Here is a 59,999-nt window from a genome sequence, read left to right as displayed (position 1 = left end):
AGAAAAATTGCCCTAATATTACTTAGTTCAAACACCTTACACAAGCACCTTTACTTAACATGTAGACCAAATTTGGTACAGAAAGAAGGAGCGGTACTTACAAAATAAATTTTTTTGACGAACAACACCCAGACAAAATGCTGGGAAGGCAGCCACATGACCAAAAAATTTTTTCTCTTTCTACCAGTTTTCAATGCAGTAAATCGGCAGGATTTTATTCGAATAGATTTGAAATGGTCGCCAAATGGCTGGGACGTTTGGCGTGGAATGACCCATTACCGAGTTAAAAAGAGCTTGATGCCACTGAACAATACATATGCTTGTTGGGACCCCCAGAACACGTCCAAAATTTCCGATATTGCAAATCAATGGGAGTCAAACTAACAAGCTTTTATTGTACTTCCAACCTTTGAGTATATACCAGCTGAATAGCCTTTGTCTTTAAATAAAAACTTTAGGTTCCCTTAGTCTTTGCAAGGCATATAAAGAAACATGCCATGGATAGTACATGCCTCCAGAAAGTTAAAATTGTTCGCCAATCAATGTTCACTTATTATTACTCATAATTGCATGCATCAGAGTATTTGCCATTGCGCTGCAATTATGCCTATCATTTTTCAGCATTTCCAGAATAATTCTTCACTGCTTGCCTCACTCACCCCTGCCGTATCTTCGCGTTCTTGAGCCAGATCGTTATGAAGCCCTTTATTTCATCGTCAGAAGCACCACGAGTGCGGTGGTTCAGCTTTACCGCTTCTGTAACAAAGAATTATAAAAACAGGGTGAAGAGCAAAAATTACATGCTTTGCAATTCATTAGGAAGGGCTCATTCACATTATCATCATCATCAGCCAGACTACGTTTACTGCAGGACAAAGGCCCCATATTCCGCCTGTCAACTCGGTCCTGTGCTTGCGGCTGCCACTTTATACCCGCAAACTTCCTAATCTCATCTGCCCACCCAACTTTCTCTCTCGCCCTAACCCGCTTGCCTTCTCTGGGAATCCATTCACATATAGGCTCGCTCAAATGCATCCGGCACTGCAGCATCTTGTAGTAAACAAACCTCTTAGCTAGAAAATGAACTGCCTCGGGGTTGAGAGCAAGCACGCTGTACTGAAGACTGCAGGGGCGAGTGACGTGATGTTTACTACGTCACAGCGACAGCAGCGCTGGCCTCTCCAGTGGTCGCCCTTGAGGCCAATAGTTTACTCCTTTCACAAGCTACCATGTTTAATAAAATATTGGAATATTGGTCGATGTTTTTTTTTCAAAATGTCGCTCGTAATCAGCTATTAGAGTATCCTTCAAATAGCTAATCCTACACTCGTTCACAGGCCACATTTGCTCAGGCGTCAAGGACGCCCTACAGAAGGCCAACATGAACTGGTTGTTATACCTGGCAGTATGATGACCCAGCTGCTGCCACTAGATGTAGTTGTTGCAAATCTTTAAGGACAGTGTCACAAAGTTCTAGAAAGAGTGGTTGGTGAAGGATTATGCCACCATGACACTGAAGAGACGCTGTATGACAGCTGATGAGGGTCAAGAATGCGTGGGAGGACTTGCCAGCAGAAATAATTGTAACAAGCTGTAAAAAGTATTGCATTTTGAATGTGCTCAATGGCAGTGAGGACAAGGTGATTTGGGATGCCGAGGATCTCGCAAAGCGTACAAGGACAGCTTTGCCAACACTTGTGATGAAGATGATGCTCCCATGGCAGTGACAAGTTATCGTAAATAAAGGTGCACTAAGTTGCAATTTGTCAGCTTCAAAAAAGAAAATATCAGTCAACCAGTATTCAAATCTTTTTTTTTCACATGGAGTACTACAATTAGGGGTCAACCTATATCTCTGCTTTTCACATAAGAACTGTATGTGCTAGGTGTGCATGGTATGTTGTGTATAACCATGACTAATACCCCTGTCACACTGGACGTTTTAATGTCATTCGAATGGAATGACATTCGCATCTAATGACATTATGCGGCTGCTACACAGCGATATTTAATGTCATTAGGATCGAGTGACTTAAAAAATCGAATGAGTTCGAGAAACACATTTGCCGTCGCACTCGGACCGAATGTGTACTCTCCACCCCAGAGACTACTTAGAATGTGTCAATCCGCAGTCTCAAGTTCGGAAGCATTCATTCTAACACGCTATTAATTTTGCGTTTTGTAAGGCATCTATTATTTTAAAGAGTACATGTGTACGGAACGCTTTTGCGAAATGTTTTTACTCTCCACCTCAGTGGCGTCTGGCTCGCGTCCCGGCGCTGTCGGCCATGCTGCCATGTAAACAAACAGACGCCTGTGCGCACGTGTGCATGCAGCAATGGAATCATCAGCTCCACGAGCGCACTGGACACAGTCAGCTTTGGGAAGACAATTTAAGTGACTTGCGCAAAGCCAAGAGGAATAGTAAAGTGTATGCCCGGATCGTGGAAGAGCTGCGTAAGCTCGGCGGATGCAGTGGCGACCACTGCCGCGATCGAGAACGCATTCGCTTGAATGCGTTGGAGAATGTCATCGCTGCGTTTGCACTCTTCATCTATTTCTCGCCCCACTCTTTTCTTTTGGCTCACACGCTTTTCGCGCAACGCCAAATACAGAGCAACTAAACGCTTTACATGCTGCAGCTTGGCGTCGTCGTGCAGCGGCACTGCCATGTCGGCCATGTTTGTTGTGTTCTCTTGGCTGTGGCTACTGGCTAAGCGTCGTCCTGGCTTGTTTGGCCGGATATTATACAAAATACCATTTCTCTCTGTGTTTATTTAGTGACGCGACTCCCGACATACATTCTAAAATAAATAACTTCTCTCTTCCACCACACTGCATTTACCTTCCTCAACTTTTCCGGCCTTCTTTTTTTCGATTATCGACATTGATATCATGAACGAATGACATTAGTTTTTCCAGTGTAGCACCACCACAGATCGAATGACATTCGGTGCACCGAATGATTGATCTTCGAACCTAATGACATTTGCACCTCCAGTGTGACAGGGGTACTTAACCTTGAGTTCTACCTCAGCATATTTTGTATGCTGGCTACCATTGTGCTATAGAAGCTTCTTAAAATTTTCATGCACTCACACCAAGTATGCCACTAATGCAGATATGCACATCAAGTTTTGCCAGTTTTCCAGGCCCACTAAGCTAATTGGGCCTGCGCAACATACCATTGCACCATCAATTGCAAGCTAACTGAATATACTTATCAGACTTGTATTTTACATATTACAAATGAAAATTAGTAATAAAATAGTTTTTGAATGATAGGATGGTGTTTCTCTTTGACCGATGATAAAATAAAAAAAACAGACATGAGACAACAATTTAGCATTTATATAAGCATTACCTTGACATTCTCATTGAATAGCTCAAAGTATAAAAGTGCATTTTGCACTTCTCACTGGTCATTTCCCATTTCACCTTGCTACAAAATGCAATAGGTTTGAAAACTAAACAAATTTTCAATTTATAATAGCTTTGTTTTGAATGATGATGCATTTAATTTGCCCACAGCAATCACAGCCACTGAGGAATTCGTAAGCGAGAAATGATATGAACTCACAGTTATTTAAAAAAAAATACACTTAGACACATTCGAAGCTTTTCTAAAATGTGGAGCCTGAACAAAAATTTTCACCAAATTGCTCACCTTTAATAATATCGCAGAGATGTAGGTGGGAGAAATTCTCTTTTGCTTTCCATCCAGTGTAACTATACAGAGAGGCCAGGGAGTCTTCAAAAATGAATCTCAGTTGAGCTCGCACCGCCTGACCAGTCGTTCCACCACCAATGGCTGCCAAACGCTTAACCTAAAGAGAGTAAAAAAGTGACAATTTCGGTGCTATATTAAGTAAGGGTGTGTGAATATTGAAACTTCCTAACATTTGCACTAGAATTATATCATTACAAGCATTCATATTACCAGAATACAAATATACCATTTACGATTAAAAACAAATATAACATAAATTGGTACGCAGTGTGCTTGGTCTTGTGTTTTAGGACGCCGACATTCAAAACTGCTCAATTAGAAGAATTATTCGATTCACACTGAAACATTATTGTTTGCATTCACTGTGTACTGAAAATTTTCCTATTCACACAGCTATAGTACTAAGTAATATGCTCACCAGTTCTCGTCTGAGCTCCATGCTACTTGCAAGTTGATCTTCAAGAGATGAAACATCTTCCCGACTACTTAACGGGAACGTAAAGTTGCCCAGTTGGTCTGTGTGCCTTGGAACTATAGCAGTCAACATTTGAATGATGGTTTCATTTTGCAGTCGAATTCGTTCCAATTCTTTCAGAATTTTTTCTTGACCTAAGACAGAGGAGTGTCAAACTAGAACACTTGCCAAAAATCCATTCAGAACATAATTAAAACACTTGATTCATCTACAGTATGCATTCAATAAATACATGCTAGGAGGCCAAAAACTTGGGATTAATGTTTGACCTAAGATTTATAGCTGCACTTGTTGAAAATGATAAATTTTAAATTAAAGCTGCTGTAATCTCAGTATGCATTATTGAAAGCCCTAATAACTTTAAGAGGATAAATAACCTAGATTGGATTCATTTAAAACAGATCCTGCAAAGTGGTTTGTGCCTGTGCATCTCTTGAATTGAAACTTACTTTGCGGAGCACACAAGGCAGGAGGCCTCTCTTGCAGTGGTGGGAACGTCGTGCTTTGGCTACAAGCGAAGAGATATTGAATATGGAGCTATATGAGTGTCTTATCATTAAAACGAACATGACAGACAAACATCCAGAAAAGTCTTACTTTGAAGGAGTCAAGGTGCAGTACGTTCTGTCACGATTCTGGACATCTGGGAACCTACAAACAATTCATGAGAACTATAAGTGGCAGAATTGGTTGATCCCTTTGAAACATTTTCTGATGAACCTAGTGCGAGGCCTTGCTCATAATTACGCCATTCTGTTCTATAAAGCTGCAGGCACAATAATTTTATTGCAGTTATAACAAAAATCAGCAAACTACAAAAAGAAAAACCGTAACTCACATTACTGGTGCGTCAATTTGCAGACTCGATCCACGACGTGCGTGTGATTCCCTGTTGAAATGTGCTTAATTAGAACAATAATGGCATACTAGACGATGCAAAAAAATGGTAACTAGCACTTACACGAATGCCGGCTGGCAGTTTCCGTGCTCATATCTGAAAAAGGATTTTAGACCTTCTAAATCTTGCAAGCAGGTCTGTGATCAATACACAGTGCAGGCACAATGATATTACTTAAATTGGTTTTGAGGAATTGAACAACTTAGAACACCTACCTAGCTTCAACAAGAGGTGTTCGCATGCTTTCTTGGCTCTGATGCCTGCAAATTATCACTGTGTTATAAACCTGCTCCTAGGGGGTAGAAAAGAAAAAAAAAAGAAAGAAAACCGTAACTCACATTACTGGTGTGTCAATTTGCAGACTTGATCCAAGGCGTGCATGTTGCGCCCTGTTGAAATGTGCTTAATTAGAACAATAATGGTATGCTAGACGATGCAAAAAAACGGCAACTAGCACTTACATGAATGCCGGCTGGCGATCTCCGTGCTCATATCTGAAAAAAGGTTTTAGAACTTCTAAGTCTTGCAAGCAGGTCTGCGATCAATACACAGTGCAGGCACAATGATATTACTTAAATTGGTTTTGAGGAATTGAACAACTTAGAACACCTACCTAGCTTCAACAAGAGGTACTCGCATGCTTTCTTGGCTCTGTTGCCTGCAAAGTATCACTGTGTTAGAAACCTGCTCTTAGGTTTGAAAAAGAAAAAAAAACATAACTCACATTTGTGGCGCGTCAATTTGCAGACTCGATCCATGACGTGCATGTGGTTCCCTGTTGAAATGTGCTTAATTAGAACAATAATGGTATGCTAGACGATGCAAAAAAACGGCAACTAGCACTTACATGAATGCCGGCTGGCGATCTCCGTGCTCATATCTGAAAAAAGGTTTTAGAACTTCTAAGTCTTGCAAGCAGGTCTGCGATCAATACACAGTGCAGGCACAATGATATTACTTAAATTGGTTTTGAGGAATTGAACAACTTAGAACACCTACCTAGCTTGAACAAGAGGTACTCGCATGCTTTCTTGGCTCTGATGCCTGCAAAGTATCACTGTGTTAGAAACCTGCTCTTAGGTTCGAAAAAGAAAAAAAAAAAATAACTCACATTTGTGGCGCGTCAATTTGCAGACTCGATCCATGACGTGCATGTGGTTCCCTGTTGAAATGTGCTTAATTAGAACAATAATGGTATACTAGACGATGCAAAAAAAAAAAAAACTGCAACTAGCACTTACATGAATGCCGGCTGGCGATCTCCGTGCTCATATCTGAAAAAAGGTTTTAGAACTTCTAAGTCTTGCAAGCAGGTCTGCGATCAATACACAGTGCATGCACAATAAGCAACTTAATACACTTACTCTGCTTGAACGGAGGTACAGGTGAGCTCTGTTGGCTCTGGTGCCTGCAAAGTGTCTGTTTTAGAAGCCTTGTCTTTGGTAAAAAAAAGAAACACTTATATTAATGGTGGACCAATTTGTGCATTCGCTTCCCAGGATTGCAAGTGCCTGTGAAGTATGCTTAATTAGAACAAAAATGAAACACCAGACACTGCTAAGAAAATGGTGATGAGCACATACATTAATACAGACTGGCAGCCTCCCTGTTCACATCCGAAAAAGTTTTTAGAGCTTCTAGATTTCGCAAACATGTCATCAATCAGTAACAATGCAGGCACAATGACTACTTTAGATATGAAGAACTCAGCAACTAAAAACACTTACTCTGCTTCAGAAGAGGTACAGGTGTGATCTTGTGGGCTCTGGGGCTGAAAAGATTACTATTTTAGAAGCCTTGTTCATGGTGAAAAAAAAACATAACACACATCCGTGGATCAATTAACCGCATTTGATCTCCAGCATAGTGGCTGCCTATTGAATGTGCTCAACTAGAATAAAAATGACATACCAGACACTGCCAAGAAAAATGGTAATGCGCACATATGTGATGCAGGCTGGCGGCCACCATGATCATATCTGAATAAAGGTTTCAGAGCTTCTAAATCTTGCAAATGTATTTGGATAAATATACAGTCAATCACCATTACAACAAACTCGGGATTTGTCCAATTATTGACTACTGTGATGCAGTGAGAATGTCTTTGAGGAAGCATTATGCCAAAAACAGTGTGAAAAGTTGTACTATTCCTAGTTATGGAAAACAGTGCATGAGCTACAATGCTCAGCTTCCAAGAATGAATTTCCAACCGCAACGGTGTGTTCAGAATTCCCTAGAGAAACATGCATAAGCCTCAATTATATATCCACACGGCATGCAGGAAGTACTTACAGCTTGTAAAAGTGAAAAATTATCAGTACAGCGTTTAAGGATTTGTTTAAGGGCTAGATATAGTCCAGCGTAGCGCGTACATGCGACATGGTTAAGCTACGCGGGCGAAAAGTAAAGAACATATAGTGTGGCGTCACAGTGTAGCCGCTCCCGGCAGAGTTTGGCGTGCTTGTCGCTGCCGCCGCAGAGATAAAGCGTGTTCCTATTTCACGCGCTGACATTAGACCACAATGCACCGAGTGCGGCAGTGGCAAAATGGCAGTGCATGGGGCGCGTTTGAAAAGTGCGGCTGTGGTTTACTCAACGCTGATTAACGACCACAATTATTCTGTGTCAACTCGAAGGAATTACAGATGACATGTGCGTGTAGACCAGCAACAGTGCGAACTGCTGCGACTAGGAGAGAAAAGAAAACGCCTGGGAAGCCTTCGGAATGCACTCTCGTATGTACATAGATGTTTCGCTTTTGTTTCCAATGCAATCTCTGTTGCTATTTTCTGGGTCCTAGAGCATTTAAAGCAATGCTTGTAAGGAAAGATGCTTCCGATGTTAAGCCAAACAGTGCACAGAGCGAGAAAATGCACGCTTATCAACCAAGGCATTGGTTGAGCAGCAAAGAAAGAGAAATGGTGTATGTTCAACCGAAAAACGCGGAGCCGCAGACATGTTAAATGAAGACAGTGCGCATGCGCCACTCCGAAGCTGCTCGCTGCGGCATGGTGAGCGCGCTGGTCTCTAAAGTGAGGAATTGGCCGCCGTCGCTAGCTACATATACCAAGCGTATCCAACCTCTGCTCACACGACCTGATGCGTTGAACATGTCCAACTATAATTAGGCCTTTAATGGGCATTAGGCTGCAAATATAGAACTCATTAGGCCAGAATGGGGTATTCATGCGCCTTTAAATTACCACAATAACGATTTCTAAACAACTACCCTACCTATCATCGCTGACGAAACGTGGTGGTGTCCCAAGTGCACTTGCATGAAGGCCTGGTTCCAACTCCGTGCTGCTGGATGGAGATGGGGAGCTCCTATATGGGCAAATGCAGCACATACACATGGGACTTTTACGAGGCTGCTTTGTGTAATAATAGGTTTTTATTACCCCATTTATAAAATCTAATTTAATGAGGACTACACTAGTTTCCCACGTAATCTCTCCAAAAAAGTGGCAAGTTATTCCCAAAAGTACAAGCTAGGTAACCTAATTCTCCTTGATCAAGCACATATATCCGACCTAATTATTTGTATGTTACGTTACATGTGTTTCTCAAACAGGTCTGCACAAACCTAAACATCATACACCTTGCAAGAGACATGAATTCGGTTTCCACAGTGAAAGTCTTATTTCAATGAAGGTGAAATGCAAGAGGTTCATTAGCTAGAAACCGCAGCACCATTAACATGTAACTGCACACAACTAAATTTTTATATATTGGACAAGCAGATTTATTTCATGCCTGCTAGCCACAAAAACTCAACGATAGCTGGACAAAATCTTCCTGTTAAGGAAAATTGAACTTAACATGGACAAAATTATGAACAAAATCACCAGCTTGAGAAACTTGTCGAATTGGAAAGACAAGCTCACTCATACACTGTCTTTCACAGCGTAGGGAATACTTATAACAAAATGCAACACCTAGGAGAGAGTTTGCCATAGAGATTTGCTACATTTTAACATGTCCCTACCTTTAAGAGCCCTCTCGCAACTAGCATAGTTTTTTACATATCCAGGATATTCCCTGTAAATCTTTATGCAAAGAGGCTTTGATTTCGCATCTTGCAATTCATTATATTTAATACCTGCATACTCATATGCACATCACTGAAATGATAGCAACCTTAGATCTGGTTCGTCTGGCATTTCATGGCCATTTCGGCGGCGACGTTTGCCTCTGCCCATTTCAGTATCTGTAGCAGGCACGTTGTCCGTATCTTCTGCCTCCCGTGCCTTTGCTCTTGCATGCAGGTATGTACCTGCACATGAAGTTGCAAGGCATGTTTTGCTGCGACACTGTTGAGCTAGTCCGACATGCACACCTACTGTTGTATACACTAAAGTAGCATAAAATAGTGTCAATTTAAGCACAGAGTATAGTAGTTAATGACTTCTTGTGACAGATTTCCATAAAACTGATGTGAGCAGCAGCCGCTCATCTTATGCCTCACTTGCTTATGCTGGTCTTTACATGCTGCATAAAAGTTTAGTGCATGCCTGAAGATGCAATGTTTCCCAATGCCACAAATGGGCTTGCCAAAACTGTTCAAGACTGTTGCTGGGTAGTGAGTGAACATGCTTCTGTAAACTTGCTGCCCTTGTAAACAAAGATACAGCACAGAAGCCACAGCTTTAGTCGCACAATGTAATGTTCAAAAACATGCAGATGGGTCAACAATTGATAGGCAATATACTGAGTGCATGGCTGCTGGCGTTTCTACGTGCGACTGCAAAGCGCTGCATGATGCGTGGATGTGACATGCTGAACTATGTACTGCAATGATGACTGATGCCCATATCACTCACGAGTGCCACAAAAAGACAGTGGACACCATGGAGGTTGAGTACGACCATCATTAAATGAGCACTCAGCAGTACTCACGGACTGCAACGCAATGATACCATACCAGTGCATGGCCACTAGTACAAGCCATGCCTCCCTTGGGCTCCTATAGAAGCATGCCATTGCATTGTGCAAAGGTGAACATGCCTTTGGAGCAGAATTACTTTTTCTGGTACCCAGTGACCTTGTCCATAGTTTAAAAGGTGCCGTGGCAACACTTTTTCAAGTAGTCATGAAATGGATTCAATCGAGAAACTTATTACCTCATGAATTCACCGCTGCAATAATTTTCAGAATCCGTCCCATACGAGCCGAGTTGCAAAACTTTGTCACACATTGCAATTGCATTCTCTTTTCTCTCCTCCTGACGAAAGTGCTGGAAGCTCACCAGGGAGGGATGAAAAGAAAATCTGTACACGCATGCCTCGTGACCTTGAGCACTTTCCCTCTTTTTCTTTTTTTCCTGAGAATACGCGGCTTTTCAATGCAATAGATAGCATGCGCAGACATGTCACGACCTCCCGCAGCAGCCAAAGTAATGAATGACCAAGCATGCCAATATATGCGTGCATCTATAGAATGAACATCACAATTGTGCAAAGGGACACTAAAGGAAAAGTCTGAATAGGCTTAGACTGATGAAATACGTTTTCAGAAATATACTGCCGTAAATTTTACCAACATACTACACTGGGAAATAAAAGTTACTTCAACTTTAGAGTTTCGTACTGAAGCTTGCACCTCTGAGATGTCATGGATGGCAAGACTAACATAAAACTTCAAGCTCGCATAAAATACTACAAAATTCATTTTTTGTCGACAAAGAGATGTGCAGACCCACACAGGGACTATGGTATAAAAATCTGTCACATAATGGCGATTGGTGTGCGAAGAGTGGTGAAATCCCTTTTGAACTTTCTGTTTATATGTTTTCTGAGTTACAAAACTTCTTGTTGTGACAAAAGTGGTGCATTTGATATTGCAAAAAAGTAATCTACGAATATGAGAAAAATCTTCTTGCTTTTTAGTGCCACTTTAAAGAAGTACAAGATGATGAATGAAGTTTGCAGATCTTTATCAAACCTGTTTCAGTTGGGATACAAAAGTGCTCGAAAGCTTCGCCTGCTGGCACCACATTTATTCAAGCCCTGAAAATGCTCTTTCTTGCTACGTACCACAATGCAATCATTTGCGTGTCAACATGCACCCACCAGTGGCATGACATGTACTAGTGGCCAGACATTTGGAGTCTTATTTTGTGAGCGCTGCACATTAATGATTTACAGAAGTGCTGATGACCTCAGAAAAAAGCTTACTTGCTGTAGCTATGACGACCACCCGGTGCTTCGAAAATGAGGCACTAGGGAGTTCACAATGCGATATAGCCTTTGTGAGGCGGGCAGGGGTGTAGGCCACTGGCCACAAGCACGTATGGCCGCACACCCATGACGAAGGGACTGCTTCCACATCATTAGTTTCGGCGAAGCGGACTATTGTGAAACCTAAAAACAAAATAAGAAAGGCAGTCACCACCATAGATGCCTAAATGATAACTAATTCAATTACCATGCTGACTGGGCGAGCTGTGCATTTACAACTGCTTTTAAATTCTAGTAGTTCATCTTGACTAAACAGATTAACAAGCTTCGTCTACATTTCATTTCATAGATAGCGCGCAATAATGCCAGAACTTGGGAGCATAATACGGTGCTATACATGCGACAAATGCGCACAATGCTGCTCAAATGCAATAGAATATACTGTGAACACCAATAGATAGGTATTTCGTTGCTTTTTTTTAACAGGCAAGACTTAAGCATGCTTAAAACTTCAGCATCACAAGCACCATAGTACTTCCAAGATTCCTCTTTGTTTACAGCAGATTTTGCATGATCCGAACATCCAACTAAAAGAAGATAGTGTCTCCCACTTCAGCTGGAACTTGCATCACCTCGTCGCATGTATTTGACGATACAGTAAAAGCTCGTTAATTCGGATTTCTAGGGACCGGAAAAAATGTCCGAATTAACCGAATGTCCGAATTATCGAATGGTCGAAATAAACACAATAAATGCAAGAGCTTTTTCAACATACCTTTACTTTACAGGTAATCGCGGATGCGCCTCTGTTTTCGAGCAGAAATTCGCGCGGACACAATTTTTCTGAGCCCTTCAAGGTGCTCAGCAGCTAGCATGCTGTCTGCAGTGCCAAAGCAAAATTCTTTAAGGACGACGAGGGCCTCCACGGCTTCCTTCACAGTACGAGGGGGCCTGTGTGGCTCATAGTGTGGCTGCTCCTCTTCAGGCTCTTCGTTCTCGGATTCGTCGCCATGCATCACTTCCTTGACGATTTGCTCATCAGTCAGAGAGCCGGCAGTGGCAACGCCATCAATGCCGATATAATCGTCGAGTGTCACTGCATCAGGCATAACACTTCCGAAATCCTGCCAGTCATCGGCACCGTCGTTCGGCGACACTTCGGCCACTGCGGCATCGCTGGAGTCGGGTACAACAAAGCCACTGTTCCTGAAACAGTTGGCAATGGCGTGCGCAGGCGTGCTCTGCCACACATACGCAAAGAATGCTAACTGCGCTCAGGAGACTCACGTCGTATCGTTTGCCGACGTCATGGCACAGGAGCTTCTTCTTGCCGGGAGAGCCCATTTTTTAGGGCACGCCAAATTTCTACTTTGGTGGTGAAGTCCTTGGCCTCGTACTTGGGCCGCTTCGCCGGCGTTGCCATCGGCGGAGAGTGTGTTCACACGAGAAGTCAGCACAAAAGCACCAGCAACGATCAAGCTAAAGGAGCCGTACTGAATTGTTCCTCGATAAACGGCGTTCAACGATGCAGCACACCAACGGGAGCAAAGCCGGCAAAGCAACAAAAATGACACCGCGCCAAACCCACACGCTATCACGCGCGAAGAAAAGGCGTTCAATCAGTCTCAAGTCAAGCCAAGCCGATAATTGATGTCCATGGCGATGCTGCGTTTGAGCTTCACTTTTGTTCCGAATAGTTCTTTTTTCGTTTTCGAGCCTCGCCAGCGGCCCGAAAGTCGCCGAATTATCCGATTTGCGGTCAAATCTGTCCGAAATAACGAGCGCCCAGTCTCAGAGTGATGCATATATTTACAGGGACCAGATGACGTGTCCGAATTAACCGATTTTCCGAATTAACGAGAGTCGAATTAACGAGCTTTTACTGTATCTACTGTAAAGTTTGTAAAGTTTTTCAAGGCAGTGCAAGCCACTCATTGTTGACATCTACGAGGCGACTGGGGCACGCTCCCTGAAGATGACAGTCCACATAGTTCTCGATATTGTGGCTGCTGAACTGGAGTGTCTATTCGCACTGCCACAAAGTACAAGTAACGAAGTGTGAAAATACCTCACAAAATGACTCTAGCAATCTTGCATTTTGTAAAGCACGATAGCTTCACACTACATGATGTTCATCTTAAGATACACCACATATATGCTGAAAAAAATTCTGACTCTTCAGAGTGCTAACAAATTTTTTCCTAACGTACTAATTCATCATTTACATTTAGAGTGATATTGGTAAGCTGACTGTAATGCAAGCAACCACAAGAAATAGCACTCATTAATTTTATGAACACTAAGAGAGAGTCTGCCATTCAAACCAGGGCCCATGTAGTTGGCAAGTTGGGCTTGTTGGTACATAATCCTGACACACTACACAGTGCACAAATATATAACTGATGGGAGGAAAGTGTAAATTTAAGGGTTCGCTTTCTTTGTTCGGCATAATAATAATGAGAGCTAACAAACGACAACAGACAACTAACGGAAGGAACACAAGCGACGATGACGAGTGCTGAACTTTCAACAACCTATACTGGAAAATTGCTGGTATATTTATACTGTCTGACACAGACGACATCCACTGCACATGCATAGATATGCCATCTCATTATCAGCAAGTCAAAGGAAATCCACGCTTACACAACCCTCCCCCATATAGGTAGTGCATTCTGCTTCAATAATTTCACGGCTGATCCATGTTTTGCTTTGCTTAAACATTAAGTCGGGATTGCAATCTTGGCAAGTTATACAATGACTAGTTAAGAAACGTTCGAAATCCTTTCCATCACGCACATTAGTTTAATTGTTTGAATGTTCCCTTAGCTCACCCTTAATGCATCTCCCAGTACTCCCAGTATGGCCAACATACACTTTCTCGCACTTTATAGGAACTTCCTAAATCATCCCTTCTGTGCTGTCAGCAAAGGAATGCCTGTGCTTTGTGCTAACCGACCTGCAGCATCTTTGCCTCCGGGTCAGTCATTTTGCAGAACTTAAACAGCCTGTTTGGCACTGAGAATACAACTTTTTCAAATTGTGCGAAAGCTTGTGCACATAAGGTTTCTCAGCTACCTTCTGCCTGGGTGGTGCACTGGCTTCACAACACTGCAAACAATGGCTCATGCTTTTGAGCAGGCTCTGTGCGACAGAAATGAGGGGCTGGGGATCCCCAGCACTGGTCAGCTTTTAAGCTTCACGCTTTGGCAAGATTCAGAGCGATCTTGAGGCATGACATAGCTGTCATGGCCCGCATTCCCTGAATGCATGCCTTGTACCGCTCAGCGATGACATGTGTGGACTATCTAACTTGTTTGTTTTTTCCCGCACACTACTTAATTTCATAGGTCCTAGCCTGTAACACCATGCTATATCAAATGGGGTATAGCTTATATATTACAAGCGCGACTTTTATGCATTTTACCTTTAATGCAGTTTACCAGCCATTGCAGAGATTGCACCCTATGACTGAGCTGTGCACTACAACACAAGGTGAACATCAGCCAAATGTCCAACAATTTAGTAATCATTATAGCAATTTTTCTGCAGTACATTATTACTTGCCATGTTTAGCAGAGGTGTTTCTTGCTGCTGCTTTAGAAGTGGTGGCTCTCAACGCAAATTCACTCATACTGGTTGAGCAAGAGATGCAGTTATATCACTGCAATAACAAAAAACAAAAAAACAAGCTTTCAGCATGGCAAAGGCATGTGAGACTGCTTATTTATTTTGAAAAGCCACTACAAGCATAGGTGGGTGCACAGGGGGAGGGGCAGGCAGGGGGGAGAGGGGGCCAGCCCCATACATTGACACATACGGAAGGAGGAGGGGGGCGACAGGGTGATGCAAAGTCAGCCCTATACATTGACGTGATTGGGAGGGGGGCACTGCAACAAACCCCCCCAAGAGGGAACCCTGCGCACGCTTATAATTACAGGGGATGCCTGAACCCGTACCAATCGGCATTCTAATTCAACCATTGCAACGCAACACATTCACCATACAAAATGTGCTAAGAAGGTTGGCATGCCTACTAGGCTGCACATGCTCATGGGCACACCATGTCAGAGCCTGCAACTGCTGCAGATGTCGCCCCACAGAGCAAGGCGGCTGCTCAGGCATTCACCACAGACGTTGATGCAGCTGAACAATGAAACGCAAATAGTGGAAGTGCCTAGATGCCAGTACACGCTGTGACATCCATGTCTGTTCATTGAAGGTGTTGCACTGTGGTATAGCAAGAAGGTCTTAGCACATTTGGTAAAGAATTAGTCCTGTCCAACGTGGAAAACAGTTCTACAGAGCACTTAAATATGTTTAAAGCAATGTGTGGTGAGGAAATATAATAGGTGTGCTGCTAACATCATGAATATGACAGGTACTGGCTCATTGATGATGGCAATTAAACAGTAATTCTACCACAAAATACTCGTACCTTTACTGTACAGCACAAAACTGCACCTTTCTTCCACCAGCATCAATGCATCATGTTACACCACTCAAGCTATCGCATTTCAATCTGTGAATACTCTGCAACCTGTTGTTTCATGACGGTTGATAATGTGGTTCCTATAAAATTTTTATGATGCATGCAAACATACTACTATTCAAAAATGCCAACAAATGTCAAACCTTCGTTGACTAGAAGAGTAGACGTAGCACAGATATTTTTCAAGTTACGCTGAGTACAGATTGTTCATGATGTATACTACGGGTTCTCTCAAGCACGTTGGTCTCAGGGAGCCCTGCCAAGCACCAAGGAACTCCCCCTTCCCCCATTCACATTTTCATGCAATCATTTTTCTGTCTGTTCATGCCACATTCACGTGCAAGAAATTCAAAAACAGATATATATAAACTTGTTCTTTGAAATGAGGCTGAACTCGTTTTTCTTGTGCCAACAAAGCTATGAGAGGCTCAGTCACACTCATGGTAAGCCGCATGTCAGCTGCAGTGATTCAGTCGATTCCTCCACGTACTTCTCAGATTGGCTAAAGTTGAGAATGCCTTCTTACAAGAATATGTTGTTGCCAACGGCAGCAGCATGTCCACGGCCTATTTTTTATTTATTATTATTCTCAATACTCAGAAATCTTATATGAAATGAGATGTGACCACAAAATGGCAGCAGCATGTTCACAGCCTATTTTTTTATTTATCATTATTCTAAATACTCGAAAATCTTATATGATATGAGATGCGACCACAATTTTGTGTGAACCCAGAAAATGTATTTTAGATGTATGGAAGGCTTGATCGCAAAAACACGTATACACACAAGCACAAATACAAAACTTGTTGTAATAGACACAAGCATACTTTACGAGGTTACTGCCACTCATAGAGGTGTGCTCCTTTCAAAAGATTGGCAATTCTCAGCTTTGAAAATGCCATTTCGAAAATAGGAGTTTATTGAATAAATCTGAATAGGCCAAAACTTTACCGGCGGGGGTTTGACGGCGGATTTTTTTTATTATTATTAAGAAAACGCGGAGCTCTATTCATAAGCGTGCGCAGGGTTCCCCTTCAGAGGGGGGGGGGGGGGGGGGGGGGGGGGGGGGGGGCGAAGGTTCGGCACGGCGCCCCCTCACTATTCGCAACTTTCACGGCCTATAGGTGGCGCGACTGTACATCCAACATGGCGGTCGTTGAGATTATCGGCCCGCTGCGGACGATTTAGGAACGTACATGTTTGGCGAAGAGTTCAGTTCGTTGCGCTTCGGCTGCACTCCGATTTATGTTTTAGTGAAAGCATGGTTGCGGTGACATATTATAATAAGTAAACAAATGTCTGGTACGTGATTGGAACCTCATTAGGAAGATAATATGCACATAATTGTAAATAAAGCAAACACACTAGTCGCGTTGCTTGCAGCGCTTAATCGCGCGTTGCAACCCCCGCTGTGTTGTTAGCACGATATGGTAGTAGGAGACTCAGTAAAGATGTCTCAGTAATATCAGAGACATTCTCGGAGACATGCTTATCTCATTTTTGCTTGCATTGCATTCTGCCGCGTAGCTAGCTCAGCTCCCTTCAAAGCACGAAGTAATGTAAGTAAACGAAAAAAAAAAAATGTGTTGCCCTTCGAGACCGAAGCACAAGAACCACTTGAGGCATGTGCGATTATCGGAAATACGATTTTATTGCGCTTTCTTGGTAAAAAAGAGAAAAAAAAAACCAGCGGAATGCCACAATGGGTCGACAAGCAGCGAATGAAACCGGCGCGAGACGCAATTTTCACGTTTAAGTAAGGGACGTTTCTGTTATCATCCTACGCTTTCGGTGTTTATGAGAAGTGCAATAAGTAACATCGTACGGGACAGGGACGAAAAAACAGCGCCATCAGCAAGCAATACAGAACAAAAAGAGCTGGAGATGTGAAGGTCACGGAGGCACTTCACAGCCACTTCAGACGTGGAATGGTGCAATGGACGCTTTGAAAGCGGACTTTTCATTATATTCTAGAGGCGGAACGCATTCCTTATCAGTTCTGGTACTGTCTGCACAGCGACTGTGTCGAGCGGAGGAACGAAGCGCGAGAAAGTTGATATAGGTAGTAGTAGTAGGTATATACTCGGACACAAAATGGGACACAAAATGGGCCTTAGTTATTTGCTTGCGAAGCTTCACCCGCTTAACCACTCACGGCTTTTCGAGGTGCTAATCTGAAGGGGAAGATTTTGCTTTGCCTCCCGCTGTACGCTGTGAGCACCGAGGCCCGCAGTAAAATCAGTTGCCTTTTTCTTTTATTTTCCGTTCACAGTGAGGAACCGAAAGTGTCACGTATCGAGACCGTGCACACCGTCGCAAAACGACCCCAAACGAGACAAAACAAGTGGCAACATTCGCCGACTCAAGCGGGTCCAACATTTCAATTACAATTTCAATAATCTCAACAGAGCTTCCGGCGGCCACCGCTCGGCGGCGCCACGGTACCTGGAAGTTGCGAATCATGTCAATGTACGGGGCTAGTTTTGCGCCCCCTCCCCCCCCCCCCCCCCCCCACCGTGCTCACGCCTATGGCTATATTACAATCGCCGCTGACACGGCTCAAGGCACCAACAAGCTCAGCATGTTAGCTAGCGCTAGCACTTACTCAATTAGTCTACACAAGCAAATCACTCGTCTCAGCAAGTTGACATGTCAAATAACGCCCACACCAACAAGCTGCTGCAACTTCAGCACAATGTACTAGAATAACAGTAAAAGCTGCCGCGTGGTGAGAGAAACACGGAGCTGCGACAGGAACATTTCCAGAAAATGTATACTCTATTCGAAAGGAACGTTACAACATGGCAATTTCAGTACAAGTGATAGTTGGGCAAGTTGGTGTGGGTTCATGGTTAAAAACGGCGCAAGAACACGAGACACAAACTAACAATGCGGGCGTTTTTAGCCGTGGCAATTTCAAGAGATCTTTACATAAAAACATTAAAAGTTACAGTGAGAAAAAGCAAACACGCAAATAAAACGAAATCCCGGTGCATCGCTTCAAAATCGCGGAGTATCCCGCCAAAAACTAAGCGGCGTGACGAGGACGCAGGAAAGTTTAGCGGCGACTACCCACGCGAGTGAGAAGACGAAGAAAGCCTGCCGATTCACGGAAACATCCTCCACAAATACAACAGCCGACTTGGACAAGTGAACATTGCAGCGGAGAAATACAATTTCAAATACTCACCGCGATGCAACTACGCCGTCATTCGACACAAAAAAACAACAAAGAGTTCTCAATACAAGCGGCAGCGGTGACAGCAGCAAGACTGAGCAAGACAATAGCAGGGTTACCAGATGGTGCGAGCTTCAAACCGCCAAATCGGACTTCGAGGTAGCCCAAACATAGCCCAACGCGAAAATTTCAAGTATCCCAAAAATAGCCAAAATCAGCAAATGTATGCGTGAATCCGTTGTATTGCGTAATATTTTTTTTTTGCTATTCAATGCACAATAATTGAGCGATGGCTGCAAAATCTAGAAAAAAGTTTATTGCCGCTTACAACATACAAATGGGGGTCGCATTCCAGGGTGTCGAAAATTGTTGGGGTACTTGAAGAACGTCTTTCCACTCTTGTCATAACACGTGAAATGTCAGACGGACACCCTCCGATTCAGTAAAAACTGTAAATGCACGCGTATTCAACAAAGCATTTCATAAGAAACACAAGTGTGCATTCTACTTAGAGGCACTTCCGCAGCTATCTTGGATTTTGGTCTGGGACTGAGCAAGAGGGCCCCCTCCACATCTCTTTTTATTATCTTTCAATGTGTGGCGGGGGCAAGGGAGGGGGGGGGGTGTTTGCTCAGCATTTTACGATAGTAGAAGTCACGAAAGTCTAGAGAAAACGTGAGCCATCAACACGGTTTCAAACTGACGACACGTGAAGCCCTTTCTTGGGCTACGTCTCCAGGTGCAGGGATCGTTCAACACACTGGAATGTTTTGATGGCGGGACCTATTAGCGGCATGCGCATTAGCGGCATGCGGCATGCGCCTTGGCGTTCTTTGTAGAGAGCTTTTTAACAGAGAGAACGATCACCACCTTTCTTGGCTTCTGCATGGGAGTACAAAAGCTGACGAGTGGTACTGCATTTCTGGGGGGTCACGCATGTTAACAACAGCCCAAAGGGGCTTATGGTGGCGGCCAAGGGGCCTTCGTTGACTTCGGGAACCCCCAGACGCTCGCGTACGCACGTGGGTGCAGCTGCTGGGGGTCCCCGGCACTTGTAAAGCTGGAGGTAGAAACGAACGCAAAAGCGCACGTGCGTAAGCCGTTAGGGGTCCCCCATAGAGTTAATATTAACTCTATGGGGTCCCCGATACTAAATTATCTACATTTTGTAGCTTTTTGGAATTCTTGCCTAGTCGATAGCAATGTAGCCCAAATATAGCCACATAGCCAAAGACAAAAATTTGACGCCAACTCGAACAAAAAGTAGCCCAATTTGGCTATTAATAGCCCAATCTGGTAACCCTGGACAATAGTCAGCTCGCGCATGCGCGCGCTGCACTCCGGAGTTTTGTCAGCCGACCGCTGCAGAAATTACAGCGCTGCAAGCTACTCAGGCATAGAGTCACTGTATATGCTACAGTAACTCTACTCAGGCACGGCCGCTGGATCCAGCAACCGTGGCTCTCGTATGTCACCTTTGTTGGTGGTAAACGTTTCATACTGAAGTGCACTAGAGAGTTCCTGTGTGCCTGAGTGGTGGTACGGAGACTCGTACGTTTAGGCATCATGTGGTCGCATTTTCCCAGTGACCCAAGACTGGTGATCGAATATGACTCCGCATGGTGAACGGGCTTTAGGCCGTGCTAGCCATCGTTGGGATAAAAGAGAATTGAAATGTTTTTTTTTTATTTAACATAGCGGTTTTATCTCAGAAGAAACGCTGCTGCACCTTTTTCTTTTCTTTTTCTCCCGTGTACGCAAAAGCTTCCGTCTGAGTAAGTTGGTTCATAATGAAATAAATGGTACAGACTTGCACGCACCACGCGGAAAGAGATGCACAGTTTTGTTTCACACACTTTCCCTATTTATATATGAGGAGGCTTTTTTTTTTTAAAGGCCAACTCCGGTGATTTTTCGAGGTCGATGGATCTCAATGAAATTCGCTGGGCACGTTCCTTTGCACGTTTCCGTCATTTATGCCAAATTACAGGCTTGAGACATGCGCAGATTGTTTGCAAATGAATTTTAAAGATTGTCTGCAAACGCCCTCCTGGATTCCCGCAATTACTGGCAACATTGTGTCTGTGACGTCAGTATTGGTAAGGCGGCGGAAGTGACGCAGCCGAGGGCACCGCTAACTTCGGCGCTTCGGGCGCTACAGCGAGCATCTGCTGTGCACAAGGCGACAGACAGCGTTGGTTTGGCCGGCGCTTCGCTGGTCGTCCCGGCTGTCACAGTTTTCATACTCCGCGCCGGCGTCACCGGCATGCCTTGCACGACTTCCGGTTCGTTCGTAACAACGTCTACGTCATACGTAGACAGTACACTCGGTTGGGTTTCGGTTTCGGTGTTGCGCTTTTTTGCTTATTTAAAATTATTCTCCAACTTGCCGAGTATTTCTGCTATCGGGCCCGTAACAGGAGCGTCTTAGGAACATAAAAGCACCATTACTTTGACATGGCCAAAAAATCGCCGGAGTTGGCCTTTAAGTGTGCCAGATCTAAAACTGAAACTAGCTCAAGGCTCTATTGACCCATACATACTTTAAACTTTCCTTTAAAAGCATTCCTAATAAATTAATAATAATAAGTAGTAATTTGTTATAACTGTTTTAGAGCAAAGTTGAAAGTATCTATGTGCCAACACAGCCTCATTTAGCTAGTTTCGGTTTTGCATTTGGCCCATTTTGGAAAAAAAGCTCCTCACACACACACACACACACATTATATATATATATATATATATATATATATATATATATATATATATATATATATATATATATATATATATATATATATATATATATATATATCTGGCCCCGTGTACTGAAGAAAAAAATTTTGCTTACCTTGGGCACGCTGGCGCAACCATGATCCTTTGCAAACAAATAAACATCGAGCATGAGAAGATCTTGAAGACGTACGTAGAAAACAAAAATGATGATTGCCACAGGTCGATCGCTGCTGATTCACCACAAACAGTAACTGTTGACACAACCTTATTGTTGATTGTCCCACAAAGTTCGACTAAATGAAAGTGTGCATAAACGTGATTAGACAAGTCACGGGAATTCAAAAATCTTGAAGTGACCTAAAACCTTTGTAAACGCATAACTTTTGTCTTGCATTTCACATCGATCATCATCGCAGATTGCTAGGCAACTTGTTCACTTTAGTTACTTAATTGCGGACTGATTGTTGTCGAGGTGTGCCCCATCGTTATTGTTAGCACTGCCGCATTACATCACTGCGGCATGAATAAGGGGAAAGACCGCAAATTCATCATGACCAGTAGGGACTCGAAAACATTTCGTTTTTATGTCGTCCAACTTCCATGAGCGAAGGTTCTGCGACAGCACTGAAACTTTCTGAACATCTAGAAATAATGAGCAGATTGGATAGTTATATAGTGGTTTTCTTCGTGCATAGCTGCGGCCGACCACTACTGGCATGTTCTCACTGTCAAATGCAAAGCTTTCTGCTACGATGACATTGCCATCTTTGAGCAGACAGCAACTGTTGGCAATATCTGCTTTCAGAAACGTACCATTCACACGTGCCACGCAGTACTGCGGTCCACAACAGTTTTCGGGCAGGCAAACTCCCCTATGCTCTGAGCGCAAGCGCTGATTTTCCTGTGGGGTGTCAGGACACGAGGCATTGTCGTCTGCAGCTTGTCTTGCTTCGTACAGGCGCCTGTGCAGCTGCTGCAACTGCAGCCTACCCGGGCGAACAAGAGCCTTCAACTTTCCCATAAAGCTCTCTGCTGCAAATGCACTGAAAGCGTCTAGAGGGCCAAACAAACGGACGTCATCAGCCAGGTGCACAAGGCCGTGTACGTTGTACGTGACATTCTCAATGCCGTAGATGTCGATGGAAGTATGAACAAAAAATGTCAGCAGCCTTCGTGCATAGTCATTTAGTTCGGAGCACAGCTGTGGATGCGCGAGAATGGTGATGGCAACATGAAGCACCAAAAAGTGTTCGTACCTTTTTCTGTCTAGGTAGCCTTGCAGAAGTGCCGGACCACTATAGAGAAGAAACTGGCGGTACTCGGTCGCCTTCCAAGCGCCAAGATCTTGGAGTGACTGTGGTCTGCGTGCGAACTCGCGGCACACGTACGAGCCAACTGATGTTAGCTTTGTTGAAAGTTCCGATATTTGGTCATGGCGAAGCCTGAAGGTCGACCGCCTTTCGCCTTTCCATAGCTGAATTAGTTTCTTTTGTACTCCTAAGCAGACCAAGTGCATGTATTCGTACGGAAATCCTGATACGAGGCCAAAAGGCAGGGCTGATAATGGCGTGTTGCTGACGTGGTGCTCTGGACATGACTTCTCAGCGAAGTCCAAGTCCGAACGGAGGGGAGCATTTGTTTCTGGAAACACTACTTTGCCTCTGCAATAATGGCCTTTCTGTTTGCATTTGGTGCAGCCGTAGTAACCGCCATGATACTTTGTACCCAAGAGAAATGCCCTCGCAGGAGCATCACAAATGAAAGCTTTGCAGGAGACATCATAATGGCTACCTTGCACAGTGATGCCCCTTTGTAAAAGCAAGCTGAGCTCCTCTACGAACTCGGATAAGAAATCGTCCACCGAATGCGGCTTTCCTTTGCCTTGATAACAACCAATTACGAACATTAATTGAGGACTGAGCTCCTCACATCTTCCAATAATCGGCCAAAATTGGTCAGCGGTGCTGTTTCCCAATCTTACACCGTCTATGTAGAAAAATAAATGCAGTGTTGTCGACTGAACTGCTTCATTTGAGTTTAGGATCACACGCTCCAAATGTTTCTCCAAAGAAAAATGCGCATATTCCCCAGGAGGAACGGATCGCGTCGAAGTGAATCTGGGAGTGCCCAACAACGTCCTGGCATCGATTGGCAGATCCGTGTCGAATGTGCTGTTAAGTTTTCGTAGAAGCTGAGAAACTGCGACGTGAGGAATGCGGTGAGTTGTGACCCATGCTTCAAGCCATGCTTGAAACTCCACGCAGTTACGCCCAATATGAGCTCCTGCTTGGCTTTCTGCGTAGGACGTGTCATCGGACAAAGAACTGGAATTTTCTATCTCAGCTCTCAGCGGAGAGTTGTTTCGGTCCGTATTTTCTCTTGAGCAAATATTGCTTATCCTATGCGCGTTTGTATGTTCACTGGTCAAGACAAACAAGTTTACATTATCCAGTTGATTCTGCTCATTTGGTAATTCGGCGATAGCAGTACGTCTTCCGCTTTCGTCATCAGTGCAGGCGAAGTCACTTTCGCAGCAACTGTCCTCCGACTGCTCATATGTGCACAATCTCTTAACTTCAACATACCTTGAGACATCCTGGGTGGTATCGTCGGCATCGATACCTGCAGAAGTTGACAACATTTCATTGACTCTCCGGCGCTTCTGGCGGTCTGAAAGGTCAGCATAACACTTTTTCTTTCTAGCTGTCTTCATGATACATCAACGCAAGAGCGTCACTGACAGAAGTGCTCTTCTGTGCGCGCCAACTACTGGGGGCTGCCTTTTCGCGCGCTTTTTTCGCCAGAAGTAAAAAAAAAAAAAAAAAGGAGGTATCTCCCGCCAAAATTTCCCGCCACAATTTGACAACGATCGCGCAAGAACAACGGTCTTACAAAATCCAACTTCAAGCGGGATTTTAGATTCACCTTATGTTCTTACTTAAGGTGGCTTCTTCTATCCGTATTGCAGACGGCTAAGGAAATACATTTGTGAACAACACAAATGATAAAGAAGAAGACGCTTGTAAAGGTTTTCAAAAGTCTGTCTTACAGCAGGATATTCCGTCTGGATAGAATTCGTCCTCAAGTTGACTTCTATTTAGCCTGGAGTCAGTTTAGACGATATATCCCCTAATAAGACGGATTTTATCTCTTTTGTGCTACCTGGGGAGTGAATGCGTGGGGCGGCGGCGGAGTCGGCGCTCCTCTCTTATCTTACTCCATGGTCGCAACAATGTCACTTTAAATGCGGCAGTGTATTTCCGCCTCGAAGTGCAGCTCGAGTTTGAAAACGACAGGTGCCTTACTGTGATAGAATTTTTATTTAAAAAATCTGCGTTCACCCTGTATATATATTCGTACCTTGGAAATGTTGCTTTAATAAATGTTTTTCTGAATCATCAATGTCTGCTGTTCTCTTCCAGTGATAACGCAACTACACCGCTCTACAAAACTCTCACTACACGGAGAAAAAGCTCGAAGTGAAGTTCAAGAAAACACAGGTAATGAAAACTCTCTAGAAAGCTCTCTAGAACCCTCTGAGAACCCCCCCCCCCCCACCTGCGCCCCGCACCCGCTGTTGATAGGCTAGAGAGGCTGCCGAATGCGAGCAGCCATGTTGCATTATTTGTCGTTCGCTTCGGTGCGACTGGCAAACAGACGCTAGTCGCTGGAGCCAGCAAAACCATTTGGGCAATGAACTTTTACTTGCTCAACTGCCTCAAATTGCCACTATTATACCGCGCAGTTTTAGACGAAATGTAAAATTCCATTACTTCTACTGCAATCATCGCAACTGCTGAATATTAAATATAGATTTTCTTTGTAAGTCCGATTGCCTGCGGATTGCAGACGGCGCTACGATCGCTTCCAAATTTTCTCAACCACTGGCTCGGGCAACGTTGGGCTCGGGTGCGTCGAGTGGGCTGCTCGCCAGTTGGCGTTCGCTGTTCGCCGTGCGCAGACGCGACTGGCGCGTTTCTGGTATGTTCTTGGCCGTTTGATTGTGTGCGGTCCGATATGGCAGGAACTTGCCGCTCAGACGATCCAAACGCGTATCCGGGAGACTGGTGGATTATTGTACAGTACGTGGCATTGTCGCCTGCTCGTATTCGAAGAATTCAGAAGACGCGCGCTTGCTTTTCTGCGCGACGTGAAGGGTGAGGCAGTTCGTTGTCGGTCTTCGCACAGCTATGACACGCTGAGCGCGTTTCTCATACACTCGGGCGCGGCTGAACGTGGTGTTATCGCCGTGTGCTGCTTGTTAGAAGAGTTCGGACGGGTCAAGCGTTTTTCTCATGAATACGCGGGTGGTTGAATGTGGTGTAATTGCGATATACCCCTACTTCGAAGAGCTAAGGAGCGCAGAGCGCGTTCCTCATATATTCGAGGAACGTCCTGTGGTCGCCAGTAGACATTTGTTCTTGGATGAGTTCGTACACGGTAAGAGTGTTTTCCCCCCGCCCATTTTCGCACCTTTGGACGTGAAGCGGTCGCAATTTGCTCGCTCTTCGAAAATTGGAGATGCTCTAAGTGCGTTTCCCGTACTCTTCCGAACTCTTAGTCTTGGTGTGGTCACCATTTAGCTGACTGTTGAAGCAGTTGAGACGCGTGAATCGTGCTTCCGGCAGATCAGAAGGCTAAAATTTAGGTCCCGAAACTTCATGAACGCTACTGACCGATTATTGGTGTTCGCCTGTAGTTTCGTGTTGGAAATACACAGACACGCCACTAGGATGCTTGCTCAGTGTTTTATCAACATAAAGCCGCGTAAGCATCATATAGTCGTGCGGCGGAAGAGTGTTTGTCCTGAATCTCGTCCGTGAAACGCGATGCAGGGAGATTTCGCTTGAAAGCGTTCGTGCGTGTGAGCCTTGTTTCTTGGCGCTGATGGGGTGTGCGCCTAGTGTGTGATGCGCTAAGTGCAAAGAAAGCGTTCGCAGGCACAGCTCTTGGGTGTTTCTCCTTTGCTCAAAAAACTGGCAAGAAAGAATACTTGAGTACAGTACCTTTCTTTGCGCCATTCAGACCTGCCTCTGAGGAGCCACTTTTCGCTTTTCGTTGCAGCCTCGTTTACTATACAGGAGAAAAGAAAAAAAAAACTTCAGGTGACCCTAATCCTTGACATAGGTGTCTGGCAGTGGCACTCGCACGTGGGCGTTTGTGTGCAGTGGTGTATTTTTTGGATAACTTCGTGTTAACTTTGTGTTTGCCGATGTGTATCTCAGAGGCCACATAAAGGGAACCACGTAGTTCAGACCTGCTCCGCCAGCTGCCGCAATGATCTGAACTGCTAAAAAAAGATACTTTACCAGTTCGTTGTCTGCCTGCACGTTCAATGAACTCATTGCAATAGTATTAATTGAATTTACTGACAGTTATTTTGCCCTTAAGTTTACGTGACACTTAGTGCTCCTGCAACTGATAAACAATGCGGGATTGCGGCGGTCGGCCTCCGTCATTTGTGTAAAGCGTTCAACCTGAAATCTATCTCTTCACCATGCTGGCGAATGGAAACTAATAACATGAAAGGAATTACTTTTATGTCGCTCATACCACACAGCAGGCACAGGCGCTTCCACGCGCAGACAAGCATAATGTCCGTGTATAGACGTAGGTGACGACGAAATTTTCGTATGTCCGAGAAAATAATCTCATTTCGAGAAATCGGGTGTTATTTTACGCTGCATTATACTACAATTGAGATCAGCCTAACAAATTACTTCGTGTGTCACGCATATGTTTGTCTCTAATAGGCCGCGTCGTCCTTAAAACCTGATTTATTTCGAAGGGACGGCGCAATTTCTCTTTAACGTTTCTTAACAAAACTTGGTTATTCTGTGCCTTACTTTGTCAGCTACAATATTTTCTGTGGTGGGCGTCCTGCTTTACGGTTTTATGATATTGCCAACTATGGTGGAGGACCCCTCCGTTGATCCGGCAGTAGGACGCACCGACCATTTTTTTAAGACCACACGTTCCGGCCATTTAGTTACACGATATCCAGCATCCTATAATGTTAGATTCCTCATTTCTTACCTAGATAGACAGGAAAGAGGGCTCACACGGAAGAGAGAGAGAAAAAAAACGTTTATTAGCTGGCCAGTAAGTGAATGTGGGAGGGTCCCTTATTCCAGAAACCCTCTGGCTTGGACCGCCTGCGCTGGTCGACCAGATCCGGCTTCGAGATCTCAGCCTCCCACGCTTCACTAAGGAGGTTTGTGTCTGCATCTGTTACTGCTGCTTGTATGGCTGGGTTGCTGCCTTTGCATTGCAGCAGAAGGTGCGCTAGGGTGTCTGCCACATTACAGTGTGGGCAGATGTAGTCGTACGACGTTGGTTTTAAGTGATGCAATAGAAAGCCGTGCATAAATGAGTTGCTTTGAAGTCCTCTGTAGCCCGTGCCTTCGTCTCTTGAAAGTTTGGGATGGGGGGGAGGGCAGAACTTCCGTTCAAGCCGATAGTGTTGCAGCAAGGCGTGGTAGGTTAAGGGCACCGTTTCGGTTTCTTCTGCTCCTATTCTTGTTTGAGAGGTGCCTCGAATTTCGTGTGGGGAAGCCCGGTTGATGCAATTGCGGGCCGCGGCGTGTGCCGCTTCATTCCCCTCGAGGCCCTCGTGACCCGGAACCCAGACAATGCGGGTGTATGGGGGAAGAGTGTTGATGCGGAAGGCATGAAAAATAAAAAAAGAAAATCGATAAAGCTGAATATATTAGTGCGAAATACTATGCGGAAAAAACGTGAACAGGGCATACGTCAAATGGCGGATGACGTGTAATTATAATGGCTACAGGATCGTCCGCCACTGCATACACTAGGTGACCGTGCGGCAGGGCAGGAAGTCGTCTGGACGGCCTGTAAGGATCACTGACCGCCGCGACACGGACGTCGCGCATCGCCATCGTGTCCAGAAACGTTGTGAATGCCCGTTTCGCATGGCCCAAGTTGATCTGTATGCAGCGGACGCAGGCGGCACCCCGCAGTCCCCCTTAGCGGCAGACGAACTGCCACTACGCGAAGCCATAGTTGGTCCTGGCTCGCAGGCGCGCTACTCGATCAAGCAGCAGCGGACACTGGGGGACCCGGTAGGGTGACCCTCTGCTTCGAGGCCAGCGCGTCTGGACTCCGCACAATTGACCGAAGGGTCACCGAGGCGGACTGAACAAGCAGTGCCCAAATGACCCTCGGTAGCGCAGCGCATTCAAACTGCGCGCGCAGGGTCATTTCTAACCGGGCACGAGCTACGTCCATGGTCGTGCGTCGCTGAAAACGTACACGTGGCCAAGTGGAGGTCTTCGGTCACACGGTCCGAAGTCCAGCCCACCGAAATGCGCTGCTGGCTCATGATGCGTGCAAACGCGTCGGGGTCTACCTCAACAATAACTGCCGAAGTGCCCGAGCGTTCCCTGAATGACGCCCTAACTTTGCACTTCTGCGGATCGAGCTGGAGTTGGGGATTGCGCTCTCTGACGCGGTCTATAAACTCGTCGGTCGATATGTCTGGGTCGACGCCCCAAAAGCGTAGGTGGGGGTTGCGCTTGTCGGGGATTCTGATGGAGAGTGCGGCGCAAGTGATCGCATTATCGGCAATGGCCTGTCTCATGTTGGTGAGTGTGTCGCGCGAGTGAGCAAACACAGTAAGGCCATACCTCGTGTGTTGGAGTGTCAAATCGCGGATGTCGTGGGTCATCGGGTCGATGTTGGCCTTGAGAAGCCTCAAGGGGTCCCGGGCAGGTGTCGCAGAAGGAGCGATGGGGGTCACGAAGGCCCCGTGCTCGTGCATAGCCGAGGCCGGTCCCTAAGCGAGGCCGTCTGGTGTGGAAGGCGTTGCAGTAGCGGCAGCACCCGCCTGGAATGCCGCCGCGTACGTCAGGGCAGCACGAGGAATCGCAGAGCCCGGCAGGAGTCCGGCGTGAGGCCCCGCGGGGAGACCGGGTCGTGGCTGTGAAGATGCCATGGCCACAGGAGAGTAGGCGGTGTCAGGAAGTGGCTGGGTTGTCGTCCTTGCCTCGGCCAGGATGGCTCGCCTGTGGAGGTCAGCCGCCTCGCGCCGCGTCTCCAGTAGCTGGCCCTGCAATGCCATGACCGCACCGCGCTCCGAGGCTGCGTCAGCCTTCAAGTCAGAGCATAGTTGCACTAACTCGAATACGTGGGCCATGATAAAATGGCGCGCGTGAACGAGAATCCGATTGCCCATCTCAACGCAGTAGCGTGATAGCTCCTCCTCTGTCCCCCGCGCTCGCGTCTGCACCCGCGTGCCAAGGTCTGACCTCAACGCAGAAGGGACGGCAGTGGTTTGAGAAACGGACGAGATCGCGTCCTCGTCCTCGGGAGGCGTAGCGGGTATATGCCTCTGACTTCTGGTAGCTGTAGCGGTGTCGGGTCTGATGGAGAGATGTATTCCTTCCTGACGATTGGGATCGACAATTTCATCCAATAAATCATTACCCGCTGCAGGAAATGCGGCGGAGGACGCGCCGGAGACATCTGCCAGGTCAGGGGAACTCGACCCGGCGGGCGAAATGGCGTTAGTTGAGCTAGGGGTGCTCATCTCCTCAGCGATGCGCGCCCATCATGGCAGCTAAGCCTAGCGTCACGACAGGTCTTAAATTAACGAGCACAGTCTCACGAGCGCTCGTGAGACTGTGCGTGAGACAGTCAAACTCCCCGCCCGACGCTGTACACGCTCGTGCAGCTGATTGGTTGAAAGATGTGCCGCCCCAGTCAATTTGACTCCCCGCCCGACACTGTACACGCTTGTCACGGATCTCCGGACAACAGTCGGCCAGAAGGAACGGATGAGGCGAGAGTGTTAGACACACCTATTTTAATTATACACCCTAAAGGAAAACACACATTATCCCTAGAACAACTAAAAACACCAGCGTTAAACAAAGCTGTCACAAAAAGAACCAGTAAAGGAAACAAGCATCTATATACAATACGGAGAGTTCTTCGCTCAAACCACTTACGGCGTTCTGTGCCGATGCACGATGAGGTGAGAAGTTGTCGGGGACACTGCAGCGGCGTTAACGTCGGCGTCCGAGCCGGTGACGCCGTCTTTCTCTTGTGCGGAACGCGAGTTCGCGTTATCGTTGAGGCTGGGAGGCTCGCAGTTCAACGAACTGTGCGTCGCAGGTAGGTTCTTGAGCTGGCCAGCGTTTCTCGGGAACAGGGCTGGCTCAGGCGAGGCCGAGGGAGCGGTGCCGTGGGACGAAGCGCTCGGTGCACAAGCCGATGACGCTCCCTGGCCTATGCGGGTGTTCACGCCTGCCATCCATTTCCTAGGACGTGTCCTTGAATGGCCGGTGACTACGGTGCGATGCCGTAGAAGAAAGGGAGCCGGAGCGCCCGGAACACAGGCCGGCGACGCGCTCACGATCGAACACCCAGGGCCCCCATCGCCACGTTACCTTCTTATTTTATATCTTCGACCTCGTTTTCCTCTTCTGGTCGTGCGGTTATACGTCATGCTACGCTTGTCGTCTTCCTTTTCTTCCACCACATTATCTTTGTCACCTCCTATATGTGACAACGCTCCTCCTGCAGCTACTTGCCTGAAAGAAGTGCCGCCCAAGTAAAATTCATTCCCATTGTTAGAATAAAAATAAAAACAAAAATAAAGTCATCGGAAAGACCTGTTCCTGCCGAAGCATACTAGGTTTAAAGCCAATAAATATAAATGAAACGGGGTTGAAATATAACCCAAAGCGCAAATTTGAAAGAAAAGCCAATTAGACAAAAGAATGAAAATTATGGGCAACGATAACGCATATGGGTCCTAAGGTGTTGGGACGACGAGCACAGAAACCCAGCAGGCTTCTTTTTTAATGAATAATGAGTCAGAGACGTTTGTGGCATTGGCATGCCCAATGAAGTGAGGTGAAAGACAGGAAAGAAAGTGCAGAGTGAATAAGAGAGAAAGATGAGAGTAAGAAGTTAGAAGAAAGAATGAATGAGAAAGGAAAGCGAAAAAAAGGTTAGAGAGAGGGACAGATGACAAAACACGGGAGAGGAATGTCCAGAGTTCAAATGCACGACACAAGCAACACCGACAGGGGCCGAAATATCGCCATAACTTTGTCTAGGATCTGGTTTATTTCCTGCTTTGGCATGTGCCTAATTCCTTTTCGCATCATGTCGTCTACAAACGAAGCCAGGTGCTCGGGTGATTTCTTTGTCAAACCAAGTAGGTGCTGAAGGTCGGTAGCGATTGCCTTCTTGACGTCTTCATCATCGTCGAAGGAGTGCTGGATAAAGTAGTCGAAACGGTCTCTCAGGTCCATCATTTCCGGTATGAGACTAACCGAGTCCCCGTGCTCATTCACGATAGATCTTCCTAGATTTCGCAGGTGCTTGCTGACACAGTCGAGCAAGGTTTTGACGCCGCCTTGCACGCACTTGAAGAACCGAAATAGACGAGTCAGGTCCTCAGTCATACTGCTGTTGAGAATATGCTGGACGCCCGAGTCCTCCATGTCTACAATTGTGTTCATGTGTTTTCCGATGAGCTCCTTCTGTACCACCTGCACGACTGGAACCACGGTGGAATCATCCAGGCACTGCTTCGACCGCTCGGACTCTTCGTTGATGTGTTGTTCAAATAGGGCAATGTACTCAAAAGCGTCCTTAGTTTTGATGTATTGTTGTCCCAGGAAGGCGTAGAATTGGGCCGACTCGGCGAGGAAAGGCACCTCGAAGTCTTCCTCGTAGACAGACCTCGAGTCGAGTCCCAACACTATGAGCATTTCGCACGCCTTCTTCAACGAAGCCCTGTCGACCGATTCGCCTTCGCGTTCCGTCTTCACCAAGCCGAGCATGGCTTCGCGGAGGCGGTCCCGCACGTCGGCGTAGCGCGCAACCTCATCGCGAAAGAGCCGCACACCCGCTTTGCTTACGCTGTCGATGTTGGAATGAGGCACGTAGGTACCTTACGATGTCGCTGATCATCATCATGCTCTTCTGGTGGTCTTCCCAGGCATGATTCAACGTCTGCAAGAAGCTTTCGTCTACTGTAGCCAACACAAGGGCGCGTACCTTGTTCGTAAGGTGCTCCGTCACGGCTTCGCGCAGTCCGCGGTAGAGGCGCTCCCATTCGTTCCGTGCCACCATTGCGTAAGCGGCTTGATATATCATCGAAGCATTGGTTGGTACTTTGCTTCTCCTGTATCTCGTCGAAGGCTCTCGTCGATGAACACGATGAACACGGCGTCGATGAACACGATGGCAGCCACTTGCTGCGCCAACACCCGGCCGGCACCACCGGCCGCCAAGTGAGAGTGGCGGTGAGGGGCTTGCAGAACGAGTCACACAGAGGCCCGAGAGCCCCGCCGTGATGGCCACTGTGTGTGCCTCGATACTGCAAAGCCCCCTGATGCTTGTTGGTGTGTTTGTGAGGTTGTCGTTTTGCACAAGCGGAACGCGGTTAATTGAACCTTGCGCAGCTATTTCATAGTGAGACGTGGGGAATGTCCTCACGTAATGCGCGTACCGCGCGGATGAGCAAGGCGCGGTTTTGCGGGCTTTCGAGAATCTCTGCATAGCGCCCCGCGCAGTAGGCGTCTTGCGGCCTGATGCGGGAGGTGTAAGGTGTTGTAATAGCGCAGGCGTGGAGTACGTGCGACATATCCATGGAGGAAGGAAAAATAAGGAGAGGCCCTGACGTCACATTCGTGAAGCCTCCACATCGCAAACACCCGCATCGCCTCCTAGCGAAGGAGCCTCGAAACATTTCGCGATTTCCGCCGTGTTAGCCGTGTCGTTTGCAAGCGCATGCGCGATTCGAGCTTTTTTTGTTTTTTTTTTCGCCGTGCAAGGCGCCGCGGCGCAGACGATTCACGCATGCTGCTCCCTGTGTGTGTTCTTTAGAAAAGCTACGCAATGCCCAGCTGTTGCGTATGGTTGCGTATACCCGGTGCAAATCGCGTGCACTGCGGAAAGTACCGGGTGTCACTTTTCATGTGTACGTACACGTTCGCTTCATTGCTGATCACTAATGCATGGTATTTCCATGCGAAGCTCTCGGATGTGTGCTCTGTTGCTTCTTACTCATTGTGTCAACTCAGAACACACGTGAACTTTGTTTTTGGCGTCTGACGCGCCGTACATAACATGCGCCGAAGGCATCGTACGTTTTTAGAGGCTGTGTCGTTCAACGAAAGGGCAATAAACTTATGTTGTTGTTATCGGACTACGTGATGTATGTATTGTGCGGTGTGCGCACGCTGCGTGCTTGTTGTTGTGTGCGTACTGGAATTACAAACTTTACGTGCACGATCGCGTATACAATACAGCGGTGTTCTCCTTTCGACGTGAAGTTACGTCAACTATAGGTTGGCGTTGCGCCGAATAGCTACTACGCTCACTCCATATACACGAACAAAGAACCGCTAATCCGGCAACAGATCGGGAAATCGGGCTACGAGAAAGGGAAGGCCTAACGCCCAGCAGAACGCGTAAGTCACTGCTAGGTGAGTTCGAATACGATGATGCAGCGGCTGAACGTTTTTGATCACGGCACGTACCGGTATTCTGTACTGTCGCACAAAAACGCTCCACGAAGAATTTGAGCACGCAGCGCTCGGGCCTGCCACGCACGAACAGCCTGGTAAACGTCTGCTTGCAACATTTTACTGCGTGCGAACCGCACAATACGCGCTAAGTTTACGCCGGGACTACAAATCTGCGCAGAAGCTAATCACTGCGGAGAGCACGCCGCGGGGCGTCTGCTGTTTTGTTTGCCCCATACCGGTTTGTTTGCCCCATAAATCTGACGTCACTTCCGCCACACTTTTCGCAATGCATTGAAATACGATAGGGCCTCTCCTTAGTATTCCTTCCTCCATGGACATATCCACGCTGTATGCTCCACAAGGGCAGCGAGGGTAGCGCATCAGGCCGAGCCTGTAGAAGTATTGGGGAAGCGGCCGTGTCCCGTCACGAGCGTAACGAGGGGTTGGGGCGGGGGAAAGAACGACGGCATGTCGCGCAAGTCCTGTACCCAGCGGTGCAGTTCTGTTCTTCGAAAGTCCGCTCGCCAGCTATCGTTCCACATAGCCAACAGTTCCTGGCGAAACTGGCGCCGGACGACTCTGAACGGCGAGGGTATGCGGCGAAGGCCGACGCGAGTCGCCCGTTGGGACAGGTAGTCTGCGACCTCGTTCCCAAAAACCCCAGCGTGACCGGGCACGTGGTAGAGGTGGACGGGAGAACGCCGACGGACGGTGTTGAGGAGCCGGCGAATCTCCATAACGTGTGGTTCCGCGTTTTGAGTGAACCGTCGCCTGAAGCAACGACAGGCAGTCTGTGTAAATAGCGACGCGACCCGTGTACCGCTCTGTCGAGACGTGTTTGAGCGCCTCTGTAAAGGCGACCACTTCCGCCGCGTAAGCCGACGTGGCATGAAGTAAACGATACCTGCTTGGGGTCGAAAACCACGTAGGCCGCCCCCGCGGACAGGTTGGTGTACGAGCCATCTGTGTAGATGGGTATGCCGGGTACGCGGCAGGCGTTGCAGGCTGCGTGGCGCGACAGTCGTCTAAACGGTGCAATAGCTGGTAACGAGGGATGCTGTACCACGTCTTTGTGGGGGAGCGCTACCCATTCTGGCCGAAAGCGCAACGCGCTGAAGGCGACGTAACGCCTCAACGCGAAGAGACGAAACACGGCGTTAAAGGGAAGCTGAAGCACTTTAAAAAAAAATGACTTGGGAATGTGTAATCATAGTTTGATCCTTGCTGAATACGAAAACCAATGTAAGAGTTCACAGAAGTGAACGCAAATGGCATTTCTTGGCAAAAAAACAGCGACTGCAGCCGCAGGGCTTCTTTGAACCGCTGAGCGAAGGCGATGACGTCAACGTCGGTGTGCCGCGTCATCCACGGTGGTATACTACCACGGTGGTAGTATAAAACAGGTGGCCCATCGAGCGCCGCGAGCGCGTCGCCGTACTGCTCGAGTTGCTCACGGCCGCCGCTAGGTTCGCGACGAGTTTTCGGGCTGAAAGACGCGCACCTCAAGCTTTTACTATACTGTAAAAACAGGTTTCTCTGGCTAATTTGTGGCTTTAAACGGTTGTTTGTGCTTTTGCTAGCCTGTAGTGGCTGTCTGCCAGCTTCGACCGCAAAAGTAAGAGCGCCAGGCTTTATGAAGCTTAAAATGTTTTTATCGACGCGGGTAGTCCCTATATGACTGTCAAGGATGCCGATTGCAAGAGACGTGCACGTATCTTTTTTTTTTCGAAAGCGTGAAAATTCCTACCGGCGAGTGTACAGAGTAAAAAAAAGCATTTGGTTTTCACGTTATCGTGCGTATGTCGGAGGACTAGCTGGCGGTCTTTCCATGAAATTGCATTTCTCCACAACCTGCTGTCGCTTTTCGTCTTTCGTCGCGGAGAAAAGACACAGCTTTTCTTTGCACGTTTTGTAGCCAGATTTGCAATTTGGAGCTAAGCATTTTCGTCCCATGGTGGCCGCCGCATCAGCGCACAGATCGAGCCACCGTGGTTTTCAGCCGTGGTTCCAGCTTACAAAGTGAGCGGAAACACCGATGCGGTCGCGCACGTTGGTTGACAGAGCGCAACAAACGCGACGCATCAGAGCGGATCTCCAGCCGTGGGATCACCTAATCACGACCACAGTGATCTGGCCGTGATCATGACTCGAAGGCTGATTGCGACTTTGCGACGCTGGTTGCGTCACATAGGGACGCTCTTGCTCTTTCGGACGCTTGCACCCACGAACGCCTCCGCATTTATCGAAGATGACCAAGCAGAAAGGAAGAGACGCGGCTGCAACGCTGGTTGCGTTGCATGGTTTCATTAGTGGCGCGTCCGTTCTAAGCGACGGCAAGTCTTCAGTGTTGCTCTAGGCCTCTCTGGTGTAATAAATACACCGCGGATCTCTTTTCTCACAAGTTAAAGATGTAAATTGCAGTTTAAATGCTCGCGGACGCACACTGGCCACATGCTTTCAAATGCGCCTGAGCGGAGATATCGGCCAGAGTATAGCTGCTGCCACTTGCGGAAAAAGCGGCGGCAACTCGAGCACCTCCGTGACACGCGCGGGCGCATTGGCGGAGCGGCGCGTCGGGCCACCTGTTATTCTACCCACCGTGGCCAACACTACCGACAATGACGTAGTTCCGGTCACGCCCACACTTCGGCGCTGTTCGCGTGGGGCGGAGCAAGACGAACTTTTCTTTCGCGTATTTAAAGCTCCTTCTGCCACAACAGCGAAAAATTACGCCATCGTCGACAATAATGTTGGTCCTTGTTAACAACAAAGTTTTACCGAATTGTAAAACCACTTCAGCATCCCTTTAAGGCGTTCTAGTTCAAGGTCGATGGGGGCGGCCTGCACTAATACCTGCAGAGCCGCGGGTTGGTGGTGCGGAACGCCCGGGGGATTGCCAGAAGGGCAACGCGCTGGATGGACACGATCCTGGCATAAAGGCGGCAGTCCACTCGCGACTCGCTCCACCAGATGGGACTCGCGTATGTGAGTGCAGGTAGGACCACCTGCGATACAAAATGGTCTTGTGTGCAGAACGGACGCGCGAGCCCTGCATTGCATAAAACGCGGCGACGCGAGCCGCTAGGGTGGTGACCTTGTCTCGCAGGTAGTCCGCGTGTTTAAAAACGAAAGTCGCGCATCAAAAACCACACCAAGGATTCGGATGGAGTCCTTAAATGCGAGAAGCGGTCTGTGCTCCAGGCGGACGCACCGTGATACGCGTTCGCGCTACGCCCCTAGCGCCATGGTGGAAGAGGACGCAGAAAGTCTTGTCCCGATTGAGGCTTACTTTCACCGAGTCGGCCCAGAGCCGGACGCGACGAAGGACCTCTAGCGTGAGCTCTGACAGTGCAGCGGTCGTGGCTGCTGGCAGCAGGATGACGGGTGTCATCTGCGTACGCCTGTACGGTTACGCCGCGCGGCATCCGCAAGAAAAGGAGGTTGTCTATGACGACATTCCACAGGAGCGGAGATAAGGGGGACCCCTGAGGACTACTCAGCGACGGGGAAGCCTCGACCTGACCCGCGTGTGAGCGTAAAAATACCGTGCGTTCCTCGAGAAACGTGCGCAGCAGATGGTAGAGCTTGCTATGCAGCAAGCGCTCGCGGAAGTACCGGAGAACATACGGGTGCCACACGCTATCAAACGCTCCGTGGAAGTCTACCGAAATCAGAATGGCAGGCGTACAGGCGTTACGAAATCTGAGGAGTTGATCCTTGAGATCGTGAAGCGCCATGACGGAACTGCGACCGCGCGTGAAACCGTACGGGGGGGTGTATGTGGCCATTGGCATGCAGGAAATACTGCAGCCGGCCATTGAGCAATCGCTCGAGCTTCTTTCCGGAAACCGAGCTGACACAAATCGGCCGGTACGAAGAGGTACGCTCTGGAGGGCGGCCAGGTTTATGTATGAAGGTAACTCTCGCCCTTCGCCAGCAGCAGGGGAAGTACCCCAAGGAAAGAGCTGCGTTAAAGATCATAAGCAAGAAGTCTGGGTGGTAGCGACAGAGGGCCTTCATCATCAAGGGCGTGCTGTTGTCGGGTCCGGCGGCGGAGTTGTTAGGCGTGCGGCGGAGTACGTCTACGACCTCCTCGTGAGAGAAGGGGACGTCCTGCAGTGGGGTGTTATAAGGTGACGTCGCCAAAGCCCGTGTGACGGTGTGCACCTGAGCATCTGTGGCGGGGTCGTCCACCGCAGTCTGAGTACGGCGCAACAAGGCCGCCGACTCGAGATGCGTGGTGGTACACGTACCGTAGGGCGCTAGAAGGGACAGAAGGCAGCGGTACTGATGAAGGCGGCCAAAGGCTGCCTTGAACGGCGCGGCGAACAGGGACCGCTGCACGCACGAAAGCGCGTAGCCTCGTATGTGCTGGTCGCGCGCTTCCTCAATGTTTTGGCGGTAAATCGACAGGGCGGCGGTGTATTCCCCGCGATAGAATGTTCGCATTGTGGGATCCCGCGCCCTCTGAAAACGTCGACGCTTTGCAGCGACGGCAGAACGCTGGATAGCCAGGTCAGGTGTAAACCATGGCTGACTATTCGGCCGTGCCCGATGTGGTCTTAAATGACGACGGTACAAGCGGTCGAAGAGGTTTTAGAATGATGCTAACATGGCGTCTAAGGCATCCGAGGACCCCAGGGACGCGCCCGAAGCCCGACCGAACCAGCGGTGCCCCTGAAGTGCACGCAACAGTTCTCGTTGGGCATAGCGAGTTCGCCGCGTCCCGGCTCAGGTGGAGACCTATCCGCACCTCGACGAGGCGATGCTCGGAATAGGTTGTGTCATCATGAACTGTCCAGCGAAAGGCAGTGGAGACGACAGAGGGTTTAGCAAGAGTTAGATCAATCCAACTGGCTGTATAGGGCGTCTCGTAGGTGGGCAGGGATTCGGCGTCGTTTAGGGGCAGGAGGGCGTTGTGCCAATGCAATCTGGCGAGCAGCAAACCGTGCTCGTCACTCTCTACCTGTCCCCACAGACGGTGTTTCGAGTTAAAGTCGCCTGCCACGATGACGTGGGGGCGACCTGGACAACGATAGCACGTTTGTCAGTTCCTCTAGGACGTTCTCCAGTGGCGAATGGGGCGGAGCGTACATGGACACGAAAATGAACGTGAATGTCGGCCCCTCACAGTAAATTGCCACGACGTTCTTCGAAACGAGTAACGGGCACACGTCAAACGGTGGCTTGCGTGTTACAATCATGGCCGAGGAATCGTCGGCGATCGAGTAGGAGGTGTAGTCCTGCGGCAACGCAGGGACCCTGCCCCAGATCGTCTGTATGGGTCGGAAACAGCGGCTAGGCGCGCGTCGGGCATAGTCCATGTTAACCTGAACGAACTGAACGTGTTAATTCTCCACAGTACTCCCCCTCGCGGCGGATGGATTGGCGCTAAATTCCGCCCTAGTTAGTCGGGCCCGCAATCGCGACACCCTGTCCACTAAAGCGGACACAGGGGGTGCCTTGTAGGATGGCCGCTGGCCTCCAATCCTGCCCGGCGGCATTCGACGCAGGTGACGGCGGGGGCCGCCCATGCGGACTGCGCAGTCCGTGCCCAAGTGGCCCTCCGTGCCACAACGCGTACACACAGCGCGAGCCGCATCGTCCCGCACAGGGCACGCTTCGGCCGTGTCCGTACTGGGCACAAAACGTGCACGTAGGGACGTGTAAATCCTCACAGCCTGATGGAAGTCCATCCTACAGACAGCCGTGCTGGCTGTAGGATTGCACGCGAATGCCTGTGGATCTACCTCCACCATCATCGCCTGCGTGCCTGACGTTCCCGAAGTGAGGTTTTGACCCTTGCACGTATTGGGATCTAGTCCCAATTGCGGGTTACGCTCCCCTAACTAGCTACGACGTCGTCTGGCGGAACGTCGGGATCTACGCCAGAAACCAAACGTGCGGGTTGCGTTTAGTGGGAATGCACATCGTGAGGGCGTGACATGTGACCCCGTTTTCCTCGATTGCCTGCTTCATGTTGTGTAGCGTCTGTAACGTGCTAGAAAAAACGGTGATGCCGTACCGGGTGTGGCGCAACATCACGTCTTTTGATGTCTTTTTCCACTGGGTCGATGTTCGCCTTGATCAGTCGCAGGGTGTCCCGGGCAGGCGTGGTCGACGGCGCGGAGCGGCGTGACAAACGCCACGTGCTCGGAAGTCCGGAGGTATTGCTGGAGCGGACGTCCCGCTCGGCAGCGTCGCGAAGGTGGGCCAGGGGGCTCCATCCCCGAGGCGAGCGCCGCGGCGTACGTCCGAGGGGCCGGCTGACGAGGAGGGCCCGGCACGGAGCGCTGCAACAGTGCGGCAGGATGGTCCGGTTGCGATGGCGGGAATGCCGCGGTTGCGGCGTCGTTGGCAGCAAGAACCGGTGGCAGGAGGCAGGACCGGGACTCGGCCAGGATGGCTCGCTGATGTAGCGCCGTGTTCTCGCCCCTCGTCTCAACCAGCTGGTCCTTGAGGGCCAGCACCGCCCCGCGCTCCGATGCAGCGCCAGCACCAAGGTCCGAGCATAGCTCTACGAGCTCAAAAACTCTCGCCATTATGAAATGTCGCGCGTTAACCGGGATGCGGTTGCCCGCATCGAGGCAGAACCGAGATAGCACCTCCTCGATCTCTCGTGCGCGTGCCTGTACCCTCGTGCCGACGTCGAGCCGCGACGTCGTTAAAACGGCAGTCGTTTGCGACACTGATGAAAGGGCGTCATCGTTATCTCCGTCGGAAGCGGGTATGTGCCTCTGTTCTGCTGAGGCAGTAGAGGGGTCTGGGCTCTGGGATCGAGAATTTCCCTCTTGGTCCCGATTTTCTTGAACATTAGCTATAATTTCATTGCCAGCGGTCGAAAAGCAAGAAAAGGCCGATCCTGAATCGGACCCGAAGTCCTGGGGACTCGATCGGGCTGGCGAAACGGCATTCGTTGAGCTAATGGAGCTCATGGGGGCCGCGAGATGCGCCCAGCATGGCCGCTAGGCCTAACAGCTAAGAAATGGTCAAATCAAGCTAAATTAAGCGATCGTTCTCGGAAAAAAACCGTCGGGGGCGTTCCCTGAGCCTTTAGGAAGGCGAGGCCAATGAGAAATCGGATTAGAAAAGCAGAATTCTCTGACCTTTCGGAGATCGAGGCAGGATCCGAAGGAACAGGCAGCCGCACAGTGTCACGAGCGCTCGTGACAGTCAAACTCCTCGTCCGACACTGTACACGCTCCTCCTGCAGCTGCTTGGCTCAAAGAAGTGCCGCCCCAGTCAATACACGCTCCTCCTGCAGCTGCTTGGCTGAAAGAAGCGCCGCCCCAGTCAATACACGCACCTCCTGCAGCTGCTTGGCTGAAAGAAGCGCCGCCCCAGTAAAATTCATTCCCATTGTTGAGATAAAATAAAATAAAAAATGAAGGCATGGGAAAAACCTGTACCTGCCGAAGCATGCCAGGTATGAAGAGGGGTTTTAATATAACCCAAAGCGCAAATTTAGAGGAAAAGCCAATTAGATAAAAGAAAAATATGGGCAACGGTAACGCTTATGGGTCCTAAGGCGGGGACGACGAGAACAGAAACCGGGCATTTTTTTAAATGAAAATTAGACAGAGACGTAGGGGCAGAACGTTCCCAATGAAATGAGGAAGAAAAAAACAAAAATAAGAAGAGAATTGACATGAACACAGAATACAGGCGGCCTAACAGCCCGCGTATCACAGGGAAACAAGTCGCAGGGGAACAAATACGCAGTCCCCCAAGGAGGGAAACACACCAAAGTGTCTGTGGACGCTGACTGCAAAGCCACAGTGCACTGCTGGAGCCATGGTTAGGAACGGTCAGTGTGACCGAAGGAGCACGTCAGCAGCAGAATCCGCGGACGTCTTGACAGAAAGAACGGTAGAATCCCCCAATGGGGACAGCACCGGAGATTTCCTGGGAACGCTGGCCCTCGCGCGCCTTGTTACAGAGCAGGAGGTAGAACCGGGGTACGTGGTAGGCAGCAGGACCTGATCTCGCAGTCAGCAGGGTGGGCGGGAACATGCGAGCGATGTGCAGCAACCAGGGGGGGCAGGGAAGCAGGTGGTCAGCAGGACCTGTGCAGGCAGCCTGACAGCGAGTGGTCTCGGCGGTGAAATAGCCACAACAACAAGGATGGCCTTACCAGTTTGCCCGCAGAAAATCGCGCAGACGGAGCTTTGCGAGGCTAGGCTGGCCAAGACCCTAGGGCCCCACCGGAATGGCCCCCGTGCCATCCCCACCTCACAAGACTCCGAAACGTATTCAGTGTACAGGTGTGCAGTAGGAAGACCCAGAGGTCGGGAAACATGCGGTAAGGCGTTAAGCGCCCGCAATGCGCCGATCAACAGAGCTCTGTTGCGAAGGCAACGCAAAATTGCACCGTAAGAAGCCGCACGATACGCATCCTGAGGCTCGATGCGGGCGGTGTGAGGGGCTGTAAGAGGACACGCGTGAAGGACGTGGGACATGTCGAGGCAGTAGGACCCACAGGGACATCGATGCTGGCGCATGACATTAAATCGATGGAAGTAGTGCGGAATCTGCCCATGCCATGTTACGAGCGTAACAAGCAGGGGCGGAGGTGGGAAATACCAAGGGATATCTCCGAGGTCTTGGATCCACAGATACAATTCAGTGAGCGTATTTGTCTCGCGCCATCGTGCCGTCCATAATACATGCAACTCTCGGCGAAGCTGTCGCCTGACTGCCCTGAATGGGAGCGGCAAAGAGCGGTCTAATCCCACACAAGCAGCGCGTTGTGCTAGAAAGTCGGCAACGTCATTGCCAACACCCCTGCATGACCAGGCACGTGGAACACGCGCAACGGCACCGATATGGATAGACGACGCAGTAATGCGCGTATAGTTAGTACGTGCTGCTCGGCATTGCACGGAGAAGTGAAGGCCTGCAGAAGTGATAGACAGTCCGTGTATAAAGCAAGCGGCAGGGTGTACGTAGCCGTAAGCGCATGCAGGAGAGCCGCGTGGAACGCGACAACCTCAGTGGTGTAAGCAGACGTTGTCCGGGTCAACCGAAAACGTCCGACGTCTAAGACGCGATCGGGATTTGCGAATGCAACGAACGCTGCGCCAGCCGAGGTATTTGTGAAGGAGCCATCAGTGTAGATGTGGACGGCAGAAGTGCGAGAAGCGACACGGGCCCACGCGCTTGTAAGGCGCACAAAAGGAACCGCGGTAGGCACCGAAGGGTGTAGCGCCACGTGCTCATGGGCATTCGCCACCCAAGAAGGCCGAAGTCAGAGGGAACCGAACGCAATATGCCGGCGTAGAGTAAAAAGGCGGAACTCGGCATTGAGACGTTCGCTCCAGGTCTATTGGAGGCGCATGCATCAAGACCTGCAACGCTGCCGTGCTTGCCGTGCGGTAAGCGCGCGTTAACGCCAAGAGTGCGACCCGCTGAACTGTAACGAGGCCCGCGTACAAACGACAGTCAAACGTGGTCTTCGCTCCACCACACCGGACTCCCGTAAGAGAGAGCCGGGAGGATCACCTGTCGGTACATTAACACTGTGTGCAGGACTGACGCACGAGCGCTGCATGGCAAAAAAGGTGGCGACGCGGGAGGCGAGAAGTGCGACCTTTTGGCGAAGGTAGTCGGCGTGGTGGAAGAACGACAGTCGCCGATCAAAGACGACTCAAGAAGGCGTAAGTAGTGTCGAAACTGGTGCGTCGGTTCGTTAGGAGTGAGGCGCACGGTGGGATGTACGCGCTCCATGCGGGCCGACCCCGTGTGAGAATAGCACGCAGAAGGATTTGTCACAGTTGAGTGACACCTTCGCGGCGCGCGACCATTCGATGACTCTGCGTAGGACTTCGGATGCCAAAATGTCGAGTGCATCACGAGAGGGTACCGGCACTAAAATAATGGTGTCATCCGCATAGGCCTGTACGATTACGCCTCGCGGCATGCGCAAAGACAAGATGCTGTCGATGACAGTATACGAGAGAAGCGGGGATAGAGGAGAACCCTGAGGGCTGCCCAGCGTGGGATTTGCCTCGACTTGTCCCGCATTAGAACGGACAAAGACTGAGCGATCCGCGAGAAACGTGCACAGGAGGTGATACAAACCGCTGGGTAGGGCACGTTCCCGGAAGTAGGGGATAACGAGCGGGTGCCAGACGCTGTCAAAAGCCCCGTGGAAATCGAGGGACACGAGTACCGCTGTCACGTATCTCGGGAGCGCTTGCAACGCTGAGTGGAGTTGGGAGAGAGAGAGTAAAGAGAGACTCGGGAGACACCGTGGTGGCACTGCAAAACTTTATCGCACACACCACGGCAAACCAAAATACTCACACGCACTCAAAATTTACAATAAAAATCAACAAGTGCAGAAATACAAAGTTAACGCGCACTCACTACCCTTACACAACATTCGAGCTATGTCTAGCCCCTCTCGAGCGCCTGGCCACTATGGCATCTCAGTTAGTCGCGCTACACATGGAACGTTCTTACTCCGTTCGTGGAGTCCGCTGACTCAATCCAGTTCCAAAGTCGACGCCCAGTCCCGTCGTCGCAGCTCCTGCCGACGTCTCAAGGCCGCCGTCGTTGATCAGACGCCTCGCTGACCGTCGGGTCCACCGGTCTCTCCCAGTTAGGCCTACTGTCGGCCTCTCCTCAATACCACTTGCTCGAACTGTCGACGTGGCTCTCCGGTGATTGTCGGTGGGTCGCCGTCGTCTAGCCGAGCTGTGGTAGTGCCGCAGCTGCCACGAGAACTGCGTGATGAGGCTGCCGCAAGCCCGGGACGCCTCGCTCGGTAGACCCCGAGGTCGACGGCCACCCTCCCGGGACATGCAAAACGCTGCCTCCAGAACTCAGCCCTGCTGTCCCCGTCGCGGACGCGACGCTGGCCTGCACCACCTTGCTCCTCGACGACTCCACCGAACAATGACTTTCTCTTCTCCTGTGGTCTTTCTCGACGGCTCGGGTCGCGTAGCACGCGCCTTTCTCCGGCCAATGGCTTGCGTCGACGTGGCGGGGGGTGCACACCATCGGGTACTTTTCCATTCCCCGCACACCATCGACGCCTTGCGCTGTCCGGCGCGCGCCCCGTGCCCCTTTACTCATGACAACCGCAGGCAGGCGCCGGGTCTTCAAGCGCAACTGGTGCGCCTTCAATGCGTGAAGCGCGAGAAGGGGACTGCGCCCTCTCGTAAACCCGTACTCCCGCGGGTGTACGAGGCCACGTTTCTCGAGAAAGTACTGAAGGCGGCCGTTCAAGAGGCGCTCGAGCGTCTTGCCGAATACAGAGCTAAAGCAAATAGGTCTGTAGGAAGACGCGCGTTCTGAAGGACGACCCGGCTTATGTATAAATGACACACGTGCGGTCCGCCAACATCGGGGAAAATAGCCGAGTGCAAGTGCGGCGTTGAAGAGCATCAGGAAAAAACGCGGGTGGTATCGAAAGAGCGCTTTCATGATGGCTGGCGAGATGTGATCGGGGCCAGGCGCCGACTTCTTAGGGGTGTTCCGCAGGACGTCTACGATCTCCAAGAACGTAAAAGGAACGTCCTCATACAGGGAGTTGTAAGGCGCCGCAGCCAGAGATCGCGTAGACGCGTGCATGGCCTCGTCTGTCGTGGGATCATCTACGGCGATCTGCGTGCGCAGAAGCAGCGCGGCCGTCTCGAGTCGTGTAGAAGTCAGGAGCCTTGACGATAGGTACTTGAGTGAGTGCCTTCTTGAGGGTTTCGAAGGCGGCTTCTCTCTCTCTGTTCCAGCTGACCTTCTTACTTTGGTCATTTCTGTTAGGGGCTGAGCCTTTTCTGCGTAATGGGGTATCAAACCACGGTAATAACCCGCCAGGCCGAGGAAAGAACGTAGTAGTTTCTTGGTATCGGGTTTTGGAGCTCTCACTACTTTGAAATTGTGTATTCGACTGGTCGAATTGTTCCGCTTCCAAGTCGATGACCAAGAAAAACAACTGACGTTACGCCAACTTCACACTTCTGGGGCTTGACCGTCAGTCCAGCCTCGCGGATTCTCCTCACCAATTGACGCATGGTGTCAGTATGCCCTTCCCATGTCGTCGTAGCGATGAGCACGTCATCAATGTAGTTAAAGGCATTTGGTAAGCCCTGGAGAAGGCGTCTCTTTAATCGGGTAAATACCGCCGATGCCGTCTTGATCCCGAACGGCTTGTACAGGAAATGATAATGTCCTGATTGAGTGGAGAATGCTGTCTTTGGCTGAGAATTCTTGTCCAAAGGCACTTGCCAATATCTTTTAGTTAGTTCAAACTTTGAAAAGAACCTTCTCGCGCCGATCTCAGCAAACATTACATCTGTCCTTGGGATAGGTTCCGCGTAAGACATATTAATCTGACGGAAATCGATGCAAGCACGATAGCTCTTGTCCGGTTTCTTAACCAACACCAACGGGGAGTTGTATGGCGAGTTTGACCGTTCAATCACTCCAAGCCTTAACATATCTTGCACTTCTTTCTCGATTACTTCATTGCAAAAGGCAATGGGTACTGCTGAGTGTCGATGGGCTCAGAGGTGGTCAATTGAAGACGGCAATCCAATAAATTTGTTTTTTCCCGGCATCTCGGAAAAGACGTCTTGGTGACTCGCCTATCTCGCGAAGTTCGTTGCGTTGGCTTTCCCGTAAGTCGTGACCAAGCTTAATACTTTCTGTACCAGAGCCTTCAGTAGCCTTAAAGGTAGGTATCGGCGTGTCCGTCCCTTCCTCCTCGACCACAATAAAAGATGCCGACTGTGATGCGTTTTCAGGTTGACGTTCTTCATAACGTTTTAACATGTTGATGTGGAAAAGCTGAGTTGAACGTTTCAACCGCGTTTTGAAAGAGCAAATTCAGCTCGCTCAACTTGAATGCCGCCCACTGAAACAAGCTGTAACAGAGTACTTAGGCACGTATCGCTTTACGCCTCAAGCTACTACAGGCTTGTCGCCTGCACAACTTCTGCATAACCGCCAACCGCATTCTGGAATTGACATTGCAGGGTTACACCCAAACTCTTCCACTCCTTCGCCAAGTTTGGATCCTGTGAGAACACGAGTGTTCCACAAGCAACAGGCAACTAAGCAACGCATTGATTCTAAGCGTGGAGCAAAACCTCCTAAGCTACAGGTGGGCCTCAGAGTTAAAGTTCGTCTGCCAGGGAAGCAGAATAAATACAGAGGTCCTTATACAATCCTTAGTCAAACTGGATCCAATTCCTTTCGCCTTAGTGATGGCAACGTCTGGAATGCATCAAAGCTGGTAGTTGTTCATGCTGAGCAGAATGCAACTCCACAGCAGAATTCATGTCCTCCACCTAACACATCGTCTATGCAACAACATAATTCCTCCCCACCTCCATGTTCTTCTGCAGCTCCACAGTTAGTGCGACTTCCACTAACCACCTTGCAGGCACCTTCACAACAATCGGCTGATGTGCCGAGCCCCAATGCAACGCTTCTCGAAGGGGGGATAGATACGTCGACTAACATGCCGACTACGGAAAATCTTGAAACTTTGCCGCGTTCGCTCTCCGAAGAGCGTGTAGGTGAGCCCCAAGGCTCAAATTCTTCTACTAACCATCCCCTTCGTCCCAAACGGCACCGAAGAAAGCCGACACGATACAAGGACTACGTTCCTTGATATATTCTTCATAATACTCATGTTTCACATACTTATATACTACTTTTATACTACTTTCATATATTACTGCATAATCCTTTTTTGGGGGAACATATAATGGTGACTGACACTAAGTTCCTAATTACTACTTATATTAGTTCATATATGGGCTCATGCAATAAAAATAAAAATCCATTACATCAAGTTTAGTCAAACTACGTCAACTCTGTTTCACATACATATTGTCCTAATAAAGAATACATTCCTACATGTGATAACTATTGTATAATGATGTTACTTATTTTTGCACATTTTCTTACAAGATGTTCAAGGATTGTGTGCCAACGTGTTACTTCATACAAACGTTTCAGTGCCTTACCACTGTATAATGTCATATACAGAGTACAACTCCTTTCCTTTTTAGGGGGAGATGATGTGGTGTCGCGCCTTGCCAGTTGCGGTTTCGATTGTGTGACGCAGAGCGCCGCACAACGGGCATTTCATGTACGAAATCGTATGACCAATCTCTTTGTTAATAAACTTCAGTCCCATCCCCGTTCTCTGGCTGTCTTGACGCAACTGCGGGCGCTCCGGCGCTGAGCCGCCTTCCTAGCCCGCCGGACGGTACCTCCGGCGGCGACACTACAATAACGTCGTACAAAGGTCTTACCATGCATTTGACCACCGAACTACCCGAGAAATAAGGTGAACGTATTTCGAGATTTGCTTCAGGAACGGTAATGCTACCGCCATCCGCGAGAAACAACGTAGCTGTGGTGCCTGTAAGAGCTTCCACCAGAGATCGACGGACTACTAGCGTGTTACTTCCTGTGTCTCGCTGAACTGAAACTGTCTGGCCAAACACTAGGCCCTGCAACACCGGTATCTCGCGAGTCACAGCTTTTGTGTGAGTTCTCACCGCGCTAGCAACGTTTCTCTCTTGTTCGTTGGATGGGGCATTGGTACCTTCGGTTGGGTCTTCTTCCTGAGACAGCAGTCAAGATGTTTTCTTCATCGAGCCGTTTCTTTTTGTGCAGACCTTGGTATCCTGTCCTGGCTTGGCAATAGCCACAGTAAGGTTGTTTAAGCTTAGTTCGGCAACCTGAGGCCCTGTGACCGACCTTGTCACATAAAAAACACTTTACTGCTGTTTTCAAGGACACGCTTCCGCTCTTCTCCGTGGCACTACTGTTCTCCGTTTTCTCACGGAACAGGAGCAAGTTAGGCTGTCTTTGTGCGTCTAAGAAGTCATCGGCGGCCTCTGCCATGTCATGAAGTTTGCTGTGTCTTCTCACGAAGAAACAGCGCCAGCTGGTGATGGCAGTTTCTCAAAAATTGCTCCGCGACTATTAGAATACGGAGTGCCAAATACTCTTTGTCTGTCTTAGACATTTCGACCCACCGATCAAAGAAACTCAAGAGCCTCGTCGCATACTGTTTCCCGGTCTCGCCATCTTGGGGCTTGCTCTGGCGGAACTTCTCCCCGTAGCCCTCCGCCGTAAAGTGAAAACGTTGAAGCAAGGATAACTTGGCCTTATCGTAGTCGAGGGAGTCTTCCGGAGACAACCGCCCGTAGACGTTTAAAGCCTTTCACTCAAACACAAGCTTAAAGGTCTGGCCCACTTTCCTTTCGGCCACTCCCGTCCGGTGGCGACGTTTTCGAACCTTTTGAGGTACGCATCCAAGTCGTCCCGGTTTTCATTGAATCCTGGAATTAAGCTGTGAGGATTCACGTTGAAAAATGCGTTTCCTCCAGATCCTTGGTCAGAGGTTCTCGCCTTTCCACGATTGCCTTGCGCTTTGGCAAATACATAAATTACCACATATTTGTGTGGTGAATGGCGGCCACAGAAAGACTTATTGTAAGGACGCTTGCGCAGGACCAGTAGGGAGAGGGATAAAATCCCCACCGACGTTGGCATTTGTAGTCCCCACTGACCTTCCCAAGGACGTCAAGTATGTTGAACTATACAGAGGAAGCTAAAAGGTGCAAAATGCGTAATACTTGTCTTTATTGCTGTGGCCACCGGAAAATGAATGGAGCAACGCGCATTGAACACGGAAAATGAGAAAAAAACATAAAAATAAACGACGTCAACGTCTTGTGATGAAAAAAGAAAAACCACACCATAACGATAAAGAACGCGAGATAAAAGAAGTTATGCGGAACAAGAAGTACACACGTGCTCTGAATCTATTCAAGCAAATTACCCCCCCCCTCCCCCTTAGCACAGTTGCGACGGAGGACGCGCCGGAGACATCTCCCAGGTCAGGGGAACTCGACCCGGCGGGCGAAACGGCGTTAGTTGAGCTAGGGGTGCTCATCTCCTCAGCGATGCGCGCCCGTTATGGCGGCTAAGCCTAGCGGGACGACAGGTCTTAAATTAACGAGCACAGTCTCACGAGCGCTCGTGAGACTGTGCATGAGACAGTCAAACTCCCCGCCCGACGCTGTACACGCTCGTGCAGCTGATTGGTTGAAAGATGTGCCGCCCCAGTCAATTTGACTCCCCGCCCGACACTGTACACGCTTGTCACGGATCTCCGGACAACAGTCGGCCAGAAGGAACGAATGAGGCGAGAGTGTTAGACACACCTATTTTAATTATACACACAAAAGGAAAACACACATTATCCCTAGAACAACTAAAAAAAGAAACACTAAAAAACACCAGCGTAAACAAAGCTGTCACAAAAAGAACCAGTAAAGGAAACAAGCATCTATATTGCCGCGACATATTGGCCGCATTCAAATAGCGCGCCGTCAACATGCTTGCCCGACACTGCGCGCCGTATCGTAGTGCCGCGCAGCGACCATCGTGGCACGAGGACCTGGCCGGACCCGGCTCGCATCCGCCACGCGCTCGTGTGCCTCTCGGGGAAAAAAGAAGAGGAGAACAGCTGAAGGACATCGTTGGTGTTCGAATGACTCGCAGTTTTCCGAGCACAGTGCCTTTGAGTTGTGGGCACAGGTTCGCCCTTAATAAATACGTTTGTTTTATTAGCCCTTGTGCTTCAGCATCGCTACATTTCTGGTGGAGGTGCGGGGTATGAATCGAAGCCCCACGAACGTTAGACAGCGTAGCCCCGACGACCAGCGAGTCGATCCCGTAGAAGTGACACATGTACACCAGAGGGCCTGCCGCCGTCTTCAAGGTGACTCACCTGAGTTCAGTCCTCTTCACTTCACGCCAAGGGGAACTCAGACAACGGACGCCGCCGCCATGACTAGCCAGGTAACACCGGCACAAGTGGTCATCAATCAACCTCACCAGCCGCCAGTGTTCCATGGCGACTCGTTCGAAGACGTGGAAGATTGGTTGGACCTGTTCGAGAGAGTGGCGAGCCTGAATGGATGGGACGAGAGAAAGAAGCTCCGTCGCGTGTACTTTGCTTTGGAGGACTTTGCAAAGACGTGGTTTGAGAACCATGAAACCTCTTTGTCTACCTGGGAGGAATTTCGACGACAAGTGCTGGCTACTTACGCCAGCACAGATCGCAAAGAAAAAGCGGAGGCTTCTCTTCAAACCAGGAACCAGCTCACGAACGAAAATGTGGCGATGTACATCGAGGACATGATCCGCCTGTTCAAGCGTGCCGATGCCAACATGGCCGAAGATAAGAAGGTGCGCCATCTTATGCGTGGCGTGAAGCAGGAGCTATTCGCTGTTCTCGTCCGAAACCCACCGAGAACAGTTGCCGAGTTTCATTCCGAAGCGACAGCCATCGAAAAAACGCTGGAACAGCGGGCTCGGCAATACAACCGGGACATAAACTGTTCACCTGCCAATGTCTTCTCTGGAGGCGTACGGAATGACATGGAAACCCCGCGAGAGCTAATCCGATCAGTAATCAGGGAAGAACTCAGCAAGTTCCAAGCACCTCAGACCACAACTGCACTGTCTGTCGTCGACGTAGTGCGAGACGAACTGAGGCAGCTCATGCGGGAGCCGGAGCGTGAGCCACAGTCAACTCGACGCATCCCAACGTACTCCGAGGTACTGAGACAACCCGTGGTGCACAGCAATGCAGCAGTTGCGATGGCGGCGCCTTACCCGCCGACAGCGCGCAGTGCGCCTCATCCGCCGGAACCAACGGCTAGCTACCAGCCTCCAGCGCGTAGCGTAGCTCGCTATGTGGAGCAAAGGCCCCGGAAAAGTGACATCTGGCGTGACCACGATCGCAGGCCTTTGTGTTTCCATTGCGGAGAAGCGGGTCACCTGTATAGGTTCTGCCCTTACCGACAGGCTGGATTACGGGGCTTTCCATTGTATGCACCATGCCCTCGAAATGGTGAACGACCAACAGAGATTGAAGAATACTTATCCACACGGCAGAGCCCACTCGCTCCACGCCAGCATCAGCCAAGGTCACCGTCGCCCATGCGCTACCGATCGCCCAGCCCACGTGCGTCTACAAGACTGCCTGGACGTCGTTCTCCAAGCCCACACCCGGAAAACTGAAGCAAGCGACCTCTGGAGGTGAGGCCGCTGAAAACCACAGTTACGAAGATCCTCCATCATGGGTTAAGGGTGACGACGCTACATTTCCCGTAAATAGGTGCAGCAGCGAAAAGATTACTTCAGATTTGCGGTTGAAGATAGACGGATGCGAGCTGAATGCTTTAGTCGACACCGGTGCTGATTATTCCGTAATAAGCCACCAAATGGCGAAGAAACTGAAAAAAAGTTGTAACGAAATGGAGCGGATCGCAGATACGCACGGCAGGTGGACACATTATTGCGCCCCTTGGTAGATGCACTGCAAGGCTCGAAATAAGAGGCTTTACTTACGTTGCCGACTTCATTGTACTGCCCGAATGTTCAAGGGAACTCATATTAGGGATGGATTTTCTACAAGCTAACGGCGCCATAATTAACCTGCGTAGGTCCAGTGTATCATTCTCGACCGAACAAGCTATGCCTGTGGAGAAATCGGAGGAGTGGCGCCTTACTGCTCTGCGCGTCGTTGCGAATGACGTAACTGTGCCGCCACGCTGCAGTATAATGGTGCTTGTGGAGAATGAGGCATTTTATGACCGTGAAGGTATAGCAGATGGAAACGTAGGGCTGTTTTTGAACAAAAGAATTTGCGTGGCTCGATGTCTTGTCCATTTAACCAATGGCCGTGCAGATGTCCTACTGACGAATTTCGGGAATGAATTTCAACACATCGCCCAAGGTACGGCTATCGCCTATTTCCCGGAGTTCTGCATGGCGACCGAACTATGCAGCCTAACGACAACGTCAACCACTGGACGAGGGGCCTGCAACGTCGACACATCAGTAACCATCAACCAGAACCTCCGCGAAAGTCAAAAGAAACAGATATATGCCCTGGTAAAGGAATTCTCTGACTGCTTCTCCACTACCTCGAAGGTCCGGCGCACGTCTATTGCAAAGCACAGAATTATAACAGAAGACGCCACGAGACCTATATGCCAGCACCCATATCGAGTGTCGCAAAAGGAAAGAGAAATTATCAAGAAGCAAGTGGAGGAGATGCTGTCACATGACGTCATCCAGCCTTCCAACAGTCCATGGGCGTCCCCCGTAGTGCTCGTTAAGAAGAAAGATAACACGCTTCGATTCTGTGTCGACTACCGGAAACTGAACAGTGTACCTAAACGAGATGTATACCCTCTGGCACGTATCAATGATACGCTAGATCGGCTGCTATGTGCAAAGTTTTTCTCCTTGGATCTCAAGAGTGGATATTGGCAAATAGAGGTGGACGAGCGGGACCGTGAAAAAACAGCATTCGCCAGATGGCCTCTACGAATTTAAAGCGCTTCCATTCGGCCTGTGTTCCGCACCAGCGACGCTCCAGAGAATGATGGACACTGTCCTCGCGGGATTGAAATGGCAGTCATGCCTAGTATATCTGGATGATATGGTCGTATTCTCCGCAACATTTGACCAACATCTAGAGCGACTGAAAGAGATTCTATTTGGGAAAATTAGGTGAATAGTGGGGGTAAGTGACGCAGTAACTGTCTCTCAGGCGAGGACACCACAACCGCGACACCTGGGGGGAAAGGGGAGAAAAGTATAGGAGAAGTTAGAGTTAGAGTGGAGGAGGAGGCCTGGGGGAGTTAAAACATGACTGGGGGGAGAGGGGGAAAAAAAAAGGGGGAACACGCGATAAACACATGACTGGGAAAAAAAAAAGAGAAAAAAAAAAAACACGGAAGTTCCGTTTGTTGGGGGCTTGGACGGCGTGGTTCAGAGAATACGGTCGGCCAGTTGCGCGGCTTCGATGTAGTTGAGGACCGCGCGCAGGGCAGGGCGCACGCGATGGGCTGATCCTACCGGGTGCAGGATGTCATCTACCGTGGCAGACGGAAGACCCAGCTGCTTGAAGGCACGAGCGAGCGCTTCGCGGTGGGTGGAGAGGGCGGAGCAGGAAAGGAAGAGATGCGCCACGGTTTCCCTCTCTCCGCAGTCACTGCAGAGGGGCGAGGGCGCACCGCGGAGGCGTGCCGGCGCTCAGCAGGCCAGACGGAACCTGTCCGCAGTGCGAGGAGGAGGGACCGCTCTTTCCTGGTCAGCACGGTTTCCGATAGAACGCGTGGTGGAGAGCCGGCGGCCATGCGCTCGTCGGGGTGGTTTCGCACGATCTCTCGCCAAAGGTTTCGGCGCGCTGAGTCCACGGAGTCCGCGCACGTTGTCAGTGGAACAGCTGGGTCGTGTGCTGTCTTTGCCAGGTCATCGGCAGCCTCGTTCCCTGCGATGCCAACGTGCGACGGTATCCACTGGAGAGCCACGTCGCATCCGTGTTCGCGCAGACTGTGGAGTGACCACGCCACACGTTGTGCGAGTGGGGGGGCGCGTTCCTCTTTGGCGAGCTGGCGGAGGGCAGACCTCGAGTCGGTGTAGATTGTCGCGCGTGTGACTTGCGGCGTTTCACGGATGAGGTCGGCAGCAAGGTGTATTCCTACCAGCTGCGCATAGTACTGGAAGCCATCCGCTCAGCAGACTTGACAATTAAACCGGAAAAATGCCACTTCGGCTTTGAAGAGCTGCGATTCCTTGGGCACGTCATTAGTTCTGAAGGCGTTCGCCCAGATCCCGAAAAGACAACCGCTGTTGCGACGTTCCCGACACCCAGAGACAAAAAGTCAGTGCGTCGCTTTTTTGGTTTATGTGCATACTATAGGCGGTTTGTGGAAGACTTTGCAAACATTGCAGAACCCCTTACAAAACTAACAAGAGACGACGTGCCCTTCATATGGGAAAGCAAACAACAGGACGCCTTTGACGAATTAAGAGAACGCCTGCAAGCTTCACCAATCCTTGCCCATTTTGATGAGACAGCCGACACAGACATTCATACCGATGCCAGTAATATCGGCCTCGGCGCTATACTAGTCCAGTGGCAAAATGGTCAAGAGAAAGTGTTAGCCTATGCTAGCCGCAAACTGTCAAAAGCTGAGGCTAACTACTCTGCAACCGAAAAAGAGTGTCTCGCAGTCATTTGGGCAATAAGCAAGTTTCGACCCTACCTTTATGGTAGACCGTTCAGGGCAGTCAGTGACCACCATTCGCTATGCTGGTTGGCAAATCTCAAGGATCCGTCAGGGCGACTAGCAAGATGGAGCCTTAGGCTGCAGGAGTATGACATTACTGTAGTATACAAATCCGGGAGAAAACACATCGATGCCGACTGCCTGTCACGCGCACCAGTCGATCCAAGTGTGTCTGAAGAAGATGACTTCCCGTTCCTAGGCGTTGTCGACGCATCGGAAATCGCTCAACAACAACTTGATGACCCGGATTTGCTGCCGCTTGTACAACGCCTGCAGGGTCTCGACGTTCAAGTCCCGCGCAAATTCTCGAGAGGACTCCCTTCGTTCTGTCTTCGAGGAAGAGTCCTCTACAAGCGGAACTTCGAGCCCAACGGCGAAAAGCTTTTACTAGTCGTACCTACAGCTATGCAAGAAGAAATTCTGCACGCATGCCACGACGAACCGACATCTGGACATATGGGTGTGAGCCGTACATTCGCCAGGATTCGTCTGAAGTACTACTGGCCTAAGTTGCTCGCATCAGTGCAGCGCTACGTCAAAACCTGTCGCGAATGTCAAAGACGCCAAACTCCATCCGTAAAACCTGCAGGTCTTCTCCAGCCAATAGACCCTCCGGACGCCCCATTCCAACAAGTCGGCATGGACCTCCTAGGACCTTTCCCGACATCTTCTACAGGCAAGAAGTGGATAGTGGTAGCCACAGACTATCTGACCCGTTATGCTGAGACTGACTCTCTGTACAGCGCAACAGCAGTCGAAGTCGCCAAGTTCTTTGTCAACAGCATAGTCCTCAGACATGGTGCGCCCATCGTCGTTATCACGAATCGTGGAACGGCCTTTACTGCAGACCTAATGCAGTGCCTGATACGAATGACACATACCGGTCATAGAAGAACCACGGCGTACCACCCTCAATCAAATGGCTTAACGGAACGCCTGAACAGAACTCTGACCGACATGCTTTCAATGTATGTCGATGTTGAACATAAACTGTGGGATGAAATATTGCCCTACATAACCTTTGCGTATAATACAGCCGTGCAAGAAACACATCGAGTTCCGCCATTCGAACTTGTATTCGGCCGAAGAGTAACCACTCCATTGGATGCCATGTTGCCACTAGGTGACGAAAGCAGCTATCCACCTGACCTAGACGATTTCTTGCAAAGAGCCGAGGAAGCACGACAGATGGCAAGATACAGAATACGCCGCCAACAGCGCGTTGATTCCAGTCGGTACAACCAGCGACGTACTGAAGCGCTTTATGAGCCCGGTGACAAAGTGTGGATATGGACCCCAGTGCGCCGCCATGGACTCTCTGAAAAGCTTCTTTGCCGATACTTCGGCCCTTACGAAGTACTCCGTCGTATAAGCGACGTTACTTACGAAGTCAAATCTGCTGGACACGAGACCTCAAGACGCCGCAATCCCACAGAGGTGGTACACGTAGTCCGCATGAAGCCCTACTATGACAGATCATCGAACAACGAGTGAGAGTTCGCACGACTCCTTTCCCTGTCTGACGCATCGGGTCGATGCGTTGAGTAAGGGGATAATGCCGCGACATATTGGCCGCATTCAAATAGCGCCGTCAACATGCTTACCCGACACTGCGCGCCGTATCGTAGTGCTGCGCAGCGACCATCGTGGCACGAGGACCTGGCCGGACCTGGCTCGCATGCGCCACGCGCTCGTGTGCCTCTCGGAGAAAAAAGAAGAGAACAGCTGAAGGACATCTTTGGTGTTCGACTGACTCACAGTTTTCCGAGCGCAGTGCCTTTGAGTTGTGGGCACAGGTTCGCCCTTAATAAATACGTTTTATTAGCCCTTGTGCTTCAGCATCGCTACAATATACAGTACGGAGAGTTCTTCGCTCAAACCACTTACGGCGTTCTGTGCCGATGCACGATGAGGCGAGAAGTTGTCGGGGACACTGCAGCGGCGTTAACGTCGGCGTCCGAGCCGGTGACGCCGTCTTTCTCTTGTGCGGAACGCGAGTTGGCGTTGGCGTTGAGGCTGGGAGGCTCGCAGTTCAACGAACTGTGCGTCGCAGGTAGGTTCTTGAGCTGGCCAGCATTTCTCGGGAACAGGGCTGGCTCAGGCGAGGCCAACGGAGCGGTGCCGTGGGACGAAGCGCTCGGTGCACAAGCCGATGACGCTCCCTGGCCTCTGCGGGTGTTCACGCCTGCCATCCATTTCCTAGGACGTGTCCTTGAATGGCCGGTGACTACAGTGCGATGCCGTAGAGCGATGGAGCACGAGATGCCGTAGAAGGGAGCCGGAGCGCCCGGAACACAGGCCGGCGACGCTCGTGCCTGCCTCACGCGCTCACGATCGAACACCCAGGGCCCCCATGGCCACGTTACCTTCTTTTTATATCTTCGACCTCGTTTTCCTCTTCTTCTGGTCGTGCGGTTATACGTCATGCTACGCTTGTCGTCTTCCTTTTCTTCCACCACATTATCTTTGTCACCTCCTATATGTCACAACGCTCCTCCTGCAGCTGCTTGCCTGAAAGAAGTGCCGCCCCAGTAAAATTCATTCCCATTATTAGGATAAAAAAAAAACAAAAATAGTCATCGGAAAGGCCTGTTCCTGCCGAAGCATACCAGGTTTAAAGCCAATAAATATAATTGAAACGGGGTTGAAATATAACCCAAAGCGCAAATTTGAAAGAAAAGCCAATTAGACAAAAGAATGAAATTATGGGCAACGATAATGCATATGGGTCCTAAAGTGTTGGGACGACGAGCACAGAAACCCAGCAGGCTTCTTTTTTTTAATGAATAATGAGTCAGAGACGTTTGTGGCATTGGCATGCCCAATGAAGTGAGGTGAAAGACAGGAAAGAAAGTGCAGAGTGAATAAGAGAGAAAGATGAGAGCAAGAAGTTATAAGAAAGAATGAATGAGAAAGGAAAGCGAAAAAAAGGTTAGAGAGAGGGATAGATGACAAAACACGGGAGAGGAATGTCCAGAGTTCAAATGGACGACACAAGCAATACCGACAGGGGCCGAAATATCGCCATAACTTGTCTAGGATCTGGTTTATTTCCTGCTTTGGCATGTGCCTAATTCCTTTTCGCATCATGTCGTCTACAAACGAAGCCAGGTGCTCGGGTGATTTCTTTGTCAAACCAAGTAGGTACTGAAGGTCGGTAGCGATTGCCTTCTTGGCGTCTTCATCATCGTCGAAGGAGTGCTGGATAAAGTAGTCGAAACGGTCTCTCAGGTCCATCATTTCCGGTATGAGGCTCACCGAGTCCCCGTGCTCATTCACGATAGATCTTCCTAGATTTCGCAGGTGCTTGCTGACACAGTCGAGCAAGGTTTTGACGCCGCCTTGCACGCACTTGAAGAACCGAAATAGACGAGTCAGGTCCTCAGTCATACTGCTGTTGAGAATATGCTGGACGCCCGAGTCCTCCATGTCTACAATGGTCTCATGTGTTTTCCGATGAGCTCCTTCTGTACCACCTGCACGACTGGAACCACGGTGGAATCATCCAGGCACTGCTTCGACCGCTCGGACTCTTCGTTGATGTGTTGTTCAACTAGGGCAATGTACTCAAAAGCGTCCTTAGTGTGATGTATTGTTGTCCCAGGAAGGCATAGAATTGGGCCGACTCAGCGAGGAAAGGCACCTCGAAGTCTTCCTCGTAGACAGACCTCGAGTCGAGTCCCAACACTATGAGCATTTCGCACGCCTTCTTCAACGAAGCCCTGTCGACCGATTCGCCTTCGCGTTCTGTCTTCACCAAGCCGAGCATGGCTTCGCGGAGGCGGTCCCGCTTGTCGGCGCATCGGCAACCTCATCGCGAAAGAGCCGCACACCCGCTTTGCTTACGCTGTCGATGTTGGAATGAGGCACGTAGGTACCTTACAATGTTGCTGATCATCATGCTCCTCTGGTGGTCTTCCCAGGCATGATTCAACGTCTGCAAGAAGCTTTCGTCTACTGTAGCCAACAGAGGGCGCGTACCTTGTTGGTAAGGTGCTCAGTCACGGCTTCGCGCAGTCCGCGGTAGAGGCGCTCCTTCGTTCCGTGCCACCATGGCGTAAGGCTTGATATATCATCGAAGCATTGGTTGGTACTTTGCTTCTCCTGTATCTCGTCGAAAGCTCTCGTCGATGAACACGATGAACACGATGGCAGCCACTTGCTGCGCCAACACCCGGCCGGCACCACCGGCCGCCAAGAGAGATGGCGGTGAGGGGCTTGCAGAACCAGTCACACAGAGGCCCGAGAGCCCCGCCGTGATGGCCACTGTGTGTGCCTCGATACTGCAAAGGCCCCCTGATGCTTGTTGGTGTGTGTGAGGTTGTTTTGCACAAGCGGAACGCGGTTAATTGAATCTTGCGCAGCTATTTCATAATGAGACGTGGGGAATCTCCTCACGTAACGCGCGTACCGCGCGGATGAGCAAGGCGCGGTTTTGCGGGCTTTAGAGAATCTCTGCATAGCGCCCAGCGCAGTAGGCGTCTTGCGGCCTGATGCGGGAGGTGTAAAGTGTTGTAATAACGCAGGCGTGGAGTACGTGCGACATATCCACGCTGTATGCTCCACAAGGGCAGCGAGGGTAGCGCATCAGGCCGAACCTGTAGAAGTATTGGGGGAAGCGGCCGTGTCCGTCACGAGCTTAATGAGGGGTTGGGGCGGGGGAAAACGACGGCA

The 59,999-nt window shown here is 49.4% G+C and overlaps 3 protein-coding genes across 3 annotated transcripts; all 3 read right to left on the bottom strand.

The window, feature by feature from the left end:
• Positions 1-659: 659 nt before the first annotated feature.
• Positions 660-29,471, bottom strand: LOC119376032 (uncharacterized; the record flags this gene model as incomplete). The annotated part of the gene is made up of 20 exons (XM_037646023.2): positions 28,964-29,471; positions 11,280-11,465; positions 9,244-9,379; positions 8,338-8,430; positions 6,345-6,377; positions 6,215-6,265; positions 6,103-6,147; positions 5,951-5,983; positions 5,828-5,878; positions 5,717-5,761; positions 5,565-5,597; positions 5,442-5,492; positions 5,319-5,363; positions 5,167-5,199; positions 5,044-5,094; positions 4,803-4,856; positions 4,655-4,713; positions 4,149-4,339; positions 3,668-3,827; positions 660-756 (listed from the first exon to the last, which is right to left on the bottom strand). Coding segments are annotated over exons 1-20 (1,955 nt in total), but the record flags the coding sequence as incomplete, so codon positions are not given.
• A 2,245-nt stretch (positions 29,472-31,716) lies between these two features.
• LOC119376031 (cullin-3) lies at positions 31,717-32,800 on the bottom strand. Its single transcript, XM_037646022.1, has 2 exons — positions 32,624-32,800; positions 31,717-32,550 (listed from the first exon to the last, which is right to left on the bottom strand). Exons 1-2 carry the CDS (start codon positions 32,798-32,800, stop codon positions 31,717-31,719), a joined length of 1,011 nt encoding a protein of 336 aa, XP_037501950.1.
• A 7,441-nt stretch (positions 32,801-40,241) lies between these two features.
• Positions 40,242-40,742, bottom strand: LOC119376030 (uncharacterized). Its single transcript, XM_037646021.1, has one exon. It carries the CDS (start codon positions 40,740-40,742, stop codon positions 40,242-40,244), a length of 501 nt encoding a protein of 166 aa, XP_037501949.1.
• Between the last annotated feature and the right edge of the window lie 19,257 nt (positions 40,743-59,999).

The sequence above is a fragment of the Rhipicephalus sanguineus genome, unplaced genomic scaffold (assembly GCF_013339695.2).
Source record: "Rhipicephalus sanguineus isolate Rsan-2018 unplaced genomic scaffold, BIME_Rsan_1.4 Seq10727, whole genome shotgun sequence".
In the NCBI taxonomy this organism is placed as follows: domain Eukaryota; kingdom Metazoa; phylum Arthropoda; class Arachnida; order Ixodida; family Ixodidae; genus Rhipicephalus; species Rhipicephalus sanguineus.
Note: the sequence above shows the minus strand (reverse complement) of the source record. Positions and strands in the feature narration are given on the sequence as shown.

What these genes read in the sequence shown, in the direction of transcription:
- LOC119376031 (XM_037646022.1), bottom strand. Translation starts at nt 32,800, where the DNA reads ATGGTGGCACGGAACGAATGGGAGCGCCTCTACCGCGGACTGCGCGAA. An exon ending in TGATGATGATCAGCGACATC is followed by an intron (nt 32,551 to 32,623) that starts GTAAGGTACCTA and finishes TTTCGCGATGAG; the next exon opens with GTTGCGCGCTACGCCGACGT.
- LOC119376030 (XM_037646021.1), bottom strand. Translation starts at nt 40,742, where the DNA reads ATGGCGAGAGTTTTTGAGCTCGTAGAGCTATGCTCGGACCTTGGTGCT.